This window comes from Triticum aestivum, chromosome 6B, assembly GCF_018294505.1.
Source record: "Triticum aestivum cultivar Chinese Spring chromosome 6B, IWGSC CS RefSeq v2.1, whole genome shotgun sequence".
In the NCBI taxonomy this organism is placed as follows: domain Eukaryota; kingdom Viridiplantae; phylum Streptophyta; class Magnoliopsida; order Poales; family Poaceae; genus Triticum; species Triticum aestivum.
In genome coordinates this window covers 64,665,354-64,737,442 of record NC_057810.1, presented here as the reverse complement: position 1 = coordinate 64,737,442, position 72,089 = coordinate 64,665,354, and the positions used below count along the sequence as shown (strand labels likewise).

The window sequence follows — 72,089 nt, the reverse complement described above, 5'->3', positions numbered from 1 at the left end:
GGAAGCTGTTTCTTACTAACCATGTAATATAACATAACTAGTTGGCCACTTGTCTGATAAAGCACTAATGACCCCTACGCCTGGTCTCCATGCATGCCCCGGTTTTTATATAACCGTTAGGGTATTCGGACACACTCCGGACTGTTGGGTCCCGAGGTTGAAGCGAAAAGGTCCGCAAAGACAAACGATCTACAATCCGGCTAGAAGGCATTTTACATGTCATTTTAAAATTACATCATCAAATTGACTGATTGAACTCCTCATCAATCCCATCTAACAGGTTGTCTAGTTTACAGTCCCGTTGGGAATATTTCGCGGCCAACTCTACTTGGCCGTACATTAAGCTCATAGGGATCTCCTTCCATCCGGCCCCACAGGTCCAACCTCGGCCATGTGGTTTGGATCAGCCTTCGTGTACCGCGTCTTCACCATGGCCCAGGCCTCTCTGGCGCCTTGACGGCAGGCCGATATCTTCCACAGACGGAAGCGCTGCCGTACTCCCTGAAGCTTCTCAGCAAGCCCTCCAAGACCCTCGGGTAGGGAGACGGACGGCCATAAGGCCTGAACGACGCCGCTCATCGCCTGCCGAATACGTTCGTGCAGTTGCAGCAGCTCGGGTAGAAGGTCACCCGTGGAACCAGGCATTTCCTCCGCCGGACGACCCGTGAGCACACCTACAGACACATTTCTGTCAATCGACTTCCTCGCCGAACTCTTATTTTCAAAAGAGTTTGCTCAAGCACTTACTGTAAATGCCGCGACGAAGCCGCCGATTCTCCTTTACAGAGTCAGACAGCTGGACCCGAACATCTTTTAGTTCTTCGCCCAGCTGGGTGTTGGCATCTTGGAGTTTGTTCCTCTCCTGTTGCACCCTCATAAGCACCTTCTCGCCGGCCTTCAGCTGGCGCAGCAGATGTTGCTTGTCCGGTTCCAGTCCGGCACCCTCTGCAATATTATTGGCAGACTTACGCACACGCCGCACTTCATAAACTACTTATCTTTTCGAAGTATGTATTACCAGAGGGGGTCTCTGTGGCTCCCCCTGCGGCGGCTAGCGCGGCCTCAAGTTGGGCCTTGCACTCTTGCAGCTCCTGGGACAGACAGGTATTCTTCTTCATAAGATCCTACATAACAAATGATCCTTAAATCAGTTATTCTAACTATCTTAAGTCTCGGGGGCTACTGGCATATATGACTACTAAAATTCCTCACCCGTATGTCTTTCACATACTGCTCCGTGGCTCTGGTTAGACCATCTCGAGCGGCACGGAGGTGCGCGTCTCCCGCATTAAAGGCATTCAGTGCCTCCAGAGAGAAACACGCGTCACGAAGAACCGTCCGGCAGCGCCTGTGATTCATGGCGCTCTCCACCTCAGACCTGGTGGCGGACAGCCTGTCGGCATCCTCCGTTGGAGGAGCATCCGGCTTATGCCTTGTGTTCGCCTCCCCTTCCGGACCAGACGTTGGAGCATGGCTGGCGGAGGCTTGATTGGCAACCTCTCCGGACACTGTCCGGCGAGCGCTTTTTCTCCTGGAAAAATCATGAGCGTTAATATACCTCCTAGGAATCTTTCCCTTAAAAACGGCGGTGCGCCATACCGTTGCGGCGACGTATCGATTTGCGCCGCACTCCTCTTCCGCCTGCTGGGCCGAACTGACCCTTGTTGGTCAGCCGCTGTGGGTTCGGCTTCCTGCCTTAAAGGCGCCTCCTGTGGAGCACCGTTGGTATACGGTGGTCAGAAATGAGCATGAGCCAAGTAATGGTGTCAGGACTCCGGTCGTAGTCACCTGGGAAGCCGGAGATAAACCGGGGTAGTCAGCCGTAATGGCGACTAGAGCGTTGTCCATGCTAAGTTGGTGGAACACCCCGTCAATCAGCTCCACCTTTATGTTCGGATCCTCTTCGGAGGCCGGATCAAGGAATCGTCCCGGATCCTCGGGCTGTGGAGTCAGGCTTTGTATGCCCTCCACGTCCCGGCGCAGCTCCTGCGTCAAAATCACAAAGTGAGACACTTGACTTTGGGAATATGGATTGGATAGATAAACGTCCGCTTACCCAGCTCCGAGGGTTATTCATGGAGAATCCATTCAATGGACTCGTGCGGAGGAAGTCCTCCTTCTCCCCCTTGTACAAGCCGGACAGGATCTTCACCAGATCGACGGCCGATCCCGGCCCCTTGCAGCCATGACGGGTGGCGCCATCCTCCCCGTTGAAATCCCACATGGGCTGGCCCCTATGTTGGAGCGGCTGCACCCCTCGCATAATGCACGTGGCCATGACTCCAATCATGGTCAATCTGGAGTGGGCCAGTAACCTTATCCGGCCCATCAGATATTGAACGCTCCCATCATCTTCCCGTTGAGGGCTCCGCGGGCGCCAACTCAGGCGTTTCTTCAGGGGATCGTTGCTGAACTCCGGGAGGCCAATCCGTACTAGATCCGGCAGAGGGGCGTCTTCCATATAACACCATTCCGAGGGCCAGTCTTCGAACGCCTTCTTCGGGGTTCCGGATAGATATCCGGTCCCGGCGATGCGCCATATTTCGGCTCCGCCCACTTGATATATCGACCCCTCGTGGGAACGGGGTACGAGGCAAAACAATCTCTTCCACAGCGCAAAATGGGGCTCGATGCCCAAGAACAGCTCGCAAAGGGCTGCGAAGCCCGCGATGTGCAAAATGGAGGCAGGTGTAAGGTGGTGAAGCTGGAGTCCATAGAACTCCAGGAGCCCCCGGAGAAACGGATGTATGGGAAATCCGAGTCCCCTTATTAGATAAGGGACGAAGCATACCCGCTCTCCTCTGGAGGGATTGGGGACGCTCTCCGCCTGCTTTCCACCCTTGTAGGTGGCCAGTCCGGCTCGAACCGGAACCATGAAGGTTGGGGGAAGATATCCCTCTGCTTGGAGCGTCACTAGCTCGCTATGCGGAACTGAACATCTCCTCCAATCTCCTGGCTGAGGGCTGGGAGCGCGAGAGGAGGAGCCGCGTCGACTATCCATGATGGAATGGATTTTTGTCAGAGGCGCTTCGATGAGTACTTGCGGAAGGAGGATGGTGTGATTTGGATCTAGATCCTCGCCTCTCTTATCGGCAGCTTATTCGCGCGGCTAGGGGGTAAAACGCAAGAATACCCTAGCTTTTCGCATTCATACGACACGTGGAAGAGGGCCATTATTGGACGTGGAAGCCAAGGAGCGCAACATTTATAAGGAAGCCGGACACTATTCGGCAAGCACATGAAATTTGAAGGAGAACCCGCCTTGCAAAGCCGAAGACAATATATGCGCCGGGCTCGTCATCATTGAAGCCTGGTTCGGGGGCTACTGAGGGAGTCCCGGATTAGGGGGTGTCCGGATAGCCAAACTATCATCATCGGCCGGACTCCAAGACTATGAAGATACAAGATTGAAGACTTCATCCCGTGTCCGGATGGGACTTTCCTTGGCGTGGAAGGCAAGCTTGGCGATACGGATATGTAGATCTCCTACCATTGTAACCGACTCTGTGTAACCCTAGCCCTCTCCGGTGTCTATATAAACTGGATGGTTTTAGTCCGTAGGACACAACAACAATCATACCATAGGCTAGCTTCTAGGGTTTAGCCTCCTTGATCTCGTGGTAGATCTACTCTTGTAATACCCATATCATCAATATTAATCAAGCAGGACGTAGGGTTTTACCTCCATCAAGAGGGCCCGAACCTGGGTAAAACATCGTGTCCCTTGTCTCCTGTTACCATCCGCCTAGACGCACAGTTCGGGACCCCCTACCCGAGATCCGCTGGTTTTGACACCGACAGCGACTCCGCCCACGGGTTGGACCAGACCACAGGCAAAAGTCCTTCCACGGCAAGAGAAGGGTGACCGGAACAATAAAAGGGAGCTAGTCGTTGGAGGGAAGACAAGGCTCGTTCCGTTCGACTCCACTGAAGAGTACGCGCGCTAGAAAAGGCAGCCGGCTTAAAAAACACTAGCTAGCTACTTTTGTATCCTTATTTAGTTTGGTTGCCTACGCTTGCTCCCCGGCGCGCTACGGCAACATCCCCTACTTGCTTCTTTCTATTTGACACGGACCTCGCAGCCTCCCCACCCTTTCTTGGCATTCCACTTGTGATCCTTGAGGATTTGGAGAAATGCGCCTGACCATGAAGAATGGATTTTGTATTTTCTTTCATGTGAACGGCCCTATCTTGTAAAGAATGGTTTTTCGTGCTATAGACCACGTTGAGAAAGACCAACCAACAACTCAAGTAAAGACCGTTCCATTTGGGTACCTCGAAAGGGAGGTGCTCCTTATGATGCTACGGACGGTTGTCTGAAGTGCAACAATGACAGGCTCGGATAGGATAGGATTGTGCGTGACGGGCCCTTCGGGTGTCCATATTTTGGCCGACCTTAGCGTATATACTATGTTATGCAACCATAATATTTTGATACCTTCCACCGCTGTTACGCCAGAAATCCAAGGTTCCACACGAGCTCCTGTTCTACGGCGTGGTGGCAGGACTGCTAGGGGATTGGCTCCGGGTGTAGGTAGGGTCAAATCCGCAGGGGTCATGCAAATACATAGGCCCCTTCCCTTCTGCCGAGTTACTATCAAATGAGAATGTAAATAGAAAACAGATGAAGCAGGGCAGTTCATAAGCACACCAAACTGTTCTCTTGGATTCCAAAAAGCATCGCTACCGTACATGTATCCATCCTTGCCAAGCTACATGAAACAGATTTCCGTACGTCCATAGAAAGATTATTGCTAACTGCCCAAAGTGAGAAGCAAAAATGTTCTGATAAAGACGTTCCTCGGTAATATCATCATGACTTTCAAAATCATGTGCGGTAGCAATACCAAACCAAATACGACGAGTAGTGGGGTCCTGAGCTAAGCCTTGGCTAAACCTAGGAAATCTTAATTCCATAACGCCTTTCAAATCCTACTGCAATAATTCTTGCTAAGAAGAATGCCCATGTCGTGGCAATTCCACCCAGAAGGCAATGGGTTACTCCTACAACATGTCCTTGTATAATGCTCAAGGCTATAGGCTAAGTAGCAGGAGCAACTTTGAATTTGTTATGAGCCCAAATGATATATTCAATGAGTTCTTGCCAATAACCACGGCCCCTGAATAAAAACATTAAACTGAAGGCCCAGACAAAATGAGCACCTAAGAAAAAAAAGACCATATGCAGATAATGAAGAACCATAAGACTGAATGACTTGCGATGCCTGTGCCCACAAGAAATCTCGAAGCCACCCACTAATCGTAATGGAACTATGTGCAAAGTTTCCCACTGCAATATGAGTTACCACCCCTTGATCACTTATAGTACCCCAAATATCCGACTGCATTTTTCAACTGAAATGGAAAATGACTTCCGGAATTGCATTGTACATCCAGAATAAACCTAAGAAAACATGATCCCAGACGGATACTTGACATGTTCGTCCTCGGCCAGGCCCATCGCAAGGAAAGCGAAAACCTAGATTTGTTTTATCGGGTATCAAACGGGAACTCTGAGCAAATAAAACACCTTTCAAACGTATTAATACAGTCACATGTATGGTAAATGCATGAATGTGACGGACTAAAAAATCTGCGGTTCCTAATGGAATAGGTAACAAAGCCACTTTGCCACCTACTGCTACTAACTCGCCGCCTCCCCCACGTTAAGCTAGTACTTGTTGTTGCACCAGGAGCTGTTACGTCAGGTGCAGTAGCATGGATATTTTGTACCCATTGAGCAAAGATAGGTTGTAATTGTATGGCAGTATCCGAAAACATATCTTGTGGACAGCCTAAAGCACTCATGGTATCATTATGAATGTACAAGCCAAAACTGTGAAAACCTCAAAATATACATACCCAGTTAAGGTGGTGTCACGCCCAATATGCGACCCTATCCAAAAGGAAGTCGAAGGTCCCACCAAGGATAGACCCGCATATTGAAACGCTTTTGCAAGGTGGATATCATTACATCAACATTACATAATAGATGGGGATACATACATAAGGCATACAATGCCACATGAATACAACATCACAATACAAAGAGCATCATCCGACTATGGATGAAACACAAATAGAAACTCAAATGACATCCACCCTGATAGCCCAGGCTGCCGACTTGGAACCTATCCCCTGATCGAAGAAGCAGAAGAAGAACTCCAAACAAGGAAACATCGCTCTCGCGTCAAGATCATCGCATAAACCTGTACCTACAACTGTTGTTGTAGTAATCTGTGAGCCACGAGGACTCAGCAATCCCATTACCATGGGTATCAAGACTAGAAAAGCTTAAAAGGGAAAGGAAGGGGTAAAGTGGTGAGGCTGCAACAGCGACTAAGCATATATGGTGGCTAACATACGCAAATAACAGCGAGAAGAGAACAAGCGGAACGGTCGTCAACTAGTAATGATCAAGAAGTGATCCTGAACTCCTACTTACGTCAAACATAACCCAGAAACCGTGTTCACTTCCCGGACTCCGCCGAAAAGAGACCATCACGGATACACACAGTTGATGCGTTTTAATTCGGATCTGGTGTCAAGTTATCTACAACCGGACATTAACAAATTCCCATCTGCCTATAACCGCAGGCACGGCTTTCGAAAGATTATACCCTGCAGGGGTGTCCCAACTTAGCCCATGACAAGCTCTCGCGATCAACGAAGGAATAGACCTTCTCCCAGGAAGACCCGATCAGACTCGGAATCCCGGTTTACGACATTTCGACAATGGTAAAACAAGACCAGCAAAGCCTCCCGCTGTGTCGACAAATCCCGATAGGAGCTGCACATATCTCATTCTCATGGCACACCGGATTGTCCAAACTTCCGGTAGGCCAGCCCAGAGTTGCCCCTGGTGGCCACCGGCGGTTGACAGGTTGGACCAACACTCACAACGAGCACTGGCCCGGGGGGGATAAAATAAAGATGACCCTCGAGAGCGCGACTCCCAAGGGAAAAAGGGCTAGGTGAGGCAAATGGTAAAACCAAGGTTGGGCCTTGCTGGAGGAGTTTTATTCAAAGCGAACTATCAAGGGGGTCCCATAAATCACCCGACCGCGTAAGGAACGCAAAATCCGGGAACATAACACCGGTATGACGGAAACTAGGGCGACAAGAGTGGAACAAAACACCAGGCATAAGGCTGAGCCTTCCACCCTTTACCAAATATATAGATGCATTAATAACATAAGAGATATTGTGATATCCCAACCAAAATCCTGTCCACCATGGAGAAATCTTCAACTTCACCTTCAACTACCAATGCTATAAGAGGGGCTGAGCAGAAGCGGTAACATAGCCAAAAAACGGTTTGCATAGGAAAGGTGTCAAAGGTTAGAGGTTCATGGCAATTTGGGATGGCTTGATAAACAGGTAATAGGTAGCACAGCATAACGATAGAACGAAGCAACTAGCATAGCAATGATAGTAGTGAGATCCAGGGTGACGGTCATCTATCCTGAAATCCTGCAAGGAAGAAGAACGAGTCCATGAAGAAGACGAACGGATGAAGCCGAACCAACCGTAGACGAACGAATCCTCACGATCGCAACGGAACGGGAACTATCGGAAAGAAGCACACAACAAGGTAAACACACCACACATGAACAAGGCATGATGCACAACAAGCATGATGCATGACCAAGCTACATGAAGCTACTCATGGCAAGAGATGAGGCAAACAAGAGCAACACATCAAGGCAAGTTTAAATGAGGCCGGGAACAACATATAACAATTCCGGTAAGTCCTCATATGCAAATTTCGAAGTTGGTCCAGATCTGAACAAACGTTAAGCTGAATTTGTTAAACAGCAAGTTAAGATACACAAAGATGATCTACACGAGATTCTAGTCAAGTTACTTATAAAGTTCATTTAATTCGGAGCTACGGCCTAGAAGATATGAGCAAAACAAGATAAACATGGCATTGATGCAAAATGCATACATACATCAAGCAAACACCTCAAAACAAGGATGCAACATGATAATATGAAGCTACATGCAAAATCAAGCAAGTTTCATATAGAGCACACTCAAAACGGAGCTACGGTTCAACACACACATGAAACAAGTTTAAAGGACAAGCTGTCCAAAACAGCAACTAGGCATATTGCAAGCATCAAAACTATATGCTCCAGCATCTCAACATGAAAACAAAAGACATGGGCATGATGTACAGGTAAAGCATTACAAAACATGAACACTGAGCTATCTCTAGAAATAACTAGAACATGCTCAAACACACATGGAGAGATTGCAAGTTATAACAATTTCAAACTTTGCAGAAAATAACATCACGATGCAATGTTTAGAGCTATCAAACAACATCTTACAGGAACTTATCATGGCAAACAAAGGCATGGCATGAATCTACTAATTGCATAGATCAAGAGTCCCTTACTGACCATAAGCCAAAAAGGATCAGAAAATATGATGACATCCATGTAAACATGGCAAGTTATTATACAGATTCATACATGGCAGGAACATAATTCTGAAGGCATGTAGATGAGCTTGTGAAACTCACTACAGAGCAATATATGGCATGGCAAGGCACCCAACAATAAGAAGACATGTTTGTGAAGCTAAGCATGGCAATAGCAAGGTCATAGGGTGCATGGATCACTAGCAAAACACATGGCAACAACTGAACTTAATGTAAACAGGCTGACAGCAACATTATCAAGCAAATTTGGAGCAAGATATGAACAATCTACAGCAAGCTATAAATGCAACCAGGGGCATGTATGGTTAGAGGATGACATGTAGATCAAAACATATTTATAGAACATCTCCAGATTATGCATAGAATGATCTGTAGAAACATGTTTATATAGCATCACGAAATAACAGATTCAGCCTAGCAAAACAGCAACAACATGTACACTACTTAACAAGCTCGATTCACTCACCACAAGTCATTGCATTACAAGATAAGCATAGCATCCTCAAGAAGGCATGTTTATGTAACAAACCAAGTCAAGAACAAGTCCATAGCATGCAAGAATCAACTACAACAAGCTTGGCCAAATTGAATAACATGTAACAATCTGCCAGGAAACATTTTGAAGCAAAAGTAGAGCACGAAAATGACATGCTAGACTACTCCATAATTACAAACAGAGGCATGAATGGATAGACAATAACCAATTGTTCAAAACACCCTTACTAAAGTATCTGAAAATATGCATGGATCTCTCTGTAGCAACAAGTTTACGTGGCACCAAAATAACAACAGAACAGGGACTAAAACAGCAACATCACGATGCCTAGTTTGCATGCTTGTGCTAGTCACCACATTGATCACAAAAATACATGGCAAACACCACTGTAAAGAAGACATGGCATAGTTCAAAACACATATAGACATCAACCTCATAGGATGCACACATCAATCATGGCAAAAATGACAAAAGAGCTCGTTCTGATAACAGACAACAGAAAACATTATGAAGCACTCTTACAATGATGATTCAGGCATCAAGATGACCTCAATTGAATATGATGCAATGGAATAAAATGATGAACTCGTCGAGACAAACAATTTTACATATTACATGCGCAAAACGGAGCTACATGCACAGAGATACAACAGGTCAAACATGACATGAAATTACACACATTCGGGGACTCGGCAGTTTTCAGGAAATAAACAGGTGAGCGTCAAATTACTAAGCAGCGCTCTGGGTGGGTTTTAGGTGGGCTCACCCATGGGCTGCAGGCCCGGGTCGGTGGAGAAAAGCGGTCGGGTCCGACGAGGCCGGCGGGTTGGGCCTTGGAGGCCGGCGGCTGGGCTGCAGCTGGGCCATGGCCCACGCGGAGGCGAGGCCGGTCGTCATTCTTCCCAGGGACGAGGCCGGCGGTGCTGCGTCCTCCGGCGGCGCAAGACGGCAGGGAACCGGCCGGAGGGCGCCAGATCCAGTGCGGGGAAGGCGGATCCGGGCACAGGAGGTCCACTCCCGGTGGCGACGGGGTCTGGCAGGCGGGGAAAGGCCGGTGGCGAGGGGCTCCTGCAGGAGAGAGAGAGGGAGCTCGGGATGAGAGAGAGCAAGGGAAATGCGAGGTGCCGCGGGGACGGCGTGTCCTGAGGACGGCGGCGGCAGCGGAGCAGTCCGGCGAGGGAGTAGGCAGCGGGCGGCGGGGCTGAGAGGCGGCGGCGGCGCTCTCGATCCCCTGATTGAGCGGGAGGAGCGGGGCGGCTTGGTCAGGCGCCTGCGGGTGCGGTCGGGCCCCGGATGGGACTAGCGGGCTGCATCCGGGCTTGGCGGGCCCTGCGGCGCTGAGGGGGAGCGCGGGGGACAGGTCGCGAGCAAGGAGTGGGCGAGGGAGGCTTCTGCGGCGGCGCCGGCCAGTTGGGTGGCGCCAAGTGGCGGCGGCGGGCTGGCAGCGCCAGATCCGAGGGAGGGAGGCGCTGATTTCGAGGAGGGAGGCGGCTGGGAGGTAGGGGAAGGCTAGGGGTGCCCAAAATGGACTAGGGGTGTCCATATATAGCAAATTTGCTAGGGTTTGGGGGTTAGGAGGGGTTTTGGGACCCTCGGATTGCGATCCGACGGTTCCGGTCGGAGGGGAAGGTTAGGTGGGCTGTGTAGAGGGGTTGGGCTGAGAAGAGAGAGAGAAGAGGTGCGGCCCGGTGGCAGTTTTGGAGACCGAAACGTCCGATGATTAAACCGGCAACGGTGCCGCTACGCAAGACGGTTGGGCTAACAAACGACCTCCGAATGCGATGAAACTTGGCAGGCGGTCTGTCTACACTATAATAAGACCGCACGACAAGTTGCAACCCATTCCGAGAACATTTTTATGCCACTTATAAAATAATATTTCGGAGGTGCCGCGGGCACGTGCGAGTGTGTCTGTCTCAGAACGGACAACGGAGAGAACCGGCGGAACCCGAACGGATGCAAGTTTTGAAAAACATGCGGATGAAATGCAGATGATGACATGGCAAAATGCAGCACGCAAGCAAATGACATGGCAATGACGGCGAATAACTAGCAGACACCTGGCGCATCGGAACCGAGGCGTTACAACACTCCTCCACTAACAAGAGATCTCGTCCCGAGATCTCAGGACCGAGACGGAAAGGAAAAGGGATGAAGAGAAACAAGAACTCAAGAGAAAAAGCAAAGAATCGAGAGCACTCGAGAAGAAGAGAGGAACGACGAGAATGACGAGAAACGAGAGCTCACGGAATCAGATAGACTATGAAAGCACTCCAGTTAGAACGAGATAAGAAACGAATAAGACTGAAAGGATTTAGGCAGCACTCCGGTTGAACAAGGAAAGAATAGAACATGAGCTTCACCCAAAGAGATGGCACTTGACGAGATGAACAATCTAATACCTCCGGAAGAATTGAATGAAAAGAACTTAGAAAGAAGGATTGAACGGAATTGTTGAGAAAATCAACAACGAAAGAATGAGCTTGATGTGGACTTATGGATAACATCTCAAAATTATGAGGTGATAACCGACCACAAACGGAAATGATTGGATAGCTGAGAGGAGCGAAGAAAAGCAAAACTCCATTTCAAAAGAAAATGAAGAATTACTTGCGCTTCGAGATGCAAGAAGAAAAGATACTTGAACTCCACCGACAAGAATCTTGATGAACACTTGAAGAATGAATTAAATCATGAAGAACCACCATGAAGAACTCCGGTGACAAAAGGATGATGACATAGAATTCAAGGATGGAAGAATAAGATGAGCATTGCGATGATTTAGATGGAGGTTCCGACGAAATGGCCTAGGGAATTTGAACTCCGGAAAAGAAAAGATGAAAACACTTGGACTAGAATTTATTCACCAAGAACAAACTCCGAAGGAAGTGATTAATCACTTGGATGAAATAAGAATAAGATTTATTGTATGCTTATCCTTCATCAAATTTAATTGATGACCAACGATGGATTTTGCATATTACTTATTCTTTTTGAAAAGGATTGAGAAGTGACATATCGCAAACTTTAGAAGGTCTTCATGAACCCCCGGTAGAATTAGAAAAAATGACTGATGAAAGAGAATGAATCACCGGGAAGAAACAATATGTTTGAGGGGGATTTAGATGCAAAAGAACAAAGAGATCATGAGCTGAATAACAAACACTTGAACGAAGCACCGGGATAATTGGATAACGATAACTGGAATGATAACCTCCGGTGAAAAGAAACGGGAAAACGACTTCTGGCCTACTCCGGATGGGTAAGAAAAGAATATCTGACAAATGGAATAATTCGAGAGGATGATATGAAGCTAGAACCACGAATCTTCGGAAGAACGGGAAATATTTAGAGGAAAAACTCTTCTTCGGTCTTCAAATGTCGACGAGAAACAACACCAAAATAACTGAGGTACTCTGGAAGAACGAAAAGCGAAGAGGTTGAGCCAACAATGAAATGATTTGGAATCGAGCTTGGAAAAGCATCTGACTGATGGGATCCATTCTTACGTCAAACTCAAAAAGAATTGAGAATAACTCCGGGAGAATTAGAAGAGTCAGGTAAGATCCTAGAAAAAGACCTGTGGGTTAGGGCCCACTGAAGAGAAAACACCGTTGGAAAGGATGATGAACAGATAGATGAAGCACCGGAACAATTGAAATATTTGAATGAGGTGACAACCTCGAATTAATTGGAACACAGACGAATCTCATGAGATGTCTTCCAAAATCCGGAATGATAAACTGGCGAGAGGCAAACGAGCAGGGAAAACACTTCGAGGAAAATAATATGATCAACACCAAAAAAAACTTGAATTGAGTCCACCGAAAGAGAAAAGGAGCTGAAGAATGTCCACCGAGACGAGAATTCACCGGTTGAAGTGATTGAGGGAAGACTGAAGAGGTTCCGCACGAATGGAATTGATGCTCGAAACAGACTTAAGCTCCGGGAAGAAGAGGGTGGGAGGGTGTCATGCCCAATATGCGACCCTATCCAAAAGGAACTCAAAGGTCCCACCAAGGATAGACCCGCATATTGAAACGCTTTTGCAAGGTGGATATCATTACATCAACATTACATAATACATGGGGATACATACATAAGGCATACAATGCCACTCGAATACAACATCACAATACATCAGAGCTTCATCCAACTACGGATGAATCACAAACAGAAACTCAAACGACATCCACCCTGCTAGCCCAGGCTGCCGACCTGGAACCTATCCCCTGATCGAAGAAGAAGCAGAAGAAGAACTCAACGCAAGCAAGCATCGCTCTCGCGTCATGATCATCGCATAACCTGTACCTGCAACTGTTGTTGTAGTAATCTGTGAGCCACGAGGACTCAGCAATCCCATTACCATGGGTATCAGGACTAGCAAAGCTTAAAGGAAAGGAAGGGGTAAAGTGGTGAGGCTGCAGCAGCGACTAAGCATAATATGGTGGCTAACATACACAAATAAGAGCGAGAAGAGAGCAAAGGAACGGTTGTCAACTAGCAATGATCAAGAAGTGATCCTGAACTCCTACTTACGTCAAACATAACCCAGAAACTGTGTTCACTTCCCGGACTCCGCCGAAAAGAGACCATCACGGCTACACACGCGATTGATGCGTTTTATTTTGGATCTGGTGTCAAGTTATCTACAACCGGACATTAATAAATTCCCATCTGCCTATAACCGCAGGCACGACTTTCGAAAGATTATACCCTGCAGGGGTGTCCCAACTTAGCCCATGACAAGCTCTCGCGATCAACGAAGGAATAGACCTTCTCCCAGGAAGACCCGATCAGACTCGGAATCCCGGTTTACAAGACATTTCGACAATGGTAAAACAAGACCAGCAAAGCCGCTCGATGCGCCGACAATCCCGATAGGAGCTGCACATATCTCGTTCTCAGTGCAACACCGGATGAGACATCCTACGAGTAAAACCAGCCCTCGAGTTGCCCCGAGGTGGCCCCGCAGTCTACTCGGTTCGGACCAACACTTAGACAAGCACTGGCCCGGGGGGGGGGCTAAAATAACGATGACCCTCGAGAGAGCGACTCCCAAGGGAAAAGGTAGGTGGTGGTGAGGCAAATGGTAAAACCAAGGTTGGGCCTTGCTAGAGGAGTTTTATTCAAAGTGAACTGTCAAGGGGGTCCCATAAATCACCCAACCGCGTAAGGAACGCAAAATCCGGGAACATAACACCGGTATGACGGAAACTAGGGCGGCAAGAGTGGAACAAAACACCAGGCATAAGGCCGAGTCTTCCACCCTTTACCAAGTATATAGATGCATTAATAATATAAGAGATATTGTGATATCCCAACCAAAATCATGTCCACCATGGAGAAATCTTCAACTTCACCTGCAACTAGCAACGCTATAAGAGGGGCTGAGCAAAGCGGTAACATAGCCAAGCAACGGTTTGCTAGGAAAGGTGTCAAAGGTTAGAGGTTCATGGCAATTTGGGATGGCTTGATAAACATGTGGTAGGTAGCGCAGCATAGCGATAGAACGAAGCAACTAGCATAGCAATGATAGTAGTGAGATCCAGGGTAGCGGTCATCTTGCCTGAAATCCCGCTAGGAAGAAGAACGAGTCCATGAAGAAGACGAACGGGAGTAGTCGAACGAATCCTCACAATCGCAACATTACCGGAACTAAGAAGCAATACCGGAAAGAAACAAACAACATGGTAAACAACCATCACATAAACATGGCATGATGCACAATCAAGTATGATGCATGTCCGGTTTAAAGAGGCATGGCATGGCAAACTGCAACACACAATACTACAAATTAAGTGGAGCTCAATATGCAACGAGTTGCATATCGACAAAACACCACATGCAATTATTTAGTTTGATCTCGGTTATGTACCCACCAATATTAAATGTTATTAGCATGGCAAGGGGGTGAAACATAAGGAAGTCATCTATTTAGGCAAGTTTAAATGAGGCTGGAACAACAAACAACAATTCCGGAAAATCCCCATATGCACATTTTAGATTCGGTACTGTTCTGCCCTAAACACAATTTTATTGTTGTTATTGTTGTTAAACAGGAAAATAAAGTGGACCATGTTAAACTAGGCATTTTTCCACCCCAAATACATATAAAGTTTATTAAATTCGGAGCTACGGTTATTTAGTTATGAAATAAATCATTTTAACATGGCATATTAGCAAATTTAAATAAACAGCAAGTTAAACATTTTAACATGGGATGAAAATGACATATTATTAATCTACACAATTTTCTGAGCATTTTACATATATAAATTATTCTAATCCGATGCACGGTTTGTGAGTTTTTATATGCATGAAATCTAGGGTTTTTTTTTGTAAAATTGCGTTCTCTGGATAAATTGCTAAATCGCAGAATGGGAAAAAAACATCCACGGGCCAAAACTGTTGGGCTGAACACCGAGAAGGGGCTGGGGGGTGCTGCTCACCATGGGCCTTAGCAGGCCGGTCGGTTTGGAGAGGAGGCCAGGCAGGCCACGGGGGGAAGATGGGCCAGGGGGCGCTGCCCACAAAGAGGCCGGCCCACGCAGGCGTGCGTCTCTCCGACGAGGCCGAGCGAGGCCATGGCAAAATGGCGGCGAGGAGGGGGCATCTCTGGCGAGGGCAGGCGCGGGGAGGCCATGGGACGGCGGTCCCGGCCGGATCCGGACGGATCCGGGCGCGGCGGACCCGTTCCCGGCGATGGCGAGGCCAGCCGGCCTCGAGCTTCCTGGCGGCGGCGGCGGGGTTCCTCCAAGGGGAGAGAGAGACCTGAGAGAGGGTGAGAAACCAGAGGGAGAGACGGGAGGGAGAGGGAGGCGCAGGGAGGCGGCGACCTTGTAGGACAGCGGCGGTCCTCTGGTGGCCGGGGAGGCAAGGCAGGCGCGCCCGCGACGAGGAAGCCGGGCGGCGGCGACGAGGACTCGGGGGGTCAAGGGGTCCTCCCTCGATCCAGATCGGGAGCGGAAGGCGCGGGGGCGCTCGGGCACTCGCGGGCTGCGGCGGCGCGGTCACGGGCCAGGCGGGCCAGATCCGGAACCCGGCGGGCCGCGCGGTGGAGAGGGGGCTAAGGAGGGCAGGTGGCGCATGGGGGTTGGCTGGCGCGGGCGCTAGGGCAATGTGGCGGCGCCTCATTGGCCGGGGCGATGTGGCGGCGGCAGCGCCAAGTGGCGGGCAGGGGCGGCAGCGCCAGATCCGAGGAGAAGGTGGGAGGTGGCGGCTGCGGGAGGTTAGGGGAGGCTAGGGGCTAGGGTTGCCCAATTTAGGAAGAAGGGGTGTTTAAATAGGAAAGGGGGCTAGGGTTTAGTCTCTAGGGGGTTTTAGGGGGGTTTCCGGACCCTTGGATCGCGATCGTGCACTCCGGACAAAGAGGGAAACTAGGTGGGCTGCAGGTGGGCTGAGAAGAGGGGTTGGGCTGAGAGAAGAGGAGAGAAAGAGAGGCCCGGCGGTAGTTTCGGAGACCGAAACGTCCGACGATTAAACTGGCAACGGTGCCGCTACGGATGACGGTTGGGCTATCAAACGGACTCCGAATGCGATGAAATTTGGCAAGCGGTCTGTCTACACTATAATAAGACCGCATGCCAAGTTGCAACCTATTCCGAGAACATTTTTATGCCGCTTATAAAATAATATTTCGGAGGTGCCGCGGGCGCTTGCGAGTGTGTCTGGCTCAGAACGGACAACGGAGAGAACTGGCGGAACACGAACGGATGCAAGTTTGAAAACAATGATGGCAACAGAGTTCCAATGCAATGCGAATGATGCGATGATGAAATGCATGACACGAACAAAATGCAAAACAAAAGACAAAAACCCAACCACGAAGGAAATATCATATAGCATCTTTGGAAAAGGCAAGAGTTGGAGTTACGAATATGGAAAGTTGTATCCAGGGTGTTACAACACTCCACCACTACGAGAGGATCTCGTCCCGAGATCTAGAATGGCACCGGAGGGAAAAGGAAGAGGAAGATAAGAGGTAAAACTAAGTTGCTTCTTCGACAAGCGAGTGAAACCATGAACCTTGAGAGGTTGAGAAAAATGAAGAAAGAAAACAACGAAGATGAACAAAGTTGAAAACACTCCGTTTAAAAAGAGGAACAAGGAACATTCGAGAACCAAGAGGTTGCAAAGACGTGAATGACGAGCACAATGGACAAGAAGTAATTGAAACCACTCTGGTTGAAACGAGATAAGAATGAATAATAATGATATAATTTGGACAGCACTCCGACTGTAAATGGAAGGAATTGAACATGAACTTGAGAAGATGGGATGATACTTGATGAAATCAACAACACACTGCCTCCGGAACTACTGAAAGAATGGCATGATGGGTAAGAAGGATTTCAGACAGCACTCAGGTTGAAAAGAGAGGCAAAACTTGATTAGATGAAAGAACTTGAAGAGATGACACAACACTCCGGTTAAATGGATAAGCACGAAAAGAACATGATCTTGACAAAACGAGATGATGAGTGAAAAGAGCAACATCACAATGCCTCCGGAAGAAAGAATAGAAGATAGATCATTGGAATAAAAGAATGGAGAAGAAAATGAAATCTTATGCCACAAATGAACTTGGAAAGCACCCTTCCAAGATGGTTACAACGGGGTTGTTGGAAAACCAACAACGAAAAGAATAAGCTTGTAGTGGGATTATGGAAACATCGCAAGACTATGAGATGACATTCTGCCACTAACGAAAAACAATTGCTTATTTGAGATCAACGAAGAGATGAAAAACCTCTTCCACCAAGGAGGATAAGGAGCAAGCTTGGGTCATGCATAATCACCACAAATAGCAACAACCCTTAAGGAAAGGCTTTTAGGTGAAATCTGACACAAGATAACTCCAAGGAAGGAAATGATGGGTTTAAAATACCTCATTCTTGACAACATGTGAATCATCAAACACGAACTCGAATTGTCAAGAATGACATAACACCACCTCAAAAGATATTGTAGAAGGAATTGCACTTCGAAATGCCAGAAGAAGAATACTTGAATGCCTCAAAACAAAACATGTGTTGAGCACCATGTTTACTTTTGAGTATAGCTTGGCGGATCTTAACTTCGAGAGAATCTTGAAGAACAATTGAAGAATGAAAAGAATCCTTGACGAACCACCATGTAGAGCCTCCATGAAGAACTCCGGTAATGAAAGTATGATAGAAAGAAAGAGAAGTTGAAAACACAAGGTGAAGCCTTGCGATGATTTAGATGGAGCTTTGCAATGATATAACCGAGAGAACTTGGAACTCCGGTAAGAAAAGATGAATACTAGAACCGAGAATTACTTCCTGATGAACAAACTCCGGAAGAAGGAATTCATCACTTGGATGAAACAAGAGTAAGAATTATGTCATGCCTATGCTTCACCAATTTAAATTGATGACAAGCAACGGATTTGGCATACTACTTATTCCCATTGAAAAAGGATTAAGAAAGATATAGCGCAAACTTGAGAAGGTATAGATGGAACCACCGGTGGGATTGAAACAACGAAAGAATGGATGAATTGATACGATAACAAAGGAAAAGAAATCTGGAACGAACCACTGTAAGGATTGAAAACGAACGAAGTAAAGGGGTGAATCACCGGTAAGAATTAGAGAACGAATGAAGATACTTGAGGGAATTTGATACAAGAGAACGAAGAGATCCCGAGCTGATTATATAATACTTGAACGATGCACCAGTATGATTTGGAGAACAAGAGCTGAAAGCTTGAATGAATAATTATGACATGAAGGCCTTCGGAGGAAAGAAATGGAAACAACTCATGAAATGCTCCGGATGGTAAGAGAAGAATTTCTCACGATCGAAACAAATATGGGGATGGCATGAAGCTAGAACCATGAATCTTGAAGAGAATGGAGCAAGATTTAAGAGAAACTCTTCTTCGGTCTTCAAATGTTGAGAATGATGATGAGAACCACCATGCATTGTTGAGATACTCCGGAACAAAGAAGAATAGAAATGATGAACCAACGATGAAAACATTCTGAAAGCGATCTTGGATAAGGAAAATGACTGATGAAAATTCATTCTTATGTCAAACTTTGAAAGACTTTGGGAATGGCTCCGGGAAAATTAGAAGAGTCAGGTAAGATCCTGGGAAAAGACCTGTGGGTTAGGGCCCACTAAAAGATACACCGATGAACAATTGATTGAAAGCGGGGATTGCACCGGTTGAATTAAATGGCTTGAATGAGATAACAACCTCAAAATAACTTGAATAGATAGAGAATGGAAGCACGAATCTTCCGAGATATCTTCAGCACTCCAGAACAAATGAATAGCAAGAGGTGAGTGATTGAGAGGTGCACCGGCATGAGAAAGCATTTGACACGAGGAAAGGAATATGATCAACACTGAAAGCTTGAATTGGATCCACCGGAGAAGAAACAACAATGAAGGATGATGAACTTAAGACTGTTGAGCATCTTCTTGGGAAATCACCGGATAAGAACATTGATTGAAAAGAGTGAAGAGACTTCACATCCATAAGATGGATACTTGATTAAGATATCTGAGTCCTTGAAGAAAAAGGGTGGGAGGGTGGGAAAACAAAGGCATCTTGGGGAAAATGGAACAAACACCGTTGAGAAAACTTAGAATTGATCTTGCGGATGTGGAGAATGATGGGATCATCTCGAAGAGAAACGCACAGGTTGGAAAAGAATTAACATGACGATCTCGATGATCAAGAAGGATTAGTATTCACATAGCAATATGAGAAAACCATTTAGGAAAGGTATGGATTCAACATTTGACTTCGAAGCAACTCGAATACCACAATAAAACAAAACAAAGGATTTGGCTTGCAGAATAAGCCGGAACAAACATATGATAGAGATTCCGTCCGAAGTTTTCGTGGTGGGGCCCACACGGGCTCGAGTGTACAGCACCATCATGTACAAGGCAGTGCACATGACATACGAAGTGTCCCCGAACCAGCATAGCCAAGGGTTCTTTAAGACACAACGAGACCACTGTAAAAACGACCATGGAAAGGCGGACCACTAGACGTCGAACCCCAATCTCATATCATGCATCTGTTGAAAAGATATTCTAGGAGCTACTTGAATTCCCACCTATAAAACTCCCGAAACTTTCTGGTTATGCAATCTGGTGTTGGGGATACAGGGGAAGCAATATATCTCACCCAAACTAACAATACCTACATCCAAGCTATATCCATTCGTCAACACATAACCAAGAAACCTTCGGAAATCGTGTACCTCAACCTTCGAAAAGCATCCGTTATACGAGTTATGGCAATACTCCCAAGATCGCCCCAGTACTGGGTTATCAGGGTTATCTCACCAACAACTGTACAAAAGAGATTTTCGATGTCGGCAAAACTCAGGTATTCCAGAACTGCAACGATAAAATTGTGACGACAACACCTCAGAGCTCAACTCCCCGGGTCAAAGCCACATAAATAGACAGGAGGCACCAAGAACAATGTTCTCGCCACAAAACCATCAGAACGATTCCAAGATACCCGTGTGATCCTAAAAAAATTTTAGTGAAATTTGAGGAGAGGAAAGTCAAAACATCTACGTCAGGAGACCTCACCAGAGCGACGAAGGGGCTGAGGAGTAAAAAGAATCCTACTCTCCGATATATATAATCTTAAGACTCAAAATAGTTTTCTTCTAGACTCAACAACGGCCAACAATCAAGGGGGCTCCTAGGGTCGGTCGAGGCTCTGATACCAACTTGTCAAGCCCAATATGCGACCCTATCCAAAAGGAACTCGAAGGTCCCACCAAGGATAGACCCGCATATTGAAACGCTTTTGCAAGGTGGATATCATTACATCAACATTACATAATAGATGGGGATACATACATAAGGCATACAATGCCACTCGAATACAACATCACAATACATCAGAGCTTCATCCGACTATGGATGAATCACAAACAGAAACTCAAACGACATCCACCCTGCTAGCCCAGGCTGCCGACCTAGAACCTATCCCCTGATCGAAGAAGAAGCAGAAGAAGAACTCAACGCAAGCAAGTATCGCTCTCGCGTCATGATCATCGCATAACCTGTACCTGCAACTGTTGTTGTAGTAATCTGTGAGCCACGAGGACTCATCAATCCCATTACCATGGGTATCAGGACTAGCAAAGCTTAAAGGAAAGGAAGGGGTAAAGTGGTGAGGCTGCAGCAGCGACTAAGCATAATATGGTGGCTAACATACGCAAATAAGAGCGAGAAGAGAGCAAAGGAACGGTCGTCGACTAGCAATGATCAAGAAGTGATCCTGAACTCCTATTTACGTCAAACATAACCCAGAAACCGTGTTCACTTCCCGGACTCCGCCGAAAAGAGACCATCACGGCTAAACACGCGGTTGATGCATTTTATTTCGGATCTGGTGTCAAGTTATCTACAACCGGACATTAACAAATTCCCATCTGTCTATAACCGCAGGCACGGCTTCCGAAATATTATACCCTGCAGGGGTGTCCCAACTTAGCCCATGACAAGCTCTCGCGATCAACGAAGGAATAGACCTTCTCCCAGGAAGACCTGATCAGACTCGGAATCCCGGTTTACAAGACATTTCGACAATGGTAAAACAAGACCAGCAAAGCCGCCCGATGCGCCGACAATCCCGATAGGAGCTGCACATATCTTGTTCTCAGGGCAACACCGGATGAGACATCCTACGAGTAAAACCAGCCCTCGAGTTGCCCCGAGGTGGCCCCGCAGTCTACTCGGTTCGGACCAACACTTAGACAAGCACTGGCATGGGGGGGCTAAAATAAAGATGACCCTCGAGAGAGCGACTCCCAAGGGAAAAGGTAGGTGGTGGTGAGGCAAATGGTAAAACCAAGGTTGGGCCTTGCTGGAGGAGTTTTATTCAAAGCGAACTGTCAAGGGGGTCCCATAAATCACTCGACCGCGTAAGGAACGCAAAATCTGGGAACATAACACCGGTATGACGGAAACTAGGGCGGCAAGAGTGGAACAAAACACCAGGCATAAGGCCGAGTCTTCCACCCTTTACCAAGTATATAGATGCATTAATAATATAAGAGATATTGTGATATCCCAACCAAAATCCTGTCCACCATGGAGAAATCTTCAACTTCACCTGCAACTAGCAACACTATAAGAGGGGCTGAACAAAGCGGTAACATAGCCAAGCAACGATTTGCTAGGAAAGGTGTCAAAGGTTAGAGGTTCATGGCAATTTGGGATGTCTTGATAAACATGTGGTATGTAGCATAGCATAGCGATAGAACGAAGCAACTAGCATAGCAATGATAGTAGTGAGATCCAGGGTAGCGGTCATCTTGCCTGAAATCACGCTAGGAAGAAGAACGAGTCCATGAAGAAGACGAACGGGAGTAGTCGAATGAATCCTCACAATCGCAACATTACCGGAACTAAGAAGCAATACCGGAAAGAAACAAACAACATGGTAAACAACCATCACATAAACATGGCATGATGCACAATCAAGTATGATGCATGTCCGGTTTAAAGAGGCATGGCATGGCAAACTGCAACACACAATACTACAAATTAAGTGGAGCTCAATATGCAACGAGTTGCATATTGACAAAACACCACATGCAATTATTTAGTTTGATCTCGGTTATGTACCCAACAATATTAAATGTTATTAGCATGGCAAGGGGGCGAAACATAAGGAAGTCATCTATTTAGGCAAGTTTAAATGAGGCCGGAACAACAAACAACAATTCCGGAAAATCCCCATACCCTAAACACAATTTTATTGTTGTTAAACAGGAAAATAAAGTGGACCATGTTAAACTAGGCATTTTTCCACCCCAAATACATATAAAGTTTATTAAATTCGGAGCTACGGTTATTTAGTTATGGAATAAATCATTTTAACATGGCATATTAGCAAATTTAAATAAACAGCAAGTTAAACATTTTACCATGGGATGAAAATGATATATTATTAATCTACACAATTTTCTGAGCATTTTACATATATAAATTATTCTAATCCGATGCACGGTTTGTGAGTTTTTATATGCATGAAATCTAGGGGTTTTTTTGTAAAACTGCGTTCTCTGGATAAATTGCTAAATCGCATAACGGGAAAAAAACATCCACGGGCCAAAACTGCTGGGCTGAACACCGAGAAGGGGCTGGGGGGTGCTGCTCACCATGGGCCTTAGCAGGCCGGTCGGTTTGGAGAGGAGGCCAGGCAGGCCACGGGGGGAAGATGGGCCAGGGGGCGCTGCCCACAGAGAGGCCGGCCCACGCGGGCGTGCGTCTCTCCGACGAGGCCGAGCGAGGCCATGGCAAAACGGCGGCGAGGAGGGGGCATCTCCGGCGAGGGCAGGCGTGGGGAGGCTATGGGACGGCGGTCCCGGCCGGATCCGGACGGATCCAGGCGCGGCGGACCCGTTCCCGGCGTTGGCAAGGCCAGCCGGCGACGAGGTTCCTGGCGGCGGCGGCGGGGTTCCTGCAAGGGGAGAGAGAGAGACCTGAGAGAGGGAGAGAAACCAGAGGGAGAGGCGGGAGGGAGAGGGAGGCGCAGGGAGGCGGCGACCTTGCAGGACGGCGGCGGTCCTCTGGTGGCCGGGGAGGCGAGGCAGGCGCGCCGGCGACGAGGAAGCCGGGCGGCGGTGACGAGGACTCGGGGGTCGAGGGGTCCTCCCTCGATCCAGATCGGTAGCGGGAGGCGCGGGGGCGCTCGGGCCCTCGCGGGATGCGGCGGCGCGGTCACGGGTCGGGCGGGCCAGATCCGGAACCCGGCGGGCCGCGCGGTGGAGAGGGGGCTGAGGAGGGCAGGTGGCGCATGGGGGTTGGCTGGCGCGGGCGCTAGGGCGACGTGGCGGCGCCTCATTGGCCGGGGCGATGTGGCGGCGGCAGCGCCAAGTGGCGGGCAGGGGCGGCGGCGCCAGATCCGAGGAGAAGGTGGGAGGTGGCGGCTGCGGGAGGTTAGGGGAGGCTAGGGGCTAGGGTTGCGCAATTTAGGAAGGAGGGGTGTTTAAATAGGAAAGGGGCTAGGGTTTAGTCTCTAGGGGGTTTTAGGGGGGTTTCCGGACCCTTGGATCGCGATCGTGTGCTCCGGACAGAGAGGGGGACTAGGTGGGCTGCAGGTGGGCTGAGAAGAGGGGTTGGGCTGAGAGAAGAGGAGAGAAAGAGAGGCCCAGCGGTAGTTTCGGAGACCGAAACGTTCGACGATTAAACCGGCAACGGTGCCGCTACGGATGACGGTTGGGCTATCAAACGGACTCCGAATGCGATGAAATTTGGCAGGCGGTCTGTCTACACTATAATAAGACTGCATGCCAAGTTGCAACCCATTCCGAGAACATTTTTATTCCGCTTATAAAATAATATTTCGGGGGTGCCGCGGGCGGGTGCGAGTGTGTCTGGCTCAGAACGGACAACGGAGAGAACCGGCGGAACACGAACGGATGCAAGTTTGAAAACAATGATGGCAACAGAGTGCCAATGCAATGTGAATGATGCGATGATGAAATGCATGACATGAACAAAATGCAAAACAAAAGACAAAAACCCAACCACGAAGGAAATATCATATAGCATCTCCGGAAAAGGCAAGAGTTGGAGTTACAAATATGGAAAGTTGTATCCGGAGCGTTACAGAGGGCGGGAAAACAAAGGCAACTTGGAAGGGGAAATCGACGAATATCTTGAAGAGAAAACACCATTTGAAATCATTGAGGAAAGAGAGCAGAACTTCGCACGAGTAGGATGGATACTCGATTATGGACTCTGGCATTGAGAAGAAAAGGGGAGGGCGGGTGGGAAAAGAAAACAACTGAGGATTGAACTCAAAGATGAAGAGGCTCGAGTCAGCTTGACGAGAAATGCACCGGATGAAAAGAGCTGAGAACCAACGATCGAAAAACCAACTGCGTGATCCTAAAGAAAAAATTTGAAGGGGAAGAGGAGTAATTCAAAACACCTACGTCAAGATTCCTTACCAGAGCGACGAAGGGGCAGAGGAGTAAAAGAATTCCTACTCTCCGATATGACTAGACTCCAAAATCAGTTTTCTTCTAGACTCAACAACAGCCAAACTACACGATCAATCAAGGGGGCTCCTAGGGTTGGTCGAGGCTCTGATACCAACTTGTCACGCCCAATATGCGACCCTATCCAAAAGGAACTCGAAGGTCCCACCAAGGATAGACCCGCATATTGAAACGCTTTTGCAAGGTGGATATCATTACATCAACATTACATAATAGATGGAGATACATACATAAGGCATACAATGCCACACGAATACAACATCACAATACAAAGAGCATCATCCGACTACGGATGAAACACAAACAGAAACTCAGACGACATCCACCCTGCTAGCCCAGGCTGCCGACCTGGAACCTGTCCCCTGATCGAAGAAGCAGAAGAAGAACTCCAAACAAGGAAACATCGCTCTCGCGTCAAGATCATCGCATAAACCTGTACCTGCAACTGTTGTTGTAGTAATCTGTGAGCCACGAGGACTCAGCAATCCCATTACCATGGGTATCAAGACAAGCAAACTTAAAAGGGAAAGGAAGGGTAAAGTGGTGAGGCTGCAGCAGCGACTAAGCATAATATGGTGGCTAACATACGCAAATAAGAGCGAGAAGAGAACAAGCGGAACGGTCGTCAACTAGTAATGATCAAGAAGTGATCCTGAACTCCTACTTACGTCAAACATAACCCAGAAACCGTGTTCACTTCCCGGACTCCGCCGAAAAGAGACCATCACGGCTACACACACGGTTGATGCATTTTAATTCGGATCTGGTGTCAAGTTATCTACAACCGGACATTAACAAATTCCCATCTGCCTATAACCGCAGGCACGGCTTTCAAAAGATTATACCCTGCAGGGGTGTCCCAACTTAGCCCATGACAAGCTCTCGCGATCAACGAAGGAATAGACCTTCTCCCAGGAAGACCCGATCAGACTCGAAATCCCGGTTTACAAGACATTTCGACAATGGTAAAACAAGACCAGCAAAGCCTCCCGCTGTGCCGACAAATCTCGATAGGAGCTGCACATATCTCGTTCTCAGGGCACACCGGATTGTCCAAACTTCCGGTAGGCCAGCCCAGAGTTGCCCCTGGTGGCCACCGGCGGTTGACAGGTTGGACCAACACTCACAACGAGCACTGGCCCGGGGGGATAAAATAAAGATGACCCTCGAGAGCGCGACTCCCAAGGGAAAAAGGGCTAGGTGAGGCAAATGGTAAAACCAAGGTTGGGCCTTGCTGGAGGAGTTTTATTCAAAGCGAACTGTCAAGGGGGTCCCATAAATCACCCGACCGCGTAAGGAACGCAAAGTCCGGGAACATAACACCGGTATGACGGAAACTAGGGCGACAAGAGTGGAACAAAACACCAGGCATAAGGCCGAGCCTTCCACCCTTTACCAAATATATAGATGCATTAATAACATAAGAGATATTGTGATATCCCAACCAAAATCATGTCCACCATGGAGAAATCTTCAACTTCACCTGCAACTAGCAACGCTATAAGAGGGGCTGAGCAGAAGCGGTAACATAGCCAAACAACGGTTTGCATAGGAAAGGTGTCAAAGGTTAGAGGTTCATGGCAATTTGGGATGGCTTGATAAACAGGTAATAGGTAGCGCAGCATAGCGATAGAACGAAGCAACTAGCATAGCAATGATAGTAGTGAGATCCAGGGTGACGGTCATCTTGCCTGAAATCCCGCAAGGAAGAAGAACGAGTCCATGAATAAGACGAACGGATGAAGCTGAACCAATCGTAGACGAACGAATACTCACAATCGCAACGGAACAGGAAATATCGAAAAGAAGCACACAACAAGGTAAACACACCACACATGAACAAGGCATGATGCAAAACAAGCATGATGCATAACCAAGCTACATGAAGCTACTCATGGCAAGAGATGAGGCAAACAAGAGCAACACATCAAGGCAAGTTTAAATGAGGCCGGGAACAACATATAACAATTCTGGTAAGTCCTCATATGGAAATTTCGAAGTTGGTCCAGATCTGAATAAACGTTAAGTTGAAGTTGTTAAACAGCAAGTTAAGATACACAAAGATGATCTACATGAGATTCTAGTCAAGTTACATATAAAGTTCATTTAATTCGGAGCTACGGCTTAGAAGATATGAGCAAAACAAGATAAACATGGCATTGATGCAAAATGCATACAAACATCAAGCAAACACCTCAAAACAAGGATGCAACATGATAATATGAAGCTACATGCAAAATCAAGCAAGTTTCATATAGAGCACACTCAAAACGGAGCAACGGTTCAACACACACACATGAAACAAGTTTGAAGGACAAGCTGTCCAAAACAGCAACTAGGCATATTGCAAGCATCAAAACTATATGCTACAGCATCTCAACATGAAAACAAAAGACATGGGCATGATGTACAGGTAAAGCATTACAAAACATGAACACTGAGCTATCTCTAGAAATCACTAGAACATGCTCAAACACACATGGAGAGATTGCAAGTTATAACAATTTCAGACTTTGCAGAAAATAACATCACGATGCAATGTTTAGAGCTATCAAACAACATGTTACGGGAACTTATCATGGCAAATAAAGGCATGGCATGAATCTACTAATTGCATAGATCAAGAGTCCCTTACTGACCATAAGCCACAAAGGATCAGAAAATATGATGACACCCATGTAAACATGGCAAGTTATTATACAGATTCATACATGGCAGGAACATAATTATGAAGGCATGTAGATGAGCTTGTGCAACTCACTACAGAGCAATATATGGCATGGCAAGGCACCCAACAATAAGAAGACATGTTTGTGAAGCTAAGCATGGCAATAGCAAGGTCATAGGGTGCATGGATCACTAGCAAAACACATGGCAACAACTGAACTTAATGTCAACAGGTTGGCAGCAACATTATCAAGCAACTTTGGAGCAAGATATGAACAATCTACAGCAAGCTATAAATGCAACCAGGGGCATGTATGGTTAGAGAATGACATGTAGATCAAAACATATTTATAGAACATCTCCAGATTATGCATAGAATGATTTGTAGAAGCATGTTTATATAGCATCACGAAATAACAGATTCAGCCTAGCAAAACAGCAACAGCATGTACACTACTTAACAAGCTCGATTCACTCACCACAAGTCATTGCATGACAAGATAAACATAGCATCATCAAGAAGACATGTTTATGTAACAAACCAAGTCAAGAACAAGTCCATAGCATGCAAGGATCAACTACAACAAGCTTGACCAAATTGAATAACATGTAAACAATCTGCCAGGAAATATTTTGAAGCAAAAGTAGAGCATGAAAATAACATGCTAGACTACTCCATAATTACAAACAGAGGCATGAATGGATATATAATAACCAATTGTTCAAAACACCCTTACTGAAGTATCTCAAAATATTCATGGATCTCTCTGTAGCAACAAGTTTACATGGCACCAAAATAACAACAGAACAGGGACTAAAACAGCAACATCACGATGCCTAGTTTGCATGCTTGTGCTAGTCACCATATTGATCACAAAAATACATGGCAAACACCACTGTAAAGAAGACATGGCATAGTTCAAAACACATGTCGACATCTACCTCATAGGATGCACACATCATCATGACAAAAATGACAAAAGAGCTCGTTCTGATAACAGACAGCAGAAAACATTATGAAGCACTCTTACAATGATGATTCAGGCTTCAAGATGACCTCAATTGAATATGATGCAATGGAATAAAATGATGTACTCGTCGAGGCGAACAATTTGACATATTACACGCGCAAAATGGAGCTACATGCACAGAGATACAACAGGTCAAACATGGCATGAAATTACACAGATTCGGGTACTTAGCAGTTTTCAGGAAAAAAAACAGGTGAGCGTCAAATTACTAAGCAGCGCTCTGGGCGGGTTTTAGGTGGGCTCACCCATGGGCTGCAGGCCCGGGTCGGTGGAGAAAAGTGGTCGGGTCCGGCGTGGCCGGCGGGTTGGGCCTTGGAGGCCGGCGGCTGGGCTGCAGCTGGGCCATGGCCCACGCGGAGGGGAGGCCGGTCGTCGTCCTTCCCAGGGACGAGGCCGGCGGCGCTGCGTCCTCCGGCGGCGCAAGACGGCAGGGAACCGGCCGGAGGGTGCCAGATCCGGTGCGGGGAAGGCGGATCCGGGCACGGGAGGTCCACTCCCGGCGGCGACGGGGTCTGGCAGGCGGGGAAAGGCCGGCGGCGAGGGGCTCCTGCAGGAGAGAGAGAGGGAGCTCGGGATGAGAGAGAAAGAGAGCAAGGGAAACGCGAGGTGGCGCGGGGACGGCGTGACCTAAGGACGGCGGCGGCGGCGGAGCAGCCCGGCGAGGGAGTAGGCAGTGGGCGGCGGGGCTGAGAGGCGGCGGCGGCCCTCTCGATCCCCTGATCGAGCGGGAGGAGCGGGGCGGCTTGGTCGGGCGCCTGCGGGCGCGGTCGGGCCCCGGATGGGTCTGGCGGGCTGCGTCCGGGCTTGGCGGGCCCTACGGCGCTGAGGGGGAGCGCGGGGGACAGGTGGCGAGCAAGGAGTGGGCGAGGAAGGCTTCTGCGGCGGCGCCGGCCAGTTGAGTGGCGCCAAGTGGCGGCGGCGGGCTGGCAGCGCCAGATCCGAGGGAGGGAGGCGCTGATTTCGAGGAGGGAGGCGGCTGGGAGGTAGGGGAAGGCTAGGGGTGCCCAAAATGGACTAGGGGTGTCCATATATAGCAAATTTGCTAGGGTTTGGGGGTTAGGAGGGGTTTCGGGACCCTCAGATCGCGATCTGACGGTTCCGGTCGGAGGGGAAGGTTAGGTGGGCTGTGTAGAGGGGTTGGGCTGAGAAGAGAGAGAGAAGAGGTGCGGCCCGGTGGCAGTTTCGGAGACCGAAACGTCTGACGATTAAACCGGCAACGGTGCCGCTACGCAAGACGGTTGGGCTAACAAACGACCTTCGAATGCGATGAAACTTGGCAGGCGGTCTGTCTACACTATAATAAGACCGCACGACAAGTTGCAACCCATTCCGAGAACATTTTTATGCCACTTATAAAATAATATTTCGGAGGTGCCGCGGGCGCGTGCGAGTGTGTCTGGCTCAGAACGGACAACGGAGAGAACCGGAGGAACCCGAACGGATGCAAGTTTTGAAAAACATGCGGATGAAATGCAGATGATGACATGGCAAAATGCAACACGCAAGCAAATGACATGGCAACGACGGCGAATAACTAGCAGACACCTGGCGCATCGGAACCGGAGCATTACAGGTGGGATATGATTGCATCGCGGTGTCTAAGGACGCGATCTAATAGATTGTTGTATCGAGTAGTTGGATCATAGTCTCTTACCATAAAAATTGCTGCATGTGCAGCAGCACCGACTATTAGAAATCCACCAATCCACATGTGATGTGTGAACAAGAAAATGTTGTGTACCATAGTCAGTAGCTAGGTATAGATAGGGAGGCATAGAATACATATGATGAGCTACAACAATGGTTGTAGAGCCTAGCATAGCTAGGTTAAGAGATAATTGAGCATGCCATGACGTTGTTAAGATTTCATAAAGACCCTTATGGCCTTGTCCTGTAAATGGGCCCTTGTGAGCCTCCAAAATATCTTTTAAGTCCATGGCCAATACCCCAATTGGTCCTATACATATGACCTGCGATTAGGAAAAGAATAGCACTAGCTAAATGATGGTGTGCAATATCGGTCAGCCAGAGACCACCGGTTACTGGATCTAGTCCTCCGCGAAAAGTCAGAAATTCTGCGTATTTGGACCAATTTAAAGTGAAAAAAGGGGTTGCTCCTTCGGCATAATTGGTTACAAATAAAGTTGCAAATAGTTGGCAAGTCTTGGTATTGTCAATACTTGGCAATGCCAACATTTGGCAAGCCAAATATTGGTAGCAAACCAATTATGCTCTAAAGTATGCCACTTGGTAGATCCAAGCAATCTATAAAATAAGATCTTATAGGAATGGATTAGTTGTTACTCCCTCTGTCCCATAATATAAAATAAAAAGAGTCAATTACACCCCTGGTACCACAACTTGGGGCGAAAAGTCGGTTTAGTGCTAAAACTTGCGACATACATTGAACTGGTGCTACAACTTGGCTTTGGCGTGCATATACGGTGCAAATCACGTTGTTGTACGAATAAGGTGCTGATGAGGCATGCCAACGTGGCATAGGGCCCGCTGTCAGCGTCTGGACGGCAAAGTGGACGTGTGGCCTGCTATTTTGCAAACAAAAAAACTCAGAATTTTTTTCTCAAAAAAAGACCCTGCCGCGGCCATAAGGGTCCATTTATCAGCGTCACACTAATAATTGAAAAAAGCAGCGTGCGCGCGGGATACTCGAACAGCTAACATGTAGGATGCAGGAGGGCACTGCTAAACAGGATGCTGCTGCTAGTTATATATATTCTCTGACTATTAAGTGGGCTGCTGTGCATGCATCCCATTTTGCATTGTGTTTTTGCCCGAAATTTACTCAATATATGTAAATTATAATAGTGTGTTATAAATAATATATATAAGCTATAAAATCATTTATTGATTTAAAATTTATCCATACCATAAATTATGAATTTTAAAACTCTTCATGCGATAATTTGCATATTGAATAAAAACATATATTCAGTAAATGCTTATATAAGTTTAAAATTGTTCACAATATTAACAATATAAAAATATTAATGTTTTTTAAAAAATGAATAAATGCTTATATAAGTTTAAAAGTGTTCAGTGTTTTAAAACAATATTAATGTAGTGTGTAAAAGTGTTCATGTTTTAAGAAAGTTTTTTAGTTACTATATATTTCCATAAATTCCTAAATAAGTTTTAATATATTGACAGTTTTAACAAATTATTCATGTAGTATATATAAGTGTTCATGCTTTCAAAAGTATATATTCATATAATGTAAAAATAGTTGGCTGGGATTAGAAGCAGCGACATGTAGTCAACATGTGTGAGTGGCCACCACACCACTCAGCAGCATTACTTTTTTTAGGAATTTATAGAATATATGTAAATTATATTCTTATGCTATAAATAATAATAATAATAATAATAATAATAATAATAATAATAATAATAATAATATAGAATAATATTACATTATAAAAAGATTCAAGTATTAATACATATAATTATATATTTTACTTCATGATAAATGGTAATATAAGTTAAAATATTCGTGATTTTAATTAAAAAATATGTAGTATATAAAAGTGATCATTGTTATTCTGAAATTTATTTTCTTTATAACACACGATTACAGTTTGCATGTATTTTTTAAGAAATAACTGTGCAAAATGGGCCACTGGAACTCCAGCCCACTTAAGTCGAAGCGTTATATAGGTTTTGTGTTAGTTTATTACAACATCGTTGTCTGGTGTATGGGTTGACAGGGTCTCTTTCGTGAGAATTTTTTTTGCACGATAGTATGGGTTGCTGAAAGATGGACCCCACGCGCCTCCGTCTGTGACGAAAATATCGGTCGCTGACAGGGTCTCTTTCGTGAGAATTTTTTTTACACAATAGTATGTGTGGCTGAAAGATGGACGCCACGCGCCTCCGTCTGTGAGGAAAATATCTGTCGCTGACAGGCTCTTTTTCGTGAGAAAATAATTTCTAAGGTGCTTTCTGCAGAATAGCAAGCACACGCATGCAGTCGCTGACAGCAGAGGCCCATGCCACGTTGGCGCGCCTAATCAGCAACATGTTCTATAAAAATATAATTTGCACCGTATATGCACGCCAATGCCAAGTTGTGGCACCAGTTCAATGTACGCCGCAAGTTTTAGCACTAAACTGATTTTTCAAGCCAAGTTGTGGCACCAGTGGTGTAATCGACTCAAATAAAAACTTTTTAACATTACACTAGTGTAAAACAGTCTTATATTACGGGACGAAGTGACCATTGTACAATATTAATTCTTCCAGTTCTTGCAGTTTTCGCCAGCATTCCCTCCATTGCTTGTCCATATCCAGCAACATGTTCGACTCCACGTTTGGCTCTGTCGCAGCGCGGACATACGACAACCACTCCACGTTTGGCTCTGTCGCAGCGGCCAAGATCCGAGTCCACGCCGGCGTCCCACACTCGTACCTGCTGTGCGTGATCCGGCGGAACCCTTTTATCACGTCCTCCTTCTGCTTCTTGCTGTCTGGGTCGTTGATGTCCACCACGAAGATGTCACCACTGTGAGACCGCAACCCATGCGTGAACTGCGGCAGCGAGATCGGCTCAACTGACACAGTGGCAGGGCCCGCAGTCACGGCGATGCTCCTCCCGTCCGGGCTGAACACTGGGTGGTTTAGGTGGCCTCCGAGATGGGCCCCGCTGCCCATAACCCTTATCACCACGGTCGGGTCGCTGGGCTTCACCAGGTACAAGGAGTAATGCCCCTGGTCAAGGCTGCTGTCCAGCTCTCTGCCGCGTGACGATGAGAAGACAATCCAGTCCCCTTTCGGCGACCACTGGCAGTGGGTATCTGTCCATGGGCCTCTCGTCAGCCGCATCACCCAACCTTCCTCGGATCTGAGTCCAGGCTGGACGTCTGAGTTCAGCATTATGTATAGGTTCTTGTGATATTCCTTGGTTCCATCAATCTCCTCCTGGTCCTGGTGCGAATTTTTTTCCTTTTTCCTTCTTTGCGATGGCTGCCAAGAGCTTTCTTCCCCAAAAGAAGGATCACTCCCATAAGTTGGATCCTTTTTTGTCGGAAAAAAATCCCTCGTGGACAGTGAATTATCTTTACAAAAATCCCTCGTCGACTGGAAGACGAATTTATTCCCGTCCGGGCTACTCGACAGTGACGCGTTGTTGAACCCTCCATAGGTGAGCCTTTGGACCTGTTGCTGCTCTGGCTCACCAGAGGCGTTGCTGATGGAGTAGATCTCCAGCGCCTCGTCGGAGCTCAAGGAATGGCCAATGCAGAAGTAAAGGACATCCTTGTCAGGGTTCTGGTTCCACACAGGGGAGAAGACGCGGTTCGTGCCCCTCGCCATGCACACGATGCGTAGCCCTTTGCTGTCGACTACCGACACCTTCTTGAACTCACTGTCCACGAAGGCAAGCTTGGAGCCGTCTTCTGAGATGGATGGGAACAGGCCACACGCCCGAAACAAACCAACATCCCTCACAGGGGACTGCAGCCTGTGCAAGTTGGAAGCGATCTGGTCGCCATACCCATGCTGCAGGAGCCTGCAGCGGTGGTATCCAATGCGCAACCCACCGTCCAGCACAAAGGGGTTGTAGTGGTGGCTTTCTGGGTTCGTCTTCTGGGTGATCTGTATCGGTGGCAGCCCTGGGGCATTAGTGTCGAAAATCTCGATGTGCCGGTACGGCGCCTCCACACTGCCGTCGCTGCGCATTGTCTTCTTGCGGATGGTCGCCACCGCTACCTTGGTCTCGCTGATGGCTGCTGGAGTCACGGCGTCCAACTCCTCAGGAGTCACCTGGATAGTCACCTTGGTACTGATGTTGTGCCGGAACACACCCCAATATGTTTCAGCTGTGCTCCTCAAGGAAATGCCAGTTATGTTGGTGCGTCGATGGAAGAAGATGATGTCGTTGCTGCCCCAGGATGGCCAGCCACCGTTCTCGATGAGTAGCTTCCGCCCTAGGCCCTCACACTCCTCACTACCCACGTTCATCACGTAGATGTTAGTGTTAACGTTGAGTTTCTCGACGTCGCCATTCCAACTCTTGCCTTCAAACGACGCCACTGCTACTGCCTTACCCGACGGCGACACCGCGGGGCTCAAATCAAATACCCCTGTACGTACATCACGAGTCAATCAATCATATAAAATGCAAGTTGATGAAAACTGGAAATTCGGACAACTTACAGACTGACTGATAGGTGGAAGAACGCACTATATGTATATACCTTGTGGAGTGAGGCGCTCTGTCTTGCCTGTTGCAAGGTTGGTTTTGTACACGACAGTCCAGGGGCTGCGGCCTTGCTGCACGGGCTCCTTGGTGGAGATGTAGATGAGACAGTGATCGACGGTGCGAGACCCCACACTGTAGCCGCCGCCAAAGCAGCCACTGTCCTCCAGACGAACGCCACTAAAGTCAGCGGCGCCAAAGATATCAGCGAGGGAGAATACTTTGACCTTGCTGTCGGCACTGAACCGTATGGCGATGTAGAGCGTCTCGAGGCCGTCGTCCCTCTCGGAGACAAAGACAAGGCCGGAGACGTGCCCAGCATCGATGTCTGCATCAATAACGCCACCCACGTCTGCCAGCTTCGGTCTCTTGAAGAGGGCCTTTAGGGCGGCGGGTGGGACGGGGCAGCCGTTGTAGTTGCAGGACACACCGTCGGTGAGGTGAAGCTCATCATCGATGGGTGACGAGGAGAAACCACAGGAAAACATGTCGAATGGTACTGGGGGCCTGTTGGTGGTATAGAATACAATTCTGCCGCGTCGCTCTGCCATTTAATACATAGAACGGAATTAGCGGTTACGAACAGAATAATTTAGACGTTGTAATATTCACAAGAGGTACCAAGCTGTGGGTACTATTAAGAAATCAAAATTACACTCTAAATAAATGAGTATTTCATTTGTAAAGAAATATAAGAACGTTTACATCGTTAGTAGTACCGTATAAAAGGTGTTTGGATCAGATCAGAAACCATAATGAACCTGAATTTTGTTGGCAAATGATTTTGTGGTGGCGGCCGGCCAGGCGCACGCAGGCCACTCAATCGCGCGCGATCGGAGGGATAAGAGACAAGCAACGTGCTAGCGTTGATAACCCACACACCGCCCACCTGCAACCTCTCTCCCTTATCCTCCCCTCACCCACCATTCCACACTTCTTTCCTTATATTTTTCGCATTCCTGTGCGGGCACAGCAATGCACGTGATGCTCTTACCACCCCCTCCTCCTTCCCCTCCGCCCACCCTCCCTCATTCTCTTCCCCAACGACGTCACATCATGATACAATCGGCGCCGACACAAGCTGCAACTGCCGGTGTGATCGAGCTAGATGCAATGAAGCACCCAACGGCGAGCTACAAACCGACGACCACAGAACTGCAAAACCGCCGGTTGGTGGGAGCTACTATGTAAGGGCAAGTTGCAACCGTGGTGTTGGAACCAGCATGAAGACGAGATGGAACCAACCAAAATTTTGCTGCGATGTCGAAGACTATTGGGACCAACATGTCAACTGGCTAGAACAAGGGCCCAGTTTTACGGGAACCCGCAAGAAATTTAGCTACCACCGCCCGATGTCTGAGCTGGTACCAGTAGATGTTTCTGATACAACCGGTGAAGCCCCGAGATGGAACCAATAGAGGTTTTTGCTACAGCGGGCGATGCACCGAGCTAGGACTAGCAGCTGTTTTTACTGCATGGACTGGAGCGTTACTCTAGCGGCGACGTCGAGCCCTGATTTTTGTTGCAACCAGCAATCGCAAAAGCTTCCATCGACAAATTTGTTTGCTACAATGAAAGTTGCAACCAGGCAGGGGGAGGTGGCAATTGGGGGTTGGGGCGCATGACCGTGCCGCTGGCGAGCGGTGCCGGCAAGGGGGTGCAGGCGTGAGCGGCTCATGGCATTCTCGCGGGAAGAAGGAAGGAGAGAGCGAGGGAACTGGGAAACAGCGTACGCATTTTTGTGGAAGCCAAATCCAACGAATGAAAACGGGTGAATCAAACGCTGGCGCGGTGGCCAACCAAAATATTGGCCCATCAACCGGCGCCTAACGTCGCCCAATTTTTGGGTTTTGCATGTAACATGGTATTCTCAACAAGAACTCCATATCACGTTGAAAGCAATGGATCCAAATAAAAAATCATAAATCAAGTGAATGAATTTTTGGTAAGTATCGGCTCCAAGCAGACAGTTGGATTGAAATCCCCCCCACCCCCCCACCCCCACCCCCTTCTTCGTCCCACAGCTAGGCCATTGCCATCTTGTTCCTCACGACACCATGATCCTTCACCTGACAGCCCCTTCCTCTCCCCATACCTCACGCTCTAGTAAGGTCCTATCCAAGCCTTTGCCCGCCGCGCTAAGCCATTCCCATCTCAGGTTCAAGCTCTGTCCAATCCTATCAGTGGTAAAATCGAAAAGGCTCCACAACCAAAACGGTTAAGCTTTGTCCTTGCCTCGCCGGTGACCCACGGCCAACAGCACCGTCCTCGTCTCCATCGAGGTCCTGACTCGGCCTTGCCAAGCTGGAAAGATACTAAACCTATGGAACTTACAGATGGAACTTCTTGAACTTGATTTTCACTCATTTCCCCTTGGATTTCATTGTGAACCCCTCCTCACCACCTTTTTCAACTAGATTTTGTTATGCCCTCATGTAAGTTTAATTGACACGTTTAGTTGGTGGCCATTGGCTTGCTGGTAGTCTAGAGCAAACATCAATGGTCCATCCATATATGAATCTATTCTTATCCTGTGAGCTGGTTAGCTTTGTCATGGTTTTTATTAACACAGTAACTCTTAATCTAAGTGTCGGAAAAACAATCCGTTTTCATCATTGGAACCCTCACGATGAGCTCTTTCAAACTATATGTTTCAACATTATTTGTGAATGCCAACTTTGGTGCTACATGGTGTAACTTCGCATGCTGCCCCGGACAACTGCCTACCAGTTGATATGCAACTTCCCCCTGCCCTCATGGATTGTATAGTTTTTACCGCCCGCAAATTGCCCCGCCTACCGTAACAACGAGATGCGCAACTTTGTCTACTGTCCTGGCCGACTACTCCCCTACCATATAGCACCAAAAGATGGCATTGAAAATAGTTTGTCAAAACATGTATAAATGAGGTCTAGTTTCATAAAGCTTGTTGTGTGGATTCCAATGATGAAAACGGATTGTAATTCAGATGCACAGTTAGAAAGTTATGGCTTTTTAAAATTTTGAAAACACGAATTACATCACTAGGTTTTTTAAATGTATTTTGAGCATCAACTGATTCCAGAGGGAGGGAATAGTACATTGTTGCTTACATTTTCTGCACCATGTAAAGTGGTACATTAGTCCCATGATAAGATATTAGTAACCAGATGATATTCTACTTTTTTCTTGAGGATTATATTACAGCTCTAATGGGGATGCTTACCTGAGTTTGTGTTTTGGTTCCTGGCGACCTGCAACAACAAAACGTAAGATGTTCAGTTCTTATTTATAGAGGCCTAGTCGGTGGTGTACAAATCTACTGTTTATTTTTAGATGGGCATCTACTCTTTAAGCTTGAATGAAGGCATGCGCCCCCTACCTCTAATTTCTTTGATATCAAAGAGTTATGCATATAATTCTACATTTCTGTTGTACTATAAACAGGGGTTTGTCAATATACAGTTATTGGGTTTATATATTAATAAATCAATAGCAATGTATATACCTAGTGCAATCCAAAAGCAGTTAGTAGTCATGGAGCAAGGCACCATCATTGCCCATTTGGCTTCTTATTTATGAGGTATAATTGATTCGTCTAAGTGGTACATGAGCAGTAGAAGGCATGTTGCTGGGAGTGTAGAATAATTTTCCTATGTTACATATGTTCCTATCGGTTTACTGAAAATAACACCACTAGATTTAACATGAAAATATTATTTAATATAATAGCCACATACAATGTAATGGCCATATTTTGACCAGTGCAAAGTTTTGTCTATTTAAAGATGATGGATTATTATGAAAGTTTTGTCTACTTATCTCTCATGCAAATATACAAAAAGTTAGTGATTAATTAGACGATGATGTAGAGGAATTAGGATGGTCATGCCATGTGAATCTTGGTCTACAATGAATCTAATATACGTACCTGGCAGTCCTGGCCTGTATGTGAACTTTCTCCGGTATCAACCTTATTCAGCTCATCGACAATCTCGGCTATTGTTGGCCTTTCCTCTCGGCGAACTTCCAAACACCTTAATGCTAATTCGATGCATGTCGTAATTTGTTCAGATATGCGCGACGGCAATTTTTCCTGCAACCGCTTTTCCCACTTTTCATATACCTGTGTTGGAACATGAAAAGTAAGGTGCCACGCAACAGGAATGCAATATTTGTGCCAAAAGGATTATTGTTCATAATCCAAGATATCTTCCATACATGCTCAAGAAACTCTTGCAAAGACATATGTGCATATCTGGAGTAGCCCTCATCCCCTGCCATCATCCGCACGATTATAACACCCAAACTGAATACGTCATACTTTGACGTGATTTCGTGTCTCTCGATGTATTCTGGTGGCATGTATCCCCTGCATGTTATATATATCTTAATACAATTATTTCATAATTTCTTTAAAAATTAAGTTGATTATTATCATGTGGTATCAACTTACGGTGTTCCTATAATCTTGATTGTGACATGTGTTTGTGTTGAAGGGAAGAGTCTTGACAAACCAAAATCGCCAATTTTCGGGACCATGTTCTTGTCTAATAATATATTTGCGGGTTTCAAATCAAGATGGTAAATAGGAACATTGGAGCCATTATGAAGATAATTTAGGCCCTCACAAACTCCCTTAATAATGTTGAAACATGTATGCCAATCAAGTCCGCATGATTCATCTGTAGAAGTAAACATGGACTGTATTACCAGGAGTAGACTTTTGGATCGAAATAATACAATATAACTTTAGAAGCATAGTTTTTTACATGCAAAAACGGTGAGAGCATCAATCCTACCAGAAATATGCTTGTCAAGGCTTCCACCCTCCAAGTATTCAAAGCAGAGAACTCTTTCATCCACAAAGGAAAACACATAGTCACCATTGAACTTTATGCGTTGATGTCCTGTATAATAGCAGTAACCAACCAACCGGGTAATATTTGGATGTTGGGCCCTCATAAGGTGATTAAACTCATTCATAAATTGTGTGTCATCAAGCCCCGACACGTGATGAAGCTTTTTGAGAGCGATCTCTTCCCCATTTTCCAGTACTCCCTGTTAACAAAATTACATGGTTCTTGCGGTTAGGTGCAATAGTAGTATATTTCAGAATTATAAGGGTCTAGATTACTAGTAATTATTAGATACTTCAAAGTGAGTTTTATGAAAAAATAAATAATATACTACTATATACATACCTTGTAAACTACTCCATACCCACCACGACCGATGACGTGCTTTTCAGAAAAATTATCTGTAATTTGTTCCAAGAACTCGAGTGTGAACTCCCTTGTCGTTGTACTTGTATCCATGCTATATATCTCCTGCTAGGATTGAGTAGCTTGGACGTCTGTCTCTCTAATAACACGGAAGAACATTCCCATAGTTAGGATAGGATCCGGTTTGCCTGCTCCCTCCTCATGCTCCCATCCGTGTTCCCATTTCATCCTACGGCTGTACTTTTTCCTTTTTCCTTTCTAATCTAATCATCTCCCCTCCCCTCCCCCCCCCCCCCCTTGATTTTAAGGGGGTGGGGCCAGGCCTTATTTTGTTTCAATCAAATCAAGCCACGTACGCGGGAGCACGGATGGGCACACGCGCGGGGAGCAGGCAAGTCTCATCCGTTAGGATAGTGCATAATATATATAATATATATAGATAAAATATCTAGGGCACCTTGATCGGGTCCAACCCATTCATACATTTTATTGCAAGTGACATGCAGACGCTTTGATTTGTTTCCTAATTTATTTCCATGTAGCATGAAATAGCACCAAGGGTTTTAGTTTATCTAATTCAATGCATTTCCTTTTATTGTGTTCTTTCTCTCATACCTTTCCATGCAGAAGTTTTAGATCACGTATTTGCGACCATATACCAAAAAAGAATAGGTATCACGCTCACGTATTTGCCAGAGGAACTTTAGCATAAACATAGTAGGTGTCCGAACTTTACCATAAAGTTGGGGCATTTGATATAAAATCACCGAAAAAAATTATTAACTCACTACTTGAACTTTAACTTCAAATTCTAAAGAATTTTAGAATCATTTCATAATATTGGTGGACTTTGCTGGAAACAGTGAAGAACTTTTCATTTTTATTGCCTCAACTTTCTGAATAGTGTGTCTGCACTTTGTTAGAAATATTAAAGAACTTCGCTAAAAAATGTATTTAGAACCGAAGAACAATATAAACAACTTGTCTCAACTTTGATAAAAATTTATGGAACTATTTTGAGCAATAAATAATTTAATTTTATTTTGGGCTCCCTGTGGCGTGGGCGCTTGACCACTCCGTCACCACCCCGGAGATGGCCGCCAGGCGCCGCCACCTCCTTGATGGCGAGCTCGTCAAGATTGGCTAGGAGCGGTCTCTCAGCGACTGCTCCGCCAACACCAGCAGGGGCAAGGCCACCGCAGGCGCCTTCGGCAGTGACCAGGGCGGCCTTCCTGTCCATGAATGGATGCGATTAGCCCATAGTGAGGTCGATGAGTACGATTGGCTCACCGACTGTTAGAATTAATCCGATATCATTCGTGGATTAAACAATTACACTAGACACGACACCGATATTTGTTAACAAGGTTCACCGATATAGCCACATCCCGAGGCATGACTATGGATGCTCCTTCTTATGCTACCGCTGTAATACCGCACCCCAACTGCCCGAGCGCTGTCACACGTTGTCGGCTTCCCTGTGTGTCTGTCATATTATGTTGTCATAGATTGCATCGTGTGTCTACTCGCACATATATAAGAGGTCTAGGATACAAGTGTTCTATTAGGGCACGACTACATATCATATCTACACATCACATGACTTAGAGTTCAACTCTAACCTAACTTGTATAATATTATTTGACACAATTATAATAAACTTCATCTTAACGAATCTCCTTCACCACATTACATTTATCGAATCTTCATCTATATTGGACTTGAGATTATACCATGAGGGTTGCTGCTACATCCAGACTCCACGTTACTCCACCTGCAACTGTAGTCCTTTCATGTCTTCTTCGTGGCAGCAGTACAGTGGAGTAGCAGACTAAGGCATAGCCTAGTGGTGGGAAGGCAGCCCCTTCCCACACACCCAGATTCAAGGCATTGTACTTGCAATTTAGATTTGGTGCATCAATTATACTGTAGGGGGTTCCCTTACAGTGTTTTTATCAAAAAAAAGCAGTACAGTGGAGTATGCGGGCCAATCACGGCGTTGACAACGGCTCACAGGACCAAATTTCAATCCCATGCTTTTGTACGTATCCAAACAGAAATTGAATTGGGTTGCTTCCCCAGGATTTCAGAGCCCAATTATTGGCCATCCAAATAACATGATTTTAGTTACAGCCCATTTCAATACCGGTGCTGATTTGGTATTGAATCCATTTCAATTTCATGGTCTCCAATGTCGACTTCCAAACGAAGGCAGGGGAACGGAGCAACAGGGTAAGTTGGACACCAAAATAGAGAAGCTAATCCCAAAGAGAGAGAGAGGCTAAGAAAAATGGAGTGTCATATACTGGAGTCATTACGCCTAAGCCAACCGACAAGCGAAAACACCAGATCTAGAACATCCGTGGTTTGGAGCTTTTGCAGATTGAACAGGGAAAAGACCAGATCTAGAGAAAGAAGTCGCGAAGCTCCAAACGTAGGTATATACCGGATTTATTTGTAACTTAATTAGTGACATAGTGTGTGTAAGTAATACTGTGTAATCCAAAAACAGCAAGAACATGCAGCAAATTGGGGGGGGGGGGGGGGGGGGGGGGGGTGGAAAGCGAAGCTAACCATAGCAGTTTGTGGCCGTAATTACTAGGATAGAACAACACAAACTGAGGCGAGATTAAAAAGAGTCTGCGTACAATTTGGGCTAACCTGCAGGAGATCGAAGAACCGCTGGATGGAATTGGGGAAGGGTATGGAGCCGATTGAAGAGTTTTACTCGTTGACGGGATGGAATGGGGGAAAGGGTATGGAACTCATCACGAAAGCAGGGGACCCCCATCAAGATAGCATCCCAGTTATTTTATTGTCCACTCGTACTGTACTATGCAAGGTTGTTCTTTATTGGCGAGTATATACCATATTTTCTTGTTTAGACCGAGACTGTGTCAGTTAAGTAATGCAAGCAGCTAGAGGACAAGAGGAGGGTGTTTTGGTGCCCGGCTCAAGCAGCTAGAGGACAAGAGGAGGGTGTTTTGGTGCCCGGCTCATACTCTCAGGGTGTGTTTGGTAGCATGCATGGAGAATGTATAGGTCCAAAAGTTTCCTATCCGACCCACTTTTTTTTGTTTGGTAGAGTGTATGGGCTCCCTTGAGCATAGTCGAACCGATGCAAAAAAGGCCCTCAGCATAGCTGAGTCGAAGCACCCCACACAGGCCTGCCGGGTCGAGCGAGGCTGAGAGCGCACAGGCAAAAATTCTCCCCCCGACCCACTTTCCTCGAACGACCACCCCTCGCCCTGCCCTCGCGCGACCCCCTCCCCCCTTCCCTCGCGCGAGCCCTCCTGACCTAGCCGCCAGCGACCGCCCGCTAGCTACCCTGCCGCCGGTCCGCTTCCTTCTTCAACCTCTCGGCCGCCCTGCTGAACGTGTCTACCTCGCCGCCGATCCGCCCCTGCGCCTGGCCGGGCCTCCACTCGCCGCCGACCCGCCCCTGCTCCTAGGCGGCCTCAACTCGCCGCCGCCGCCGGAGTAGACCCTGACACGGGAGAGGTAGCAGATCCGCCCCCTCCTTCCCTTCCTCCGCCCTCCTCTTCTCTTCCTTCCCCTACCCCTGTCCTTGCTGCCTCAGATCGGGATCTTGAACAGGGAACAGCCTTTGTTGTTGTACAGAGAAGACAGAGCAGAATATGTTTAATTGGAATATGATAATTTGATTTGATTTACTGTCTATCTTATGTACAGAGAGTCTACTATGGTTAAGACAAAAATTTATGCATGAAGGAATTTGTTGAACTATCTATTTACAGAGAGTCTACTATTTTATTTATATTATCATTGTTCAGATTATGTTGGCATGGTAACATTTTATTGCTCGAATTGTTTCATGAATTGTCGAAATGTTGTTTCAATATTTGTCTTGGCGGCAAAAAAAAATCGTTCATGCAGCATATCTCATATACAGGCTACCAAACACAGTCTCAGTGCAACATGTCTTGTCTGATGCAGCCTACCAAACACAGTCTCAGCTCAGCATGCACGAGTACATACATTGCTACCAAACAACTGCAGTTGCATGTACTGAGCATGTCTAGACTAAGCATGTCTCATATGGGAACAACTATGCTAGGGTGGGAACAGCTACCAAACACACCCTCAGAATCATATCCGTTGCTGGTCACCTAGGGCTCTGTTTGGATGTCTGCACCGTTTTTTCACTATTTGTCTTGTTTCATTCTTTTTCTCTGCAAAAAAATCAAATTTATTGTAAAAGTTCATTGGAAGCATAAAGCATCTCAAACATAACAAAAATTATATCAAGATTCCGAAACCATCGAACGATCATTACTGCCACGAGAACGAGCAGCTGACGCGCCGTTGTCGCCGCTCCCCTACTGGAACCGGCTTCACCTTGTCGATGGCAGCCAGGAAGTCTCCGTGCACATGCCCCTAAAGATCAGCGTCCTGGAGCCACAGTCCTCGTCGTTGAACCCTTGTATAAATCTGAAGCATCTGACACCAAATCTTGCTACATGACGAGAGACCCTAACTTCACCATCCCAAGGAGATGGAAAGAATCTAAGCCGGAGATCGTCGAGTATGTCTAGACGGGCATACTCGAGGAGGATCAGAGCCCGAAAGACAAAGTCGAAGAAGAAGCGTCTCCACCCACCCGAGTGCCACACCTGCAAGGACTAAAAATCCCTAACCTGAACTACAAACCGGATCGAAGGCACCGCGATCCCCCTCCCCGCCACCAGCCATCGGATCGGCAGGCAGAGAGGAGGCGAATCCATGTGCACGTCGATGATGCCTGGAGGGGGGAGTTTGCCCTACCCGTCTAGAGTTAGGAAAGGAAAAGTGAGAGAAAACCATTCGTCTTTGTGACTTAAGTGGACATGGGTTGAATGGATACACAGAATGACCATGTCCTGCACATAGTTTGGTTGGCTCCAATAGGGAAGCAACTCCTCCCTAAACATTTGGTTGCCTGCATTGAGTTGGGTCCAGTGGCGGAGCCAGAAACTGAATATAGAGGGGGCCAAAACATGTCATACAATGTTAGAGGGGGCCACATCACCTAAATCTAGCTAATTTTGTCTGACAAATAGAAGATTAGAAGTACATATAGGTGTACTTGTGAGAGCATAGGGGGGGGCCTTGGCCCCTGCCAGCACCCCCTGCCTCCGCCACTGGTTGGGTCGATGCATTACGCAGAGTTTGGTTACACACTTTTGGGCCGATTAATTTAACAGCTACACATAAACACGCTAGAGTAGATAGGTATAGATCTATTACAAGCAGGGCGGCTCCTCTGACTCCCAGGGCGCCGACCAAGGCTGGACTGATCTATGGCAGATCCGGGTTCCGTCCAAGCTGAAATTTTTCTTGTGGAGGCTCGCTAGAAATTCTATTCCCACAGCTGCACTTCTCCATCACAGAAACATGTCATCTTCCAGGGCTTGTTGTCTATGCGGGGCTGTAGATACTTGGCGACATGCATTGGTGGACTGTGCAGAGAGGAAAATCCAAAGAAGTGGTTGTTCGTCATGTATGAAGCTCTCAACCAGGGTGTTTTTCTTGCTTTTGTGGTGACCCTATGGGTGTTGTGGAGTTCGCGAAGAAAGGCCATGTACGAGGATATTTTCCAAACACCTTTTGCTATTAACAGTTTTGTTACATCATATATAGCAGAACTAAAAGCACTACAGCAGCCGGGAGGGGTCGGAAGGGGGGCGTCCCAACACCACCCAAATCATTGGATTGCACCTCCGGGTGGATTATCCAAAGTCAATGTAGACTCAGCGGTGGGAATATCGCATGGAGCAGGTGGCAGCTGTCTGTAGAGATAGAGATGGTGTTTTCATGGGAGCATCGGCAGTGGTATTTCCCAACCTGTCAGACCCCGATATCCTGGAGACACTCGCAATCAGGGAGGCACTGGCGCTGGCAGATGATCTCTACGCCAGAAGGATTCATGTGGCATCGGATTGTAAGGTGGTCGTCGACGATATTCACCACCTATATAAAGGGAGCTACGGTGCAATTGTGCAGGAGATCATGCAATACAAATTATCTTTTGAAACTTGTAATATTATTCACGAGTTTAGGAGCTCGAATATCGAGGCTCACAAACTGGCAAAGCATGCTTTATCTCTCGGGGTTGGCCGCCATGCTTGGTTCGGTCAACCCAACGAACTTGATTTCGTCCCTGTAAACATTGTGACGGTCTAATAAAGCTTTGCAGTTTGTCTCAAAAAAAATATATTCCTATATGCAAGTTGAAATAAAAAAAAGTACTAAATGAAGGTTTTGTGCAACGACAAGATGAAGTTAGTGGCCAAATAAAATTTCAAACGTCGGACCGTGTGCTCTGTATTTGTCGAATTTTGCCTAAACTAACATGCACCACATGAGCACCTCGTCGAAATAAAAAGCATACAACACAAAAGTCACGATGGAACATCGAGATGAAGCTACTAGTCAAAGGAAATTTTAAACGGGTAACCATGTGCAGCGAATTTACCGATTTTTTTCTAAAAAGGCTCTAAACAACAACCTGAAATCTAACAACTATTGGGCGGTCGCTTGAATGAATGACAACGTTTATATGCATCTTTTTTCGTGTACAGCTAATCTTAAATTGAAGTACCATTGTGTGGATTAAAATAAAATAGGTGAAGCAGATTAAGAAATGAAGGAGTGTGATTAAAACACATCACATGCAATGCCAACAACATTTATATAATTCATTAGCGAGATATAGATCTACTCGTCTATGATCGTCGAGACAGAAAACGTACAACATGTAAGTCACGTGAAACAGCGAGATGAAGCTATTAGTCAAATTTCAAACGGTCGTCTGTGTGCAACGAATTTACCAAAATTCATTTAAAATGGCTCTAACATGAACGCGATATTGAACAATTAAAGTCAACTAACTCCGAACCGATCCGTTGAATGGAATCCCAACATCAGCTCATCTTTTTCGTGTATAACTTATCTCAAAGCGAAACACCGTTGTGTAAATTAGAGAGGGGAGGGGGGTAGTCGAACGATATTAGGGGAGGTGGTTAGAAGAGAACACGTGTAAACCCATTTACACCTCTGCACTAGCTTGCACGCAACTTGCACTACCAGACCCACCTACGTACCCTCGCTTGCATTGCTCGAGCCTGGCTGTGGAGGAACAGACAAATGCCCAGTAGTTCTTTAAGGTTCACGTGGACCAAGATTTTGATGCAATGCACGCAATCAAACGGGTTTAAATTGCATGACACATGTTAGTTGGACTTCATGCAGGCTACCAAACGCATCCCTAATGATTCTGAATGTTGGCATCTAGGGGACTGGTTCGGTGCACATGAAACTATAGTTTTGGGCTCTTCGTTCTCACTCTCACGGCCTGCATTCACTGGGTCGATCGCGTCTACTGCATCCACATCGAGCCTAACCCACGTCCCACGCCGCATTCTTCTCGAAAAAAAGCATCCCACATCGTAGGGCGAGATGAGCAGCCTCCGCCGCTAATGGGCGACATCCTCCCCCTCCTCGAAACAATGTGCCCTCACCGGTGAGGTTTGGGGTTGTTGGCACACGAAATCGCCGCGCAACACCAGGATAACCGTCGTGCTTTCGTGACGACAAACGATTGCTTTACGAGCAAAGCAACAAAGATTTCCTCGCTTTCATGGAGGAGAACCGGCCGCTTTCCAGCGCAAAACGGCAAAGATCGCCAAACCCTAGGGCTGCTAGGGCTCGGCAGGAAGTAGCGATAGAAAATAGACGTACGTGAAAAAGTAGTTTGTATTGATAGATCGATTGTTGGGGGCTTTTCCAATCGGCCGTGGCCTTATAAATAAGGTACGTTGGACTTTGCGCGTATACAAGGCAGGACTTGTTTCCGTAGCATGCCTTGCCGTACAGGAATACAACTCCAAAACTAAAACCGAACAGGACTTGATTCGGTTACCATGTAACATGCGTACAAAAAATATACTTGCCATCTAAGTACCACGTACATGCAGTCTTTCATATATAAATAAAGTATTCCGGCCACGTCGCCATTACTCTAAATATAGTGGCTAAGCATATGTATAAATACCGTGAGCCCACCAAGAAAATATTAAATATTCCGGCAACGTCGCAAATCAAACTGGATAATGGCCATCAGGACTAAGCATACTTCTTCATATACATAGATATATATCACTTGCATGCATCACGCCCATGGTCCATGGTCCAGTATAGCATATGATTCTTCTTAAGACTTGTATCTTCACCTTCCATGAAATTTCCTGTGGCAATACTTCGACAATGCATTAACCGATCAGCTTGATAAATCATTGATTTAATTTGGCTCATCACATACTAAGTAGCCAAATTATACTATCAACACATGCCCCTCTGTTTTTGGTACAATTGCATTGACCAAAAATATATAGGAATTGCCGTAGGATAAAGTCGATCATTAATCACATCATTACTTAGGGCGATGTCCAACGATACATAGGCCAAATTTTCTTAGGGCGATATTTCAAATAATATATCGGCCAAATTTGCTCAGGGCGATACTTGAAATAACATATCGGCCACAACATGTTCAGGCCTCCTGCCACATGCTAGGATAATACTTCTTCAAATATTTTCCATTAAGAGCTTTGGACAACTTCTCTCCCTGTAAAGATTGTACAAAATATGAATTTCGAGGAACAATCTCTATAATTTTATACGGGCCTTCCCAACTCGGCGAGCATTTGCCGAATTTTCTATCTTTAGTTCCAATAGGTAAAATCGTTTTCCACACTAAATCCCCTATTTGAAACGATTTCTCTTTCACCTTTTTATTATAATCCTTGGCTACTCTTAATTTCTCCTTCTCAATTTCTCGCAAAGTTCTTAATCTCTCTTCTGAAATGTCATCTATCTTATCCATCATCAAATTATTATAATCTACAGCCGACAAATCATTTTGTTTGGCCATTCTAAGAGCTTGTAAATTAACCTCTACAGGTGACACCGCCTCCTGACCATATACCAGATCATACGGTGCCACTTGAGTCGCTCCGTGCTTAGATATCCGATGAGCCCATAAAGCTTCCGAAAGTACCCCATGCCATCTTTTCGGATGCTCCTCAATTTTCCTTTTGATAAGCTTAATTAAAGTTTTATTGCTAGATTCAGCCTGTCCGTTAGCTTGAGCATAGTAACGCGATGAATTTAACAATTTAGTTCCTAAAGATTCGGCAAATTCACGAAATTGATGAGACATAAAAGAAGCACCTTGATCAGTAGTTAAAGTTTGAGGAATACCGAATCTATGAATAATATGCTCTAAAACAAAACTAATAACCTCTTTGTGAGTCATATTTTTCAAAGGAACTGCTTCAGTCCATTTAGTAAAATAATCTGTGGCAACTAGGACGAAGCGATGTTTTCTAGAAAACGAAGGATGTATCTCACCAATAAAATCTAAGCCCCATCCTCTAAATGGCCACGGCCTAATTATAGGATTCAACATAGTTGCGGGCGCTAACTATACATTACCAAATTTTTGACATGCCTCACAACCTTTATAATACCGAAAACAATCCTCTAGCAAAGTCGGCCAATAAAACCCTGCTCTTTTTAACAACCATCGCATTTTGTGAGCCGACTGATGTGTTCCACATATTCCTTCATGCACTTCACCCATAGCTATTTTAGACTGATCGGAATCTAAACATTTTAAAAATAACCCATCTATTGTTCGGCGATACAACTCATCATTAAACAAAGTATATTTTAAAGCTTGTTGCCGAACCTTCCTATCTCTTGTTTGACTTGGATCCTTTAAATGATTAACTAGAGGAACTCTCCAATCACTCAATTCTAATTTATTTGGATCTGCAGTACATTGTACAACTAGTTGCTCAACTGTACTAGGCCCAAGTGCACCCCGTTGCAAAGTATCTATTATTATAGACTCAGCATGCATCGGCTTGTCTATTATAAAAAACATTCCTTTACTAATGTGATAACCGGATGCTTGCTGTGCTAAACAATTAGCTCTAGAATTCTCTTCTCTAGGTATATGATGGATGGTGAACGTATCTAGAGACTTAATTATGTCTAAACATCGGTCCAAATAACTATTTAATAATCCATCAAAACATTGAAATTCACCTTTAATTTGTTGTACTACCAGAAGCGAATCCCCAAAAGCATCTAGATCCTTTACACCCATATCAACTACAGTTTGTAAACCAAACAGTAAAGCTTCGTACTCAGCTTGGTTATTAGTGCAAGGTATTCCAAATGGACCGATGTATCATAAACAACATTATTAGGTGAAATTAAAACATTACCGACGCCTTGCCCGTCCCTACAAACCGATCCATCAAAACAAAGTTTCCATGGACACACACTAACATAATTGATATTTTCATCACCTTTAATCCTATGATCAACAATGAAATCGGCGATAACTTGACCCTTCATAGCATGCAATGATTCATATGTTAAATCATATTCTATTAGTGCGTAAGCCCACTTTCCTATCCTACCACTAAGAATCGGTTGTTGCAACATATACTTAATGACGTCAGCCTGGCAAGCTACCACACACATACTAGAAAGAAGATAAGGCCAAAACTTGGTACATGCATAGTATAAAGATAAGCATAACTTTTCAATAAACACGTACCGACTTTCGGCGTCGAGCAAACGACGGCTTAAGTATGCAATGATGTATTCTTTGCCGCTGACCTCTTGCGCCAACACTGCACCGATCACCCTCTCTTCTGTAGCAATGTACAGCCTGAACGGCGCACCGGCATGGGCGCCCGCAATATTGGAGGATTTGATAAGCATTGCTTTATATTATTGAACGCATATCGTTGCTCTGCCCCCCAAGTAAATTCGGCTTCATTCTTTAGCCGAAGTAGAGGAACAAACGATTCAATTTTTCCTGCAAGGTTAGATATGAATCGTCTCAAGTAATTAATTTTTCCTAACAACTTTTGCACATCCCTTTTACACGTGGGTTCCTTCAAATTTCTAATTGCCTCCACTTTCTTAGGGTCAATCTCTATGTCATTTTCATGAATTATGAATCCTAAAAACTTACCAGCCGACACGCCAAAAGAACATTTGAGTGGGTTCATTTTTAATCCATAACGACGCATCCTTTCAAAAGGTAATCTTAAATCGGCTAAATGATGATCAAACCCATCTGATTTAACAACTATGTCATCAATATATATTTCTAGTACAATGCCTAGAAGATCATGAAAAATTAAATTCATAGCGCGTTGATATGTAGCACCGGCATTTTTTTACCCAAATGTCATAACGACCCACTCAAATAAACCAACAAAACCTGGGCAACAAAAAGCAGTCTTAGACATGTCTTGTTCGGCCATAAATATTTGATTGTAACTTGCATTACCATCTAAAAAGCTAATCACTTTATGTCCTGACGCATCATTAATAAGCATGTCGGCTATAGGCATAGGCTATTCATCTTTCGGAGTAGCTTTATTCAAATCTTTAAAATCAACACAGATTCTAATATTACCAGTATTTTTCTTTTTCACGGGCACAATATTAGAAACCCAAGCTGCATATCTACACGGCCGAATAAACTTAGCTTTTAACAACCGATCAACCTCTTCTTTGATGCGGTCATACAAATTAGGATTGAAACTTCTACGAGGTTGTTTATGCGGCCTAAAATCGGATTTAATAGGTAATCTATGTTCTACTAAATCTGTACTCAAACCGGGCATCTCAGTATAATTCCAAGCAAAGCAATCAACGAATTCTTTAAGTAATAAACATACCTTACTTTTCTGATCGGCTTTCAAGCTAGCTTTGATAAATGTAGGCCTTGGGATACTTCCATCACCAATATCAATTTCCTCAAGTGGATCAGCCGATGAGAATCCTTGTCCAAGCTTTTCCATGTCATCAAAATCTTTAATTGTTTCATGCATATCGCTCTTTCCGGAACGATACTCCTCCGTCCGTCTTTGTAGCCACTCAATACTATCGTCTTTATTCATCATTTATATAGATAAATCATTAAGCCGAGCTATGTCAGCTGGCTGTGCATTTATAGGTACAAAACCATTTCTACGGATACTGATATAATCATAATCCGATAAATCCCTACCGGTCAAACATCGCATGTCACCGTGTTACCAATCATCCGACGCCTCAGTCAAAGCAATGCAAGAAGAATTGTCCGCCTCAATCACCTCGACATCATCATTAACCCACTGAATTAAGCATTGATGAAGAGTAGAAGGGATGCAACAATTTGCATGAATCCAGTCGCGTCCCAAAAGAATATTATACCGGCCTTTGACATCAACAACAAAAAATGCAGTCGGCAATGTTTTGCTTCCGACTGTGAGCTCCATAGAAATAACACCCTTAGCCTCGGACAATTCCCCTGAGAACCCACTAAGTCCCATGTTGATCTTCATTAACTCGCTCTCTTTACGGTTCAGTTTAGAAAATACCGAAAAGGGCGTAATATTAACACCTACACCGCCATCAACGAGCATGTGACCAATAGGCTTACCATCGATGTGACCTTTAATAAATAATGGCTTTAGGTGCTGCCCATGCTTCTCTGGTTTCTCAAATGTAGCATTCTTTGGGCCAAGAACAAGTTCAGCAATTTCTGCCTTGGGCGCGCGAAATTCAGCAGGCAATGCGAACACCATATTAACATCCATATCAGTTGATGCATCTTTATTATTCTCTGAATTTTCTGCAATAATGATGTCATCCGTATTTTTATTTTCCTCTGCTGCAATGCGCTTCTCCTTCCAAGTCTTTGTAGGCATCATTGGTTTATCCTGATTAAACCATCTATCGCGCTTCTTCTCAGCTATCTCTTCCTTTATTTCCAATGTCCGCAGTCATTGTACACGTCGTTTCTGAGTGTGGGTAAGTCCATTCGGGCACCACTGCGGTGCTGGTTTAGTTCCTGGCGCGACAGACTTAATTTGGCTGCCCCCAGGTCCTTCGGCCTATACTGACGTACTTCTATTTTTCTGGCAAACATTTCATCTCTGGCCAAAAAACTTCTCTGCTGATCATATACGGTACTGGAATTAAATCCCTGGCCGCGTACATTGCCTGAGTCCCAACGTGTAGATGTACTAGTATTAGACTTGAAACTCCTCGGATGCAAACTCTTGGACGTTCCTGTACAACAATTGTTTATGATCAAATCAGCTTGTGTGCTAGCCGATTTAGGCTTCTGAATAGTACGTGAGGATATAGCATCCGGTCGTGCATGCGGGTTATGCCTAGAATTAGTTTGCTTTTCAAATTGATTAGACTGGCCAGCTTGCCGCAACTTTACGCCATTACTTTTCTCCTCTGTACCGAGAGCTTCTTTTGAGACACTGCTTGTTTCTGTACAATTGACAACACCTTCATCTGACTGGTGTTCCGCTATTTTCAGACCATGATCAACATCCAAATCATCCGAATTTTTTGCTGCTTTAGTTTTAGCACGCTTCACCAGCATCCATACGCGCTTGTAGTTGCCCTTATAGTTGTTGCGCTCTGCACTGCGTACCGGTGATCGACCTCCTTGAATCTCTGCTTAAGCTGGTCTTCTTCTTTTTTGCGTGTGTGTGTGTGTGCGCGCGCGTGCGTGCACATGGGTTCGTACTATTAGATACTATAAATTTGTACGTCAAAAAGATAGCAATGCTGCAGTGATGCTATTATGAGTTGAATTTGTACCACATGATCAACACACAGAGTTGTCAGGATCTCATTATTCTGGGAGAATTTGCACCCCTTGTGTTGTTATCAGAATGCCCAGGATGTCAGCTGTGTAGAATTTAATCTCTTTGTTGCTCAGGATGCATAAAGTTTGTGTTCTGTTTCTACATGAGTAATTTCGCTGGAATTACATTCAGAAGGTTCTAATTGTACCCTCTCCAGCTCTAAACAATCCCTTAACTGTGAAGCTGCTGCATGTGTTGATGCAGAGAAACAAAACCGAATGCCTTTTGCAACAACAAAAGAGGAAGAAAGAAAACTGAATGCGTGCAGTGATGCCCGGTTATCACACGTTTAATCATCTCTGTTTAATCTGCCCTTCCTAGCATCTGTTTCTACTTTCTATAGGTGAATCCAAAAAATAACATGTGCTTCTAGCTAGTAGTTAGTTTAGTTTGCATCTACGTAGCAGCCAAATGTCTCTCAGGTCTGTGGTTTGAAAGCTTAAATTGTCTGCAAGAATATTTTGAGCTCCAAAGGTCAAGCTATAATTTGCCACGTTTATCTCCAAGACTTCTGAAGCATCAGTTTGTGGTTTCAACTATTCATTGTCCAATCTAGCGCCACCATCATTTCTTGGCTTCGCATGGAGGTGGAGGATTATAGGAATCGTCAGTAGTGATTTCTTCCAAGAATTCAGTTTCCTGCGGCTTGATTGAAATATGATTGGTGTGATCGACATAACATAAGATGAGCGCCTGAAATTGAGTACCCTGTTTCAGTGAGCAAAGAGCAAGGGGAATTTTCAGATGGTACAAGAGAGAATTTCATACAAACAAAACAAATATTTAGTAGCAAACGTTCGTAAGAAAAAGCAGGTGTCAAGCATTCACAAGATCAATTGCAGAGACACATAGATATACAGAACAAGAGAATTACTAAGACTCAAAGGACTGCATCTTTAGTATTTCCCACAGAAATCAGAGATACAATGCCACCCTTTTTGCTCAACGAAATCAGAATGGGTCACTAGAGACTACCAGGCACTACATACAGATCTGCCAACCAAACTACTAGTGCTCATCTTGTCCATGAGAAATGGAACAGAGCAGCAAGACTGGCTAGGCTAAGGGGACGAGGACGGCTACTCCTTGGCGGCTGCGGTCTTCTTCTTGGGGGACTTGGTGGCGGCCTTCTTCTTGGGCGACTTGGCCTCCTTCTCGGCGGCAGCGGGGGACTTCTTGGGGAGCAGCACGGAATTGATGTTGGGGATGACGCCGCCGTGGGCGATGGTGACGCCGGCGAGCAGCCTGCCGAGCTCCTGGTCGTTGCGGACGGCCAGCAGCAGGTGGCGAGGGATGATGCGCGTCTTCTTGTTGTCCTTGGCCGCGTTGCCGGCCAGCTCCAGGACCTGAGATTCATACCAACCAAGAACGGAATCGGTTATCTGTCCAACACAAGAAGAACAGAGCAGCAGAACAGAGGCTCGAGGGCAGCGAGCGAAGATCTGCGGTTACCTCGGCGGCGAGGTACTCGAGGACGGCGGCGAGGTAGACGGGGGCGCCGGAGCCGACGCGCTGCGCGTAGCGGCCCTTCTTGAGGTAGCGCCCGATGCGGCCCACGGGGAACTGGAGCCCGGACTTCACGGAGCGGGTCACCGCCTTCTTCCTCTCGCCGCCCTTCCTTCCGGCCATCTTCTTGCTGCTTCTCCGGCGAACCGGAGACCACTCTGTACCGCCACGGCCTCCTTCTGCCGCCGCGAAGACCATTGTCTGTCGCGCCGTCTTCACGCTCACACGGCCTGCTGGAGGGCATGGGCCGGTCGACAGTGGCCCATAGAAGGCCAAACCACCGCCTAAGCGGCACGGCAAGCGGTCGTCGCGGGATCCCGCATAGCCAGCGTTGGCGTTTCGTACAAAGAAGACGAAGGTTGCTCCAGCATGCCGCACCGCCAAGGTTGTTGTGGTGGTGCAACCTCCCCCATCCCCATCCGCCTCCCCTTTCATGTAGCCGACGGTGGAGGTAGAAAAGCCGGCGTCGACAACTGTCCCAAAGGGGGGAAATCCAATGCAAATTTTGTTCAATTTAAATAGTTCATTGTTCAATGGTTGAATGCAATTGTTAAATGTAGATGGTTCAATGGTTGAATGCAATTTTTTTGCAATGCATGTAGCGTCGACGGCGAAACTTTCCTACACAACATGAATGTTTCATCTCAAGATGTTGATGATGATGATTCTTCGTCACAAGAATATACTATGTATGAGGAAGAGCCTAAGCATGGTATGTATGAGGAAGAGCCTAAGCTTGATATGTATGAGGAGGAGTTTATTGATGCAACTCCAAAAGGAGGAAGATTGCCAAACTATCAAGAAGATGAAGATGTGTTGCTATCTGTGGCATGGAAAAAAATAAGCATTGATCCCATGGCCGGAGTTGAGCAACCCCCCTCGACTTACTGGGTATCAACTAAGGAGTACTTCCATGAGCACAACTGTAAGTGCATCTAGTGCCTCTTAGTGATTTTGGTGTATTGAAGACTTATAGGTTAAGGGACAGATGCGTTTGTGAGTGTACACAGGTCTATAAGTCTATGAGGAGTTGGATATTTACAGAGAAAGTGGACCCCTAAAAATGAAGTTCTTCAACTGAAGACTTTGAATTTCTGAAGACTTTCTGAAGACTTTGAAAGTGAAGAAATTGGTGTGACCTTGAAGACTTGGCAATCATTCGAGGAACATGAAGCGTGTCAAGACTTTTGTTTTTATAGTTTCATTTTCTTCTTCTTGAGTCATAGGAAACACCGTACTGTTAAAGGGGGTCAAGGAAATACTAAGGAAAAATTTCCATGTGATGCTCAACTCAAAATCCTACATCTACCAATCCCTTCGAGTGAAGCCATTGGAAATCTCATACAGTTCAGTCATATTCTTCAGTGACAGAGACGAAGTTCTTCTGGTCTCTGAGGAATTTGTTCTGACTGAGGAGTTAGGAATTCGCCAGTGCGGATTGCCTACAAAGTGAGGAACATGATAGCCCTGAGGTATTTGAGAGTCAAATATTCTGACAGTTGTTGTGCTACGCGTCAGCTGTCCCAAAATATCTACCCACCTAACGGTCATATCATACAAGGACATTTATGTCTTATCATGTCGGGCTGCTCCCTAGTCTATAAATAGTCGCCCCCTTCAACCACTAGCTGGTTGGCTGCTCCGAGAGAAACTAACACTTGTCATTTGAGAGCAACCCATCCTCCGACGACTTTGAGCAAAAATCATCAAGTGAGGAAAACCCAAACCCCAAACCTACAACCCCCAAAGTGATTGAGCATCACTGAAGAGATTGATCCTGCGTGGATCCAACGCTTGTTTCCTTTGAAGACTGTGCTTCTTCCAAACGGTTAGGCGTCAAGGTCTAGAGCACCCAAGAGGAATTGTGGATCGCCGAGTGACCGAGTTTGTGAAGGTTTGGAAGTCACCTGAAGACTTACCACGAGTGAGGGTGAGGTCTGTGTGACCTTAGCTCAAGGAGAATACGGTGAGGACTGTGTGTCCGGGACTGGGTGTCCTCGAGTTTAAATACTCAACCGCTCCAACCAGATGTACAACTGAGACGACAGTTGGAACTGGTCTACCAAATCATTATCTTCACCGAGCTTACTGGTTCTATTTCTTCAACTCTTTAATTTCCCCATCTCTGTTGTTGTGTGCTTGTTCATATCTGTTTGAAGACTTTGACTGAAGACTTTCTCAATTTCCTCAGTTCAATTTCTTCAGTCTGTCTGTCTTCATCTTGTGTTATCCTGTGTTTACGCTTTCTGTACTCTATGCTTGTCTTCATTTCATCATGATGACTATGCGTGTCTTCTGCTATGTTTACTTTTGAATACTTATTCCGCTGCAAGTAGTTCTTCATTTAGGAATTTCCTCACTAGCAAATTCCTCAGTGAAGAATTCATAAAAATCGCCTATTCACCCCCCTCTAGTCGATATAATGCACTTTCAATTGGTATCAGAGCAAGGTACTCCCTTGTTCTGTATGATTTTGGTTTAACCGCCTGGAGTTTAGTTATGTCGACTGCAGGATTGAGGAACGTATCATGTCCCATCTTTGATGGTCATGAGTATCCTCGGTGGAAGGCCATGATGAAAATGTGACTCATGGCTATGGACAGCGAGCTATGGACCATCACTGAGATCGGTCTTACCGATCTATGCAAGATGGCGGAGGCTGATGACATTCGCAAGTACACGCTACTTAACCTCACAGCGAAGGATATCATCTGCTCCAGTCTATCCCGAAATTAGTTCAGGAACGTCATGCACCTCAATCACGCAAAGCTAATCTGGGACCGTCTCTCTGAGGTCTATGAAGGTCATCGAACCCGTCATGATCCTTGGTTTGAGGGTTACAAGGACTCTATCAATGCGATGACATTCGTACCAGAATCATCATCCTCTACACCCTACCTCATGGCAAACAGTGTGAAGGTAACCGAATGCTATCTATCCGAGTCCAGTGATGATGAATCTGGCGATGAATTTGGACCTAGCTATGTCAAACTTGCTTCCCTTGCCACTAAACAACAAAGATCTTTGGAAAAAGTTCAATACATGCTAAATAAGAGCGATGATATGTTGGGTGAAGAAATGGATCAGTCAAAAGCTTTGGCTAAAAGTCTTCAGAGGCTTCATTCCAAATTTGACGACCTTCAAGGTCATCATAACACTCTCTTATCTGATCACGAGAAGCTTTCATTTGAATTTATTCAAAGAAAGCAAGATCTTGAGAAGCTAAGAGTGAGTTATGAAGATCTTCAGAAGGAGCGTGATTCATTACTTGCTCAGCAGATCGGCGCTACTCAGGAAGAATTTGATCCGCCATGTATGAAGTGCATTGAACGTGAATCTGCTAATTCTTCACCTGAATGTTCAAATGCTTCTAATGTTACAAATTCTTCACCTGTCTCTGCTATCACTAATTCCTCATCTAAGGACTTTTCTAGTATCACTGATGATGCAGGGCTGAAGGAATTGTACATGACAGGCATGTACAAAAGCCTCAAAGGGCATCAGACTCTTTGTGATGTGCTTAAAAAGCAGATTCTCAATAGAAACCCTAGGAAAGAGGGTATTGCCTCTGAGAGGAAACTCAATGCTGATGGCAGGACTGGGCATTCGGTTTAACCGAACCGTTCGGTTCGGTTCCTAGGCTTTTGAAAAAGTTCGGTTTTCAGAAAATCATGACCGATCGGTCATTTGGAAAAATACTAACCGAAGATTCGGTGGACCGATATTTCGGTTCGGTGCTCGGTTGACCCCTAATTGACCGATAGATTGGAGAAATGAAATGAAAGGAAGATACACTTCTGCAATACATCTGCAAAAGAACCTTGTGTACACTCAAGAAGTAATATCCTATGAGTAAAAATCGGAACCTAGTAGCAATATGATGACGGGAAATCATCAGCACCTCACGAAGTTATCAAGAAATCCCCATCGTAGAAAGAGAAAATGCCAACGGTATGGAATCAAAGAGAAAGTGAGAGATTTGAGGGATGAGGTGTGCGTTCTCCATAGCACAAAGGTCTGCGCCGCCATTGCCCGTCGGCCGCCCGGGTGGAGAGAAGTAGAGGCAGCTAGGGTTAGGTGTTCGGTGGGGAAAATTGGGAGTGGAGGCAGAAGCGTCCAGGCGCAGGTCGGTCTGGTCTCTCTGGTGGCTGCGTCGTGGACTAGTACTGGATAAGGATGGGAGAATTGATATTGGGCTGTGGGCTGTGGCCCATTACATAGATTTAGTCCATGTCATATCTAATCGGTTTTGCCGGTCCTTTCGGGTAACTGATGCACATGACCGAACTCCCCGAATTAATTTCGGTTTTTACAAAGTGTTGACCGAACTAACAAGCAGAAGTTTCGGTTTCAGTCATTTCGGCTTCGGCTCCGGTTTTCTCGGTTCGGTAGTTCGGTCCTCGGTTAATATGCCCACCCCTAACTGATGGAACATATTGGAAGCCTGAGCAGTACCCCAAAACCTCATGGGTTGCTGCAAAGGGACCTCCAGTTGATCCATCCAGTTTATCTGGCTTTACATGTGAATCTCCTCATTCTTCTCATGAGTCATTTGACTCCAACTATAAATTGTTCAAGAATCAAAATGGTGAAGTATTTGTTAAATATGTTAGCACTAAATGCAGGAACGGTTCCCCTATGAAGAAAATCTGGGTTCCCCAAAGTTATCTTGAAAGTCTTCAGGTGAATGTCCTCATGACACCACCAGTGAAGAACAGGAATCCCAGATCCAATTCTTCATATGGACCTAATCCTTCATATGGATCCAATTCCTCAAAAGGATCAAAATCCTCATATGACCATCATCGTGCTAACCCTTCTGTTTCGCAGGGTAGAGCTAAGGGCTATGAATATGAGCATTATTCTTCTAATCATTATGTTCATAAGTCCTCGAAGAACTTCTCTGCTTATTCATATGTTTACCCTAACCCCTCTTATGTGAAACAAAACGGACTAGCTTCTATGCCACCTTTCTCATATGGTGCACGCGGAGTGATGAGTTCTTTGCCACCCCTTCAGATGTGGGTGGTGAAGAAAAAGAACTAATCTCTTATGCAGGGCCAGGTCTCCAGACGTGCTCAAAACGTCTGAAGAATTTGCTGGAGACCTGAATGTGCCTGAAAGGACGCAGGCTAATCATGAAGAAATGAACTGTCATTTCAGACGTCCTCATACTCACTTATTTGTGTTGTTGCTTGATGAAATTGATCTGATGATATTGATGTCATATTCTTCACTGATGAAGTATATGAGTTTGTAAGTTGCACTAATTCATCTGCGGGATGATCAACCCAAAGGAAACGAGTGGGTCCTCGATAGTGGATGTATGAATCACATGACTGGTGACAAGAATCTATTGATGGATGCTCCTTTATCACTCTCACATCTGAAGCATATTATCTTCGATGACAAAGGCAAAAGTCAGGTATTGGGTCTAGGTAAGGTTGCGATCTCAAAGGATCGACACATGGACAAAGTCATGCTTGTCGAGTCCTTAGGATACAACCTCATGTCTGTCTCAATGCTTTGTGATCTTGATATGGTTGTTATCTTTGGCAAATGTCGTTGCATTGTGATCATGGAAGCTGACAATTCCAAAGTCTTCGAAGGCTTTAGGAGAGGAGACTTGTACATTGTTGATTTCTCTACAGGACCACAACCGGCCGTGTGCTTACTTGCAAAAGCTTCAGAAGGCTGGCTATGGCATCAACGACTTGGTCATGCTGGCATGAGGAATTTGCACACGCTTGCAAAGAAGAAGCATGTCATTGGCATTGAGAATGTCAAATTCCTCAAGGATCACTTATGCGGAGCCTGTGAAGCTGGAAAGATGACCAAGGCCAAGCATCCAACAAAGACTATCATGACTACCACTTGACCATTTGAATTGCTTCACATGGATCTCTTTGGTCCTAATCATTATTCTGTTGTTACAAATGATGCATCTCTATATGGCTTTGTTATCGTTGATGATTATTCACGTTACACATGGGTGCACATTGTCACTTACAAACATGAGGTGCAGGAAGTCTTCAAACGATTTTCCTCGAGGGCTTCAACCAACTTTGGTGTGAAGATCAAACACATCAGAAGTGACAATGGGACTGAGTTCAAGAATTTCGGTCTTGATGGCTATCTTGATGAACTTGGTATTACTCATGAGTTATCTTCTCCTTATACTCCTCAGCAGAATGGCGTCGTGGAGCGCAAGAACAGAACCCTCACTGAAATGGCTCGCACTATGCTTGATGAATACAAGACACCTCGTCGGTTTTGGATTGATGCAATTGATACTTCTTGCCACATCATCAACAGAGTATATCTTCACAAATTCTTCAAGAAAACTGCCTATGAACTCCTCACTGACAAGAAACCCAATGTAAGTTACTTCATAGTCTTCGGTGCTAAATGTTGGATTAGAGATCCACATCACAATTCTAAATTTGCACCGAAAGCACATGAGGGTTTTATGCTTGGTTACGGAAAGGACTCGCACACCTACAGAGTCTTCAACAACGTTCTTCACAAGGTTGTTGAAACTGTAGATGTGCGGTTTGATGAAACTAATGGCTCGCAAAGAGAGCACGTACCTTCTATGATAGATCAACCAGCACCTAAGGATTCTATCAAGTTCAAGGTTACTGAGGATGTCATTCCTACTAAAGAATCTACTGAATAATTCATTCCAGAACGTGATGAACATCAAGCTGGCGCACCTGAAGAAAATGGTGCTGAAGAAAATGCTCCTGAAGGAAATGCTAATCAAATTCCTCGAAGACAACCCACCCATCCTCGCATTGCTAATGAAGTGCAAGTCGAGAAGATCATCGATGACATTAGAGCACCAGGTCCTCTCACTCGCTCAAAGGCTTCACATTTATAAAACTTTTGTGGGCACTTTGCTTTTGTCTCTATCATAGAGCCCACTAAGGTAGATGAAGCATTTCTGGAGCCTGAGTGGATTCAAGCTATGCAAGAAGAATTATATCAGTTCGAGCTCAACAACATCTGGGAACTTGTCAAACGTCCAGATCCTCACAAGCACAACATCATTGGCACAAAATGGATCTACCGCAACAAGCAAGATGAAAACGGCCTTGTGGTGAGGAATAAGGCACAGCTTGTAGCTCAAGGCTACACACAAGTTGAGGGTATTGATTTCGATGAAACTTTTGCACCTGTTGCTAGACTTGAGGCTATTCGCATATTACTTGCTTACGCTAACCATCATAATATCACTTTATATCAAATGGATGTGAAAAGTGCATTCCTCAATGGTAAGCTTGAGGAAGAAGTATATGTTGCTCAACCCCCAGGTTTTGAAGATCCAAAGAATCCCGACAAAGTTTTCAGACTCAACAAGGCCCTGTATGGCCTCAAGCAAGCCCCTCGGGCGTGGTATGATACTTTGAAGGAATTCTTCATGAAGAAAGGCTTCAAACCATGTTCACTCGACCCAACTCTTTTCACTAAATCTTATGATGATGAATTGTTTGTGTGCCAAATATATGTTGATGATATTATCTTTGGCTGTACTGACCAACGCTATAGTGATGAATTTGCCTATATGATGAGTGAAGAATATCAAATGTCTATGATGGGAGAATTGAAATTCTTTTTAGGTCTTCAAATTCGTCAACAGCGCAATGGCATATTCATATCTCAGGAGAAATACCTCAAAGATGTATTGAGGAAATTCGGCATGCAAGATTGCAAAGGGGTCAAAATTCCAATGCCCACAAATGGCCATCTATGCACTGATGAAAATGGTAAAGACTTTGATCAAAAGGTATACCGCTTCGTGATTGGCTCTTTATTGTACCTATGTGCATCTAGGCCAGATATTATGCTTAGTGTTTGCATGTGTGCCCGATTTCAAGCTACACCGAAGGAATCACACCATAAGGCTGTGAAGCATACTCTTCGATATCTAGGTCACACACCAACACTTGGATTATGGTATCCCAAGGGCTCTTCATTTGATCTCATTGGATATTCAGACTCTGACTATGCTGGCGATCGCGTGGACCGCAAGTCAACATCAGGCACATGCCATTTCCTCGGACGATCTTTGGTATGTTTGTCCTCGAAGAAACAGAACTGCATATCACTCTTCACTGCAGAATCTGAGTACATTGCTGCTAGATCATGCTGTGCTCAATTACTATGGATGAAGCAAACACTCAAGGACTACGGCATCAACGTGAAGAATGTGCATCTCTACTGTGACAATGAGAGCGCCATCAAGATTGCTCATAACCCAGTTCAGCACTCGAAGACAAAGCACATCCAGATTCGTCATCATTTTCTTCGTGATCATGTGTTGAAGGGCGACATCTCCATCGACCACGCTAGCACTGAAGATCAACTGGCCGATATCTTCACTAAGCTCTTGGATGATAAGAGATTTAGCAAGTTCCGGTGTGAGCTAAATATCCTAGAATCTTCTAATGTTCTCTGAAATGGACACACATCCTAACACTTATGCTGACTTGATGACTTAGATGCACAACACACAAAGTAACGTTTTTCTTCAATCAATGAAGACTAACCCTCTAAGTGTGAAGAAATTAATGAAGAAATTGATTCTCAGAGCCCTATGACAATTGTACGCGGTGTCTGAAATCAACTTTCTCATACGGTGGGTTACGCCACCAACCAAAGTTGGAAATCTTCAATTGAGTTTTTCTTCGTTTTTGAAATTCCTCAGTTTTTCAAATTCTTCAACTTTGCATTGTCTTCACTCTTTCCGGTGTTGTTCTTCATTTGAATATATATGTGAGTTTTATGTCCTCTACAGCATTCACTTATCGCTATTTCTTCAAGTTGATTTCTTGTGCTAAGTGAATGTGATCGGACCCTTCCCCCTCTAAGCTAAACTCAACCCAGTCTATTCACAAATTCTTCATGTGCGTTCTAATTTGAAACTCGTTCAAAATCTTCACTGTCTCCCTGACAGCTGAAGAAATTGCGAACGAAAACTTAAAATAATCTTATCTAAATTGTCGGCTTTGCCGCTCAAACCATTCTGCATCCCATGACAATACTTATCTTTTCACCCACGATCCTACAAGATCGCCACCTCACAGTACGTGGGTGACACATGTCACGTGAATGAGAAGGGCGGGGGGCACGTTCGTCCGAAATCTTCGGGCGTACAGTTTTTTCACCTCCGCTATAAATACCCCTACCTCTTCCTCACTTCACTTTTACTCCACTCGACCTCACTCTCGCTCGAGCTTCCTGAAACCCTAGCGCGGCCGCTACTTCATCGTCGCCGGTGAGGAAGAGCTTCACTGCCTCGACCTCGTCGTCGTTGTCCTCGTGCCGGTTGCGGATTTCTTCACTCCGCCGCCGCCGTAGCCGTCTTCCTCTGTCGAGTTAGGGTGTGGAAGATCTGAATGGACGAACTTCTTTCCTACTCTTCCCAGTTCGTCGTGTTCTTCACTTCGGGTAATTAAAAGTTACTTTTACTACCCGCTTTGATTCATGTGTTTTTCTTGAAAATATTCAAAGGTATTTTATTCTTCAAATCTTAACACACTAAACACCTCACATGTTATCTGTTCTTGATTCATTTCTCTAAGCAATGATTTTCTTCAAGATTCCTCAATTGTGTGGATTCTCAAATCTGTACAACTCTGGAACCTAAGATAAAGAATGCTTAGTGAAATTCTTCAAGACTCATCTGGTCAAATTCCTCAAACCTATTCTTTTTGAAAATCTTCTGAGAACGCATATGACCTCTTCAAATTCCTCGCAACTATACTATGTTCACAGGTACAAATGTCCGCTACTGAATCATCAGGTTCTCATCAACTTAACTCATTTGCAGCGTTCCTCGAAGAAAACTTGCATACCTCTTCAGAAACTTCAGTTGTTCATATTCCTCAGCTGAAGAAAATGGGCGATGGTAAGAAGCCACAGATGGGAGGAAAGAGGCTGAGGTAAATACTGCGTTTGAAATCCCTGAGGACATCTATGGTGGGTACTGCACACCCCCTGAGGAAGATAGAAATCAGCTCAAGGTGCACATTCAAAAGATAGAGAGGAGATGGGCACGAGAATGGAGGGAGTATAGGTATGTTACTCCCAAGTACATGAAGAAATTTGCGCTCAACCCTCCATGCTCAAGACCTACATTGGCACCTGGCCAACTGGCAGATCCCACCATCCTCAAGCGCGGTGAGGACTATGCTAATGAATGGGCAAAGCGCCAAGCTAAACTGGCCAAGCAAGCAAAGGAAGCAGTGAAGAAATTCAATGCAGACTCTGCTGCCGCTGCTGAGGCCTCTGCTAGTCAGCCGAAGAAGGCGATGCGAAAGAAGCCTGCTCACAAGTCAAGCGCTTCTTCTTCAATGCCCTCACGGCGAAGCTCCTCAGCAATGCCCTCAAGGCCAGAATCTTCAAAGCCCTCACGACAAATTCCTCAGTCTGCTCCTCCTCCTCCAAAGTCCTCAGCTCCTCCGACAAAGTCTTCAGCGGCTCCGACCAAATCCTCGGCACCTATGCATCTTGCCACGTGCCAAAGGACAACTGGCATCTCTATTGCCTCAGGAGCATCTGCAAGTTCCTCAGGTGCACCACATTCCTCAGCTGGCCCCTCTCTGCTGAAGAAAAAGGCCACTGCTGGACGAGGCCTTCGACCAAGTCCTCACAAAAAGCAGGTCGCCTTCCAAGTTCCCTCTGCTGAAGATGAGGTTGGTGACGAAGAACTTGTTGAAATCATTAGAGACAGGCAAGCCAGGTGTAAGTGCATCTACTGCCCCTTAGTGATTTTGGTGTATTGAAGACTTATAGGTTAAGGGACTAATGCGTTTGTGAGTGTACACATGTATATAAGTCTATGAGGAGTTTGATAATTACAGAGAAAGTCGACCCCTAAAAATGAAGTTCTTCGACTGAAGACTTTGGATTTCTGAAGAATTTCCGAAGACTTTGAAAGTGAAGAAATTGGTGTGACCTTGAAGACTTGGTATTCATTCGAGGAACATGAAGCGTGAAGACTTTTGTTTTTATAGTTTCATTTTCTCTTTCTTGAGTCATAGGAAACACCGTATTGTTAAAGGGGGTCGAGGAAATACTAAGGAAAAATTTCCATGTGATGCTCAACTCAAAATCCTACACCTACCAATCCCTTCGAGTGAAGCCATTGGAAATCTCATACAGTTTAGTCATATTCTTCAGTGACAGAGACAAAGTTCTTCTGGTCTCTGAGGAATTTGTTCTGACTGAGGAGTTAGGAATTCACCAGTGTGAATTGCCTACACAGTGAGGAACATGATAGCCCTGAGGATTTTGATAGTCAAAATTCCGACCGCTGCTGTGCTATGCGCCAGCGGTTCCCTAATATCTACCCACCTAACGGTCATATCAGACAAGGGCATTTATGTCTTATCATGTCGGGCTGCTCCCTAGGCTATAAATAGCTGCCCCCTTCAACCACTAGCTGGTTGGCTGCTCTGAGAGAAAATGACACTTGTCAATTGTGAGCATCCCATCCTCCGAGGACTTTGAGTGAAAATCATCAAGTGAGGAAAACCCAAAAACCCAACACCTACAAACCCAAAGTGATTGAGCATCACTAAAGAGATTGATCCTGCGTAGATCCGACGCTTAATTCCTTTGAAGACTGTGCTTCTTCCAGACGGTTAGGAGTCAAGGTCTAGAGCATCCAAGAGGAATTGTGGATCGCCGAGTGACCGAGTTTGTGAAGGTTTGGAAGTCACCTGAAGACTTACCATGAGTGATTGGGCGAGGTCTGTGTGACCTTAGCTTAAGGAGAATACGGTGAGGACTGTGTGTCCGGGACTGTGTGTCCTCGAGTTTAAATACCCAGCCGCTCCAACCAGATGTACAACTGAGACATCAGTTGGAACTAGTCTACCAAATCATTGTCTTCACCGAGCTAACTGTTCTATCTCCTCAACTCTTCCATTTCCTCATGTATGTTGTTGTGTGCCTATTCATATCTGTCTGAAGACATTGACTGAAGACTCTCTCAATTTCCTCAGTTCTATTTCTTCAGTCCATTCGTCTTCTTCCTTGTGTTATCCTATGTTTACGCTTTCTGTACTCTGTGCGTGTCTTCATTTCATCATGATGACTATGCGTGTGTTCCGTTATGTTTACTTCTGAGTACTTATTCCGCTGCAAGTAGTTCCTCATTTAGGAATTTCCTCACCAGCAAATTCCTTAGTGAAGAATTCGTAAAAATCGCCTATTCACCCCCCCTCTAGTCGATATAACGCACTTTCAATTGGTATTAGAGTGAGGTACTCCCTTGTTCTGTGTGATTTTGGTTTAACCGCCTGGAGTTTAGTTATGTCAACTGCGGGATTGAGGAACGTATCCTGCCCCATCTTTGACAGTCATGAGTATCCCTGTTGGAAGGCCATATTGAAGAAGCGACTCATGGCTATGGGCAGCGAACTATGGACCGTCACTGAGATTGGTCTTACCGATCTATGCAAGATGGTGGAGGCTGATGACATTCGCAAGTACACTCTACTGAACCTCATGGCGAAGGATGTCATCTGCTCCTGTCTGTCCTGAAATCAGTTCAGGAACGTCATGCACCTCAATCACACGAAGCTAATCTGGGACCGGCTTTCTGAGGTCTATGAAGGTCATCGTACTCGTCATGTTCCTTGGTTTGAGGATTACAAGGATTCTCTCAAAGAGATGACTTTCGCACCTGAATCGTCATCCTCTTCACCGTGCCTCATGGTAGAGGGTGCCAAGGTAACTGAATGCTACCTTTCCGAATCTAGTGATGATGAATCAGCTGATGAATTTGGCCCCAGCTATGTCAAATTTGCTTCCCTTGCCACTAAACAACAAAGAGCTTTGGAAAAAGTTCAACACATGCTTAATAAGAGCGATGATATGTTGGGTGAAGAAATGGATCAGTCAAAAGCATTGGTTGAGAGTCTTCAGAGACTTCAGTCCAAGTTTGACGCCCTTCAAGATCATCATAATTCTCTCTTGTCTGATCATGAGAAGCTTTCTTCTGAATCTCTTCAAAGAAAGCAAGATCTTGAGAAACTAAGAGTGAATTATGAAGATCTTCAGAAGGAGCACGATTCGTTACTTACTCAACAAATCAACGCTACCCAGGAAGAATTTGTTCCTCCATGTCTGAAGTGCATTGAACGTGAAACTGCTAATTCTTCACCTGAATGTTCAAAAGCTTCTAATGCTACAAATTCTTCATATGTCTCTGATGTCACTAATTCCTCATCTGAGGACAATGCAAGTATCACTGATGATGCGGGGCTGAAGGAATTGTACATGACAGGAATGTACAAAAGCCTCAAAGGGCATCTGACTCTTTGTGATGTGCTCAAAAAGAAGATTCTCAACAGAAACCCTAGGAAAGAGGGTATTGCCTTTGAGAGGAAACTCAATGCTGATGGAGCATATTGGAAGCCTGAGCAGTATCCCAAAACCTCATGGGTTACTGCAAAGGGACCTCCAGTTGATCCATCCAACTTATCTGGCTTTACATGTGAATCTCCTCATTCTTCCGATGAGTCATTTGACTCTAACTATAGACTGTTCAAAAATCAGAATGGTGAAGTATTTGCTAGATATGTTGGGACTAACTGCAGGAATGGTTCTCCTATGAAGAAAATTTTGGTTCCCAAAAGTTGCCTTGAAAGTCTTCACGTGAATGTCCTCATGACACCACCTGTGAAGAAAAGGAACTCCAGATCAAATTCTTCATATGAACCAAATTCTTCATATGGATCCAAGTCCTCAGGTGGACCAAATTCCTCACATGGATCAAATTTCTCAAAAGGATCAAAGTCCTCATATGATCATCATCGTACTAACTCTTCTGTTTCGCAGGGTAGAGCTAAGGTCTATGAATATGTGCATTATTCTTCAAATCATTATGTTCATAAGTCCTCGAAGAATTTTTCTGCTTATTCATATGCTTACCCCAACCCCTCTTATGTGAAACGAAGTGGACTGGCGTCCATGCCACCTTTCTCATATGGTGCTCGCAGAGTGATGAATTCTTTGCCACCCCTCCAGATGTGGGTGGTGAAGAAAAAGAACTAATCTCTTATGCAGGGTCAGGTCTCCAGTCGTGCTCAAAACGACTGAAGAATTTGCTGGAGACCTGAACAGTGCCTGATAGGACGCAGGCTAATCATGATGATATGAACCTTCATTTCTCACTTCCTCATACTGATTATCTGTTCTAATTGCTTGATGAAATTGACCTGATGATACTGATGGCATATTCTTCACTGGTGAAGTATATGAGTTTGTAAGATGCACTAATTCATCTGCAGGATGATCAACCCAAAGCCAATGAGTGGGTCCTCGATAGTGGATGTACAAATCACATGACTGGTGACAAGAATCTATTGATGGATGCTCCCTTATCACCATCACATCTGAAGCATATCATCTTCGCTAATAAAGGCAAAAGTCGGGTATTGGGTCTAGGTAAGGTTGCGATCTCTAATGACATACACATGGACAAAGTCATGCTTGTCGAGTCCTTAGGACACAACCTCATGTCTGTCGCAATGCTTTGTGATCTTGATATGGTTGTTGTCTTTGGCAAGTATTGTTATGTTGTGATCTTGGAAGCTGACAATTCCAAAGTCTTCGAAGGCTTTAGGAGAGGAGACTTGTACATTGTTGATTTCTCTACAGGACCACAGCCTCCCGTGTGCTTACTTGCAAAAGCTTTAGAAGGCTGGCTATGGCATCGACGAGTTGGTCATGCTGGCATGAGGAATTTGCACACGCTCGCGAAGAAGAAGCATGTCATTGGCATTAAGAATGTCAAATTCCTCAAGGATCACTTATGCGGAGCATGTGAAGCTGGGAAGATGACAAAGGCCAAGCATCCAGCGAAGACTATCATGACTACCACTAGACCATTTGAGTTGCTTCACATGGATCTCTTCGGTCCTAATCATTATTCTGCTATGACAAATGATGCATATCTATATGGCTTTGTTATTGTTGATGATTATTCTCGTTACACATGGGTACACATTGTCACTTACAAACATGAAGTGCAGGAAGTCTTCAAACGATTTTCCTCAAGGGCTTCAACCAACTTTGGTGTGAAGATCAAGCACATCAGGAGTGACAATGGGACTAAGTTCAAGAATTCCGGTCTTGATGGATATCTTGATGAACTTGGTATTACTCATGAGTTATCTGCTCCTTATACTCCTCAGCAGAATGGCGTCGTGGAGCGCAAGAACAGAACCCTCGCTGAAATGGCTCGCACTATGCTTGATGAATACAAAACAACTCGTCAGTTCTGGATTGATGCAATTGATACCGCTTGCCACATCATCAACAGAGTATATCTTCACAAATTCTTCAAAAAGACTGGCTATGAACTCCTCACTGACAAGAAACCCAATGTAAGTTACTTCAAAGTCTTCGGTGCTAAATGTTGGATTAGAGATCCTCATCACAATTCTAAGTTTTCACCGAAAGCACATGAGGGTTTCATGCTTGGTTACGGAAAGGACTCGCACACCTAAAAAGTCTTCAACAACATTCTTCACAAGGTTGTTAAAACTATGGATGTGCGGTTCGATGAAACTAATGGCTCGCAAAGAGAGCACCTACCTTCTGTGATAGATGAACCAGCACCTGAGGATTCTATCAAGTTCAAAGCCACTGAGGATGTCATTCCTACTGAAGAATTTGCTGAAGAATTCATTCCAGAACGTGATGAACGTCGAGATGGCGCACCTGAAGAAAATGGTGCTGAGGGAAATGCTCCTGAAGAAAATGCGGATCAAATTCCGCGAGGACAACCCACTCATCCTCGCATTGCAAACGAAGTGCAAGTCGAAAAGATCATCGATGATATTCGTGCACTAGGTCCTCTCACTCGCTCAAAGGCTTCACATTTATATATCTTTTGTGGGCACTTTGCTTTTGTCTATGTCACAAAGCCTACTAAGGTAGATGAAGCATTTCTGGAGCCTGAGTGGATTCAAGCTATGCAAGAAGAATTACATCAGTTCGAGCTCAACAATGGCTGGGAACTGGTCAAACGTCTAGATCCTCGCAAGCACAACATCATTGGCACAAAATGGATCTACCGCAACAAGCAAGATGAAAATGGCCTTGTGGTGAGGAATAAGGCACGGCTTGTAGCTCAAAGCTACACACAGGTTGAGGGTATTGATTTTGATGAAACTTTTGCACCTGTTGCTAGACTTGAGGCTATTCGCATATTACTTGCTTACGCTAACCATCATAATATCACTTTATATCAAATGGATGTGAAAAGTGCATTCCTCAATGGTAAGCTTGAGGAAGAAGTATATGTTGCTCAACCCCCAGGTTTTGAAGATCCAAAGAATCCCGACAAAGTTTTCAGACTCAACAAGGCCCTGTATGGCCTCAAGCAAGCCCCTCGGGCGTGGTATGATATTTTGAAGGAATTCTTCATGAAGAAAGGCTTCAAACCAGGTTCACTCGACCCAACTCTTTTAACTAAATCTTATGATGATGAATTGTCTGTGTGCCAAATATATGTTGATGATATTATTCTTTGGTTGTACTGACCAACGCTATAGTGATGAATTTGCCTATATGATGAGTGAAGAATATCAAATGTCTATGATGGGAGAATTGAAATTCTTTTTAGATCTTCAATTTCGTCAATAGCGCAATGGCATATTCATATCTCAGGAGAAATACCTCAAAGATGTATTGAGGAAATTCGGCATGCAAGATTGCAAAGGG

The 72,089-nt window shown here is 45.4% G+C and overlaps 2 protein-coding genes across 5 annotated transcripts; both read right to left on the bottom strand.

Annotated features, from left to right (window-relative positions):
• Positions 1 to 32,837: 32,837 nt before the first annotated feature.
• LOC123135806 (uncharacterized) lies at positions 32,838 to 43,001 on the bottom strand. Of its 4 annotated transcripts, none has more exons than XM_044555016.1 (9): positions 42,754 to 43,001; positions 40,072 to 41,324; positions 39,670 to 39,928; positions 39,324 to 39,552; positions 39,089 to 39,239; positions 38,799 to 38,993; positions 38,094 to 38,121; positions 34,887 to 35,432; positions 32,838 to 34,772 (listed from the first exon to the last, which is right to left on the bottom strand). In XM_044555016.1, exons 2-9 carry the CDS (start codon positions 40,183 to 40,185, stop codon positions 32,893 to 32,895), a joined length of 3,402 nt encoding a protein of 1,133 aa, XP_044410951.1. In that variant the 5' UTR covers positions 40,186 to 41,324; positions 42,754 to 43,001; the 3' UTR covers positions 32,838 to 32,892. The 4 variants fall into 4 exon arrangements, with proteins under 4 accessions (XP_044410951.1, XP_044410954.1, XP_044410953.1 ...); XM_044555019.1 differs by having other exon boundaries at positions 40,072 to 40,231; positions 42,754 to 43,000; XM_044555018.1 differs by having other exon boundaries at positions 40,072 to 41,320; positions 42,754 to 42,951.
• An 11,710-nt stretch (positions 43,002 to 54,711) lies between these two features.
• On the bottom strand, positions 54,712 to 55,730 carry LOC123133495 (histone H2A.1-like). The gene is made up of 2 exons (XM_044552973.1): positions 55,290 to 55,730; positions 54,712 to 55,183 (listed from the first exon to the last, which is right to left on the bottom strand). Exons 1-2 carry the CDS (start codon positions 55,539 to 55,541, stop codon positions 54,917 to 54,919), a joined length of 519 nt encoding a protein of 172 aa, XP_044408908.1. The 5' UTR covers positions 55,542 to 55,730; the 3' UTR covers positions 54,712 to 54,916.
• Positions 55,731 to 72,089: the final 16,359 nt, after the last annotated feature.

Coding starts and splice junctions, on each gene's coding strand:
- LOC123135806 (XM_044555016.1), bottom strand. CDS start 40,185: ATGGATACAAGTACAACGACAAGGGAGTTCACACTCGAGTTCTTGGAA. Junction 39,553..39,669: donor CCTTGACAAGCATATTTCTG/GTAGGATTGATG, acceptor TTACTTCTACAG/ATGAATCATGCGGACTTGAT. Junction 35,433..38,093: donor GAACCAAAACACAAACTCAG/GTAAGCATCCCC, acceptor ATTAAATGGCAG/AGCGACGCGGCAGAATTGTA.
- LOC123133495 (XM_044552973.1), bottom strand. CDS start 55,541: ATGGTCTTCGCGGCGGCAGAAGGAGGCCGTGGCGGTACAGAGTGGTCT. Junction 55,184..55,289: donor TCGAGTACCTCGCCGCCGAG/GTAACCGCAGAT, acceptor TATGAATCTCAG/GTCCTGGAGCTGGCCGGCAA.